The following is a 64,289-nucleotide window of genomic DNA, read 5'->3' on the forward strand; positions in this document are numbered from 1 at the left end:
AGTATTTTTACTGCCCTAAAAATCCTCTCTGCTCTGTTCATTCCTCCCTCTTCCCACCCCACCACCCCCCAAAAGCTTGGCAGCCACTGATATTTTTACTATCTCCATAGTAATAAATAAATAAAATTATGATACATTCAGATAATGAAATACTATTCAGTGCTAAAATGAACTATCTGACATGAAAAGATTTAAATGCACATTACTTATGTATTTATATGCATATTACTTACAAGACTTAAATGCATATTAGTAAGAGAAAGACAATATGAAAAGATTACATATTATATGATCCTGACTATATGACATTCTGAAAAAGGCAAAACTATGGAGACAATTAAAATGGTATTTTTTTCTGCCCATTCTCTCCCTGAGGTTTCACAGATACTGTACTTTCTGCCTAGATTTCTTTTTCTCATTCTTTTATTTTTTGGCCATGCTGTGGCTCATTCTCCCATTCCTAAAGATTGAGACACACACCAAGTTTCAGTGCTAACCCCCCTACCTCTCGGTACTTTCTCCTTTGGAGATCTCATCTATTCCTGACTTGATTCCATCATTCCACAGGCATTAATTGAGTGCCTCATGTGTGCGAGGCACTTGATTAAAGCCTTTGATGACAGTGAGGGATGAATGAGTCATGAGGCCTGCCCTCAAAGAGGAGACAGACAAGGTTGCAATACAATGTGAAGAGTGGAGGAAGTCCTGGGTGAAGAAAGAACATTTAGAAGAGATCAAGGGAGGCTTAGAGGGCTTCCTGGAGGAGGTGACACTGGAGCCGACTTCTGCCAAGTACACTAGCAGTGAGCCAGGTGAATGAGGTGGGTAGAACATTCAGGCGGAAGGAATAACAAGTACAAAGGCATGGAGCCAAGGGGCACATCAAGGCACATTAAGGAATTGGGTGTGGAATGCAAAGGATGAGGAGAGAGAGCGAGCCTCAGGCTGGCCCCTCAGGCTGCACTCTGAACTGCAGACAGCCTTGTGTCCTTAGGCTGGACTGGGGAAAAGACATTCCTGGAACACAATTTTAGAGATGTTTCTCCGTAGTGTGAAAGGGTTGGGGTGGTGGAGCAGGCTACAAACCAGGAGACCCATGGGAGAGGCTTTGTCATAAACCAGGTGACGGGCGATAGGGGCTGGACTCCCACAGAGCAAGGGGATGGGGAGCCAGGACAGACTAGCAAAATACAGAGAGATTCAGAATTGAGAATGTAAGTCGGATCTTCAGGTGTGGATGGAAGATGGGGGCGGCGAATCCGTGCTGATACTGCTGAGGTCATGAGCCATAGGAGGAGACAGGTTCTGGGAGGAAGAGGAGTGTTAACTTTGGCCAGTTAATTTTATCTGAGGGGCATCTAGCCCTGTTAGTTGTCCTTCTTGACTGTTCACTTCCACATGAACACCTTTAGCTCTGACCTCGAGCCTGAGCTGCAAACTGGAATTTCCAGGGGCCCAGAGAGCATTTCCGAATTCTTGCTGCCTCTAAAAGTGAAAGAAAGTGAAAGTCACTCGGTCGTGTCCGACTTTGTGACTCCATGGACCATGGAGTCCATGGAATTCTCCAGGCCAGAATACTGGAGTGGGTAGCCTATCCCTTCTCCAGTAGCCTATCCCTTCTCCAGCAGATCTTCCTGACCCAGGAGTCAAACTGGGGTCTCCTGCATTGCAGGCAGATTCCTTACCTAGTGAGCTATCAGGGAAGCTGCTGCCTGTAAGTAGTCTCCCAAACCTGTGCCTTGTGCGTCTCGCTCTGTTGATGACATCACCATCCCTCTCAGGAGTGTCCTGGCTTCCTCTCGCCTGCTCACTCAAGTCACGTGGATCCTGTCTCCATAATGGCCTGCCTGTGGCCTCCCTTCGGCCCCCTTTTCCGCCAGCGCCCCCGTGATGTCCCACCATTTCCTCTCGCTTCCTGTCATTTCTATTATGATCCTTCCTATTGTCTGTTGTGACTCTCTATCGCTCGAAACTTTCCATTGCCTACTGATAAGTATACTCGTGTTATCTGGCTCTCAGTCCTTGCAATCCAGCCCCCGCTTACCTTTTTTTGCTCTTAATTTTCCCCACTTCCCGGCAGACACCCTTCTGTACGACTCCCATTGTCCTAGACCATTCCACGTCTTGTGCGTCTAGACCCAAGGCTGTCCTGCCTACAGCAACGTGTGTCTCCTGCCTCTGCCGGTCAAATCACACCCATCCTTCAAGGCCCTGATGAAATGCTTCCTCTCCACTCACTGCAATTCCTAGTTCACTGCCTCATCTCTTAACACACAGCACCCTGAGGCTGTCTGTTAAGAGGGCAGCTTTTCATCGCTGAGATGCATTGGTCTTCAGTAAATATGTGTTGAACTGAATTAGCTCAAAAACCATTCCTTAGACCAGGAACCTGCTGTGACTCCCCATTGTCCACCACTTCAGATCTGTTCCTAGTGGCTTCCCAGGTTCCATGTTCTAACTTTATTCCCCTGCTGTTCCCCTCAATATATTCCTTATTCAATTTCAACTCTATGCCATTCTGCCTTCCCTCCCCTTATCTACCAGGATGGATAAACTATGCCTACTAATAAACTAATGTAGTGAAGTGTGTTAATCACTCAGTTGTGTCTGATTCTTTGCAACCCCAAGGACTGTATCCTGCCAGGCTCCTCTGTCCATGGAATTCTCAAGGCAAGAATACGGGGGTGGGTAGCCATTCCCTTCTCCAGGGGAATCTTCCTGATCCAGGGATCGAAGCCGGGTCTCCTGCATTTCAGGCAGATTCTTTCTCATCTGAGCCACCAGGGAATAGTAACTAATATAATGTCAGTTTAAAATGATACCTTTTAGGGACTTCCTTGGTGGTCCAGTGGTTAAGAAATCACCTTCCAGTGCAGGGGACATGGGTTGGATCCCTGATTAGGAAACTAAGATCCCACAGGCTGTGGGGCAACTAAGCCCACATGCTCTAGAGCCTGTGTGCCACAACTAGAGAAAGCCTATTTCAGTTAATTAAGTCCATGGTATTCTCCAGGCCAGAATACTGGAGTGAGTAGCCATTCCCTTCTCCAGGGGATCTTCCCAACCCAGGGACTGAACCCAGGTCTCCCACATTGCAGGTGGATTCTTCACCAGCTGAGCCACAAGGGAAGCCCAAGAATACTGGAGTGGGTAGCCTATCCCTTCTCCAGGGGATCTTCCCGACCCAGGAATTGAACCTGGGAGAACCTGGGTCTCCTGCATTGCAGGTGGATTCTTTACCAACTGAGCTATCAGAGAAAGCCTATGTGATGCAACTAATAGACTGCGCACTGCAATGAAGACCTAGCACAGTCAAAATAATAATAATATTAATAATAATAACACTATCTTTCACACATAAGTTGTCTTGTTTGTCGTTCTTTAAAACTGAAATTCTAATTCTGTTCGTAGTGGCGACCTGCTTCATTTAAAATGTTTCCTGGACTCCCTTGTAGCCAGGAAGTTCATGTGACAAAATGCTAGCCAGTGAGATGTACATGGAAGTCTCTGGGTGGGGTTCTTGGGAAAACTTGCTAAAGAGGACCAGGGCAGAGGCACATACCCTTTGTTTTATCATCCTTCTTCAGTCTAGAATGCATACTCACTGCCAGGAGGTGTAGCAGCCAGTGTTGGAGCATAAACATGAAAACTCCATTCTCTGATGGGAGAGCTGAAAGCCATGTGGGCTTTGAGTCCCTGATGACCTCATGAAACTGTCCTACAACCATTTTCCCAGGTTGGTAAAAATTTATCCCACTTGAGAATTCCCAATGGTAAAAAATAGCCCCAGAATGGAATCACACTGTGTCAAAAGCCTAAATGTATGATAAGCATTTGCTTATGAGAGATTGTGTAACGCGTGGAAACAGTACAGAAAGACAGGTCTGTAGCCCAAGTCAGCCGAGAGTGCCACTCCTATTTCCTGAGAAAGGAAACCTTGCATGGGAAGGAGATGAGTGACTTCATGAGCTGGAAAAGATGCTGGAAATGTCAGTCAAGGACTGCATGACTCCATTGCTGATGGACCAGTCAAGGCCAAGATATGCTTTAGCCAATCAAGATAAAATATGCTCAAATTAGGTGTAGGAAAAACCCAGGCATTAAGATTCAGAGGTTAGGGCAGATGTCTGAGCAGATGAGAATGCTTTCATGAAATCTGTGCCACCCGGGTAAAGCTTTCCTATAGACCCAAAGTGGGCACATGATTCTCCAGTGGTGACCTGGACAATGCATGGTGGCCCACAGCTCTCAGCATCACTGGACCCCATGCTGAGAAAGCTGTTTTCTTTCCAGTTCGTTCTTCAGGTTTATCTGTCCCTTGAATAGTTGATGTGTGTACTATGTACAAATTTCAGAAGTGTGCGCTTCTCTCACCTCTGCCCCCAGATTTCCCTCTTTTGAAGCAACCATTCAAAAATGCACAGTTTGGGGACTTCCCTGGCAGTCCAGCAGTTAAAACTCTAAACTTCCAATGTAGGGAGCTTGGGGTTCAATCCCTGGTTGAGGAACTAAGATCCCACATGTTGATGTGGTAGGGCCAAAAAATAAACTGGAAAAAAAAAAAAAAAGAATAAGAAAAAGAAAATATTAAAAAAAAAAACAAACTCCCCAATACAGTTTCTCGTGTATTTTTCCAGATATGTTTCATGCATCTACAAATACATAAATTCAAGTGTCCTCTTTTTAAAAAATAAATGGAACCATGCTATACACAACAGCTCTGTACTTTATTTCACTTTACGTATCAGTGAGTTCCATATCGTACATGCCTCATTCTATCCTGTTGTACCGTTGGTATGTAATTTACCTGGCCCCCTATTGATGGACTTACTTGTTTCCAACCCATTTCCTATTAGAAGAATTGTTGCAGTAAATATCTTTGTACCAATTTCATTTTGCATATTAATCAATCCATGCATTCCACAAATGTTTCCTGAGCACTTGTAGCACCAGATCAGCTCTTGGCATGGTGTGTGTGTGTGTGTGTGTGTGTGTGTGTGTGTAGAGTAGTGAGCGCAACAGATCCAGTTCTTGCGTCAGGGAGTGACATTCTGTAGAGCAGAAAGCCATAGGATAAATTCCTAGAAGTGGATCACACTTTCTTTCAGTTCTTCTAATGAAGTCAAGAAGAATCTCACTTTGGTGAGAAAGTCTCACTATAGTGTCAATATGTCTTTAATACACTCTCTAATACTTGCTAATCTCTTTAAGACAGAGAGTGTCGGTCTTGATTTAGAGGCTTTGGCAGATCCCAGATTCTGCTTCGCTAGAATTTAAAAATAACAATGTTTGGTTTTATTTGCTATAGTTTTACATATATTTTCCATCTACAATCAAAATATGAAGGTTCCTTTCCAAATAATTTAAGTAAAAAAAAAAGTGAGTTAATTTAGAGAAGAATGCTAAATAAATAACAACATAGGTGGGAATTCAGAGGAGGGAGGGAAACCATGATGGTGATATTCAAATGACAGGTTGGGGAGCACTGATGGAAACAAGCAAGGAGAAAAGGTGAGGCTTTCTATACTGTATTCGATGTTTATTTTTGTATCCGCACTCATCTTTGGTATTGAAATGGTCATGCCTCTGTATTTCTTCCTAGACAGCTTATTTGTTTATCATTTACTACTTGCTTGGTAATTTTTTTTTTAATCTTTAGGCTGTGGCTCATGGCATGTGGGATCTTAGTCCCCCAACTAGGGATTGAACCCACATCCCCTGCATTGGCAGCACAGAGCTTTAACCACTGGACTACCTGGGAAGTTCCTGCTTGGTAATTCTCATGCTTAGATTTCATTGAGCTCCTGGCCATGAAAGGGTTTTTGGTTTTGTATTGTTTGTTTGGTTTTTTTTTTTGGATGAAATGTTTCCAACTTGCTTTCTCTCACGAAAGCTCTTCCACTTGAATTCCCCAGATGCCCGGCCTCTTTGTCATTGCCTGCTCTGGAGATACTTAGAAATGCCTTTGCCAGGGGCATTCAGGCAGCACCCTTAGTCAGATTTTCTTAATCTGGTTGAGACTTGCTCAATAATGCTCTTAAAGCATAAGATGATGAAATGACCAAACCCAAGTAGGCCTTCAAGGAGATTTCAAAGCCAGAACCTTCTGCACAGTCCCTACAACCACCAGTGGGCCTGTTATCACCCACAGCTTTTAGCAAAAGACACAGACAATTAGCTTGGTGGTTGCAAATGTAAACAAGAGTGTATTTCACAAATGGGCTCTCTGTGCTGAGTAGGTGGTAGAAAGCCTCTGGCAGAGTTGTTGAGCTGTGCTCAGAGGGTGGGTGGTGCCTCAAGGCCCTGGAGAAGAGAACCTTTCTTGAGGGAGCTGAGAGGGGCCTCAGTCAAATGGAAGGGTGAGGTTGGGGGTGGGGGCAAGCAGAGATATGGGCCCCAAAGGAGCATCTGGGAGCTTGGAAACTGAAAAACAAAAGGGACTTCCCTGGTTGTCCAGTGGTGAAGAATCCATCTCGTAAAGCAGGGGACATGGGTTCAGTCCCTGGCTGGGGAACTGACATCTCACATGCTGAGGAGCAACTAAACCTCCTACAACCAGTGAGCCTGCATATCACAAGAAATAAAGTTTAAAAAAAAAATAGAAACAAAAAAATAAGGCCATCCATTAATGCTTAAATCCTTGAACTTTGAGATTTGGTGGAAATTAATTATTGATAATTAATTATTGCAGACCTACCTTTTAGTACTGGTTTAAGTATTTTGTGAGTACTTAACTCAGTGGTTCTCAAGCTTTTTTGCTGACTCAAAAATTTTTGAGAACCTCCAAAAAGGTTTTATTTCTGTGGATTATATCTCGTGGTGTGATGCTTAATAATTGGTTCTCTGGGAGAAAAATCCTGATCTGTAGTATTTGCCAATTCCCACGGTGTAAACTCTTCCACTGTGGACCATTTTAAGATTCCCTCAGAAATAACCAAATGTGAAATGGGGAGAGATGTGCACAGTCAACAAGTCCCAGTACAGTCCCAAGCCAGTGCAAGCCGACTCCAGCACAGTACAGTCCCAAGCCAGTGCAAGCTGACTCCAGCACAGTACAGTCCCAAGCCAGCGCAAGCTGACTCCAGCACAGTACAGTCCCAAGCCAGTGCAAGCCGACTCCAGCACACCGCTGGGGTATTTACTGATAATGCGCTTCTCTAGTTGTTCAGCGGTAAAAAATTCACCTGCAATGCAGAAGCCTCAGGAGACGTGGGTTCATTCCCTGGGTTGGGAAGATCTCCTCGAGGGGGAAATGGCAACCCACTCCAGCATTCTTGCCTAGAGAATCCTGTGGACATAGGAGGCTGGCAGGCTACAGTCCATAGGGTCACAAAGAGTTGGACATGACTGAAGTGATTTAGCATGCATGAAAAGTATTAGAAATTGAAATTGAGAAAAATTTAAACTGCATTCATTAAAAATACCAATAACAAACCGATTGCATGTCGGTATAAATAACATTCTTTGCAAAAATAACTGTTATTTTCCAAAATAAAAAAAAATATTTAGTAAAAAGGGTGACATTCTTTTCTAAAAAATATTTTTGTGATTCCTTGTAACATCTAATTTAATCAAAAACGGCTGGATTCACACATCTTCAGCATTCAATCTTGTCGCACATCATACGGTCTCTGGAAAGCACTGGAGAGCAATAAAGGGAAATAATGTTTTACTATTACTATGAAAGCAGTTTTGACTTCCTGGACCCCCAGACAAAATCCCGAGGACTTGCAGGGCTCCCTGGACCACACTTTGGGAATTGCTAATACATTTACTTTTCCAAACAGTCAAATGAGGCAGGGATCTTATTATCCCAGTTTTACAGATGGGGAAACTGAGGAGTTAAGTAACTTACCCAAGGACACTTTGCTAGAAAGCGGCAAAGTCAGGATTCAAACACAGTTAATAGAGATGAGATTCAGCTAGGGACTATCACTAGATGTGTGATCTTGGAGACAGTTTCTCTGAGTCTGAGGCATTGTCATTTGATGAACTCATTGTCATCCCCTAGGTTGGGTTAGACTTGACTTCATCCCTCACTCACAGGTCCCTCTGACAGTTCCCTTATCTGTGCTTCCTTAGCCCTCTCTCTTTTTTCTGTCCACATGGCACTTTAATCTACACTATTGTGGAATTTTTTTTTTTAATTTTAAGTTCAGTTCAGTTCAGTCGCTCAGTCGTGTCCGACTCTTTGTGACCCCATGAATCGCAGCATGCCAGGCCTCCCTGTCTATCACCAACTCCCGGAGTTCACTTAGACTCACGTCCATTGAGTCAGTGATGCCATCCAGCCATCTCATCCTCTACTGTCCCCTTCTCCTCCTGCCCCCAATCCCTCTCAGCATCAGAGTCTTTTCCAATGAGCTAACTCTTCGCATGAGGTGGCCAAAGTACTGGAGTTTCAGCTTTAGCATGGCAACCCACTCCAGTACTCTTGCCTAGAAAATCCCATGGACGGAGGAGCCTGGTGTCCACGGGGTCGCAAAGAGTTGGACACGACTGAGCGACTTCACTTTCCAAAGAAATCCCAGGGCTGATCTCCTTCAGAATGGACTGGTTGGATCTCCTTGCAGTCCAAGGGACTCTCAAGAGTCTTCTCCAACACCACAGTTCAAAAGCATCAATTCTTCGGCGCTCAGCTTTCTTCACAGTCCAACTCTCACATCCATACATGACCACTGGAAAAACCATAGCCTTGACTAGAGGGACCTAGGTTGGCAAAGTAATGTCTCTGTTTTTCAATATGCTGTCTAGGTTGGTCATAACTTTTCTTCCAAGGAGTAAGCGTCTTTTAATTTCATGGCTGCAATCACCATCTGCAGTGATTTTGGAGCCCCCCAAAATAAAGTCTGACACTGTTTCCACTGTTTCCCCATCTATTTCCCATGAAGTGACAGGACCAGATGCCATGATCTTCGTTTTCTGAATGTTGAGCTTTAAGCCAACTTTTTCACTCTCCTCTTTCACTTTCATCAAAAGGCTTTTTAGTTCCTCTTCACTTTCTGCCATAAGGGTGGTATCATCTGCATATCTGAGGTTATTGTAATTTCTCCTGGCAATCTTGATTCCAGCTTGTGCTTCTTCCAGCCCAGCGTTTCTCATGATGTACTCTGCATAGAAGTTAAATAAGCAGGGTGACAATATACAGCCTTGACGTACTCCTTTTTATGTTATGTGTATTTAAAATCTTTTATTTATTTTTTGTGAAAGGATCCACCAGGTCTTAGTTGTGGCATTCGGGATCTTAGTTGCAGCATGAGAATTCTTAGTTGCAGCATGTGGAATCTAGTTTCCTGATCAGGGATCAAACCTGGGCCCCCTGCATTGGGAGGGTGGAGTCTGAATCACTGGACCATCTGGAAAGTCCCATGTGGAATCGTTTAACTGTCCCCATTGGACTGTACACACCATGAGGGCAGACACTGCATCTACCTTGGTTCCAGTAGTTTCATCAAGATCTGAAACAGTTGCTTAAAAAAAAAAACAAACTCTGCTGAAGGAAGAAATGAATCAATAAATACATGGACATTTCATGCCAAGGCAGGATGAGTCCCTCCTACCCAGAGTTCTTTTCTGTGACTCCAGAGAGGAAAGAGTAGGGATGGGACAAGGAAGGGGGGTTATAAGGCACGTATATACACTTGCTCTGAATTGTTGCATCACCAAAATCATAGGATAAATCACAAGCTAGAATTGTCTCTGCCTAAAACCTCCAAAGCAATTCAGGTCATTCTCTCTTTGCCCAAAGTCACCGGTACCTAATTTTCCCATCACTTGGCACTCAGACCCTCAGTTTTGGTAGTCTTCATCCTTCTGGAAGAAATCTCTATTTTCCTTTGTGCTGCTGGGGTGGGCTGCAGAACTCTCTCTTTTTTAAAAATATGTATTTATTTACTTTTGGCTGCATCAGGTAGGTCTTAGTTGCATCATGTGGGGTTTTAGTTGCAGGATGCAGGCTCTTTGTTGCAGTGAAGGCTTCTCTGCAGTTGTGGTGTGTGGGCTTAAGTTGCTCCACGGGATGTAGGATGTCAGTTCCCAGACCAGGGATCGAACTCCCATCTCCTGCATTGGAAGGCAGATTCTTAACCACTGGACCACCAGGGAAAGTCCTCTCTGCCTTTTCCTTTCATATCCCAGCCTTTTTATTGTTATCAGCAATCCTCCCCTCTACCTTTTTCTGTTCCACCTTTTTATAGCAGCACTTATAGAAAGGGTCAGGCATGCAAGAGTGAAGGTGTTCTTGTTCCAGAGCCCGGTATTACTTAGTACCTAATTAGTGGCTGCATTTCTGGAGGCTGGGGACGCTGGGCAGATGCAGCCTGGGCAGGTGGGAATCAGTTAGATGGAGGCCGCCTCTTTAGGAGCCTCTCAGCTTCCTCTTTCACTATCTATATGCGGTCCTTTCCAGCAGGGTGACCTTCTAGGATTCTCAGAAGCTGCTGAAGAGAAGTGTAATTGTGGGGGGAGGGAGGGAGGCAACATAAAGACCATCAACCAGGATTCTGCCTGGAAGGTCACAGGGCTTAACCAGAGACCTTTAAGAAGAAGCAAAAAGGAACTGAGAAAACAGCCAGGACTCTGCTCAGCCTGGAGTTCCTGGAATTCTGCTTTGTGTGTGAGCTTCCCGCGGCTGCCAAGGCCCCTCTGACTAACAGGAGATAAGAATGGGAAGCGACAAGGTGGGTGGAGAGGCAGCTTGGCCTGGAACTTCTCTGGGACACCTCCAGCTTTGGAGACCAGGGTCTCCTGAGAACCACATCCAGGAGGGTGGGTAGCTGCCTGCTGTGCAAGGGGCGGGGCAATCTACAAGGCAGGTTCTCTTCTGACCCAGCATCCAGCTCTCTGCCTACCTGGTGTGGAGCAGGTTACCAATCTGAGGCCACTGTCTCTAGAGGGTCAGCTTCATATCATGACCTTTACCCAGGAAGGGATGGATCCCTGAACCCAGGGCCACTTTTATGATTCAGTACTTGCCATCTTGAGTTGTGTCTGACTCTGCGATTCCATGGACTGCAGCACACCAGTCTTCCACTGTCCTTCAAAATCTCCTGGGGTTTGCTCAGACTCATGTCCATTGAATCAATGAGGCCATCCAACTATCTCATCTTCTGTCATTCTCTTCTCCTCCTGCCCTCAATCTTTCCCAACATCAGGGTCTTTTCCAATGAGTTTGTTCTTCGCATCAGGTTGCCAAAGTACTGGAGCTTCAGCTTCAGCCTCAGTCCTTCCAATGAGTATTCAGGGTTGATTTCCTTTAGGAATGACTGGTTTGATCTCCTTGCTGTCCAAGGGACTCTTAAGAGTCTTCTCCAACACCACAGTTCAAAAGCATCAATTCTTCAGCGCTCAGCCTTCTTTACATGATTACATGACATGACTACTGGAAAAACCAAGCTTTGACTGTGCGAACCTTTGTCGGAAGGTGGTGGACGCATGTGTCCTGATGCTACTCTGTGTTTCAGGGGCTCAGAGAAGCTTTGTTTTCCCTCCCCTGCCCCCCAGCTCTCCCGGTCTTTAAACGCTCAGAAAAGGTGCTTAATCCATCCATTCAACAAACACTTATTGAGTGCCTGCTATGACAAGTCCTGGATTCTGCATGATTCTACATTGCCTGCTGCAGGAGGCTTCCAATCTAGTGTCACTAAATAAGTAACTATAAAGAGTTGTGACCTGGTAGGTCTCATGGAGCTAGGGTGACTGTACCATTTAGTATTCTAACTAGGACACCACTGAGAGTAAAAGTGATTGCTGCAGGTTAAGTTCCTCAGGAAGCAGAGACTAAGATGGGGCCAGGGGATGGATCTCATGAAGAAAGGTTGTTAGGAGGGTTTTGGGGATCAATACCTGTGAAAAGGAAGGAACAGAAGCCAGACGGGGCAGAGGAAGAGGTTGAGAGGTGACAGAGTCTCAGTGAAAGCCTCAGCCAGCCTCACGGGGAGCCCAGAGCTGAAGCGGCCCTTCAGCCTCATCTTCAGCTGGGCCAGGGGGCCTGGCTTATGTAACATCATGTGGAACAGTGAGTGGTTACTGGAGGTCAGAGGCCTCTGGAAGGAGGTATGACCTTGGGGGAGACTGTTCCCTTCAGCCGAGGTGATGCCCAAGGAGGGTGACAGCGGAAGGCATCATCTGGTTGGCCTTCCCAACAGCTGGGGATTTGGATGGTACCTCGCAGCATCCGCCACAGGGACTCGATGACAGCTCTGCCTGGGCGAGAGGCATAACCCAGGCTGTCCCTCGTGCTCACAGCAAGAGCACCGGCTGGGGGTTTCAGCTGGAACCCTGTACTGGTGCAGAGTGGCATGAAGCTCCAGGCAACAGGTACTGCCTCAGGGCTGGTTCAATCTGCAACCTCTTAATCACCAGCTCTCTTCCTTCCCTTCCTCTATTTCCTTTGCTTTGGGGCATCACTCATGGCTTTTGCACTCATTATATCCTTCTCTTTGTATGCATCGTTATCATTTGATTTGTAGTGTAAATTATTTATTTACTTATTTATTTTTGGCTGCAGTGGGTCTTCATTGCTGCGTGGGCTTTCTCCAGCTGTGGTGTGCGGGTTGCTCATAGCAGTGGCTTCTCTTGTAGAGCTCGGGCTCTAGAGTGTCGGCTCAGTAGTTGCGGTTGCATGGGCTTAGGTGCTCCACAATATGTGGGATCTTCCCAACTAGGCATCGAACCCATGTATCTTGCATTGGCAGGTGGACTCTTAACCATTGAATCACCAGGGAAGTCCCAGGGGGTATACTTTTTATTCTCATTCCCACATCTGAACTATTAGGAAGTCCTTTGACTGTGATCTCCAAAACAGAGCCTCATTCTGTTCTGTTTCTCCATCTCCGCCTCTTTCCTAACTGCTGATATTGTTTTGATTTTGAACCAAATTGGCGAACAGCTTGGAGCTGCTGAAGAGACAGGTGATAATGTCAACAAAAAGGTGAGACCAGTGAAGGAGTCTTAAGGAGAGCCTACGAACCAAACCAACTTCAGAAAAGCTGCAAAGACAATACCTGACCTGAAAAATCAGCACATTACCTGAAAGTTGAGGGTATTCCCTCTCTACAGTAAACCGAGAGGCAGGGGATCACAGTGGTTAGTGATATGGGCACAGAGGTCGAAATGCTTGGGTTTATGAAAACTTGAGCCAGCTTCTTGATTTCTCTGTGTCTCAGTTTGTCTATAAAACAGTGCACACGTGCTAAGTTGCTTCAGTCATGTCCAAATCTTTATGAACCTATAGACTGTAGCCCGTCAGAGTCCTCTGTCCATTCTCTAGGCAAGAATACTGGAGTGGGTTGCCATTCTTACTCCAGGGGATTTTCCCAACCCAGGGATTGAGCCTGCATCTCTTATGTCTCCCGCACTGGCAGGCTGGTTCTTTATCACCTGGGAAGCCCCCTGTAAAACAGAGGTAATTGTAACAGAACGGTGGGTTTGACATTTAGAGCAGTGTCCTTGGGGCACATGGGAAGTACTCTTTCAGGTTTAGCTATTAGTATTACCCTGGGAGCTGCCATCTTGGCCCACATTCAGCATGGCAGATGTGGCCGTTGGTACCCCTGTTGGTCCTGCTCTTCCTTCTGTTCTTGTCTCCAACACACTTGACCCAACTCATTTACCCATTCAAAATATTTTTCTTGAGTGCCTACCCAGGGTACCAGGCACTAAATTATTGTTTCAATCTTCTGCATCCCACAAATCCTTGAACATCCCACAAATCCTTGAACATCCCACAAATCCTTGAACATCCCACAAATCCTTGAACATTCCACAGGTCCTCCCTTGGGTTTACGTCTCTTGGAGATGAGAGGCCCTGTTCCCCTAGCCCCCATTTCTTATTTGTGCTCAGGGTCACCCAGATGTAAAGCCAGTTTCTATATGACCTGGCTACCTCTTGTCCTCCCTTTTCAGTTCAGTTCAGTCGCTCAGTCGTGTCCAACTCTTTGTGACCCCATGAACCGCAGCACACCAGGCTTCCCTGTCTATCACCAACTCCCGGAGTTCACCCAAACTCACGTCCATCAAGTCAGTGATGCCATCCAGCTATCTTATCCTCTGTTGTCCCCTTCTCCTCCTGCTCTCAATCTTTCCCAGCATCAGGGTCTTTTTCAATGAGTCAGCTCTTCACATCAGGTGGCCAAAGTATTGGAGTTTCAGCCTCAACATCAGTCCTTCCATTGAACACCCAGGACTGATCTCCTTTAGGATGGACTGGTTGGATCTCCTTGCAGTCCAAGGGACTCTCAAGAGTCTTCTCCAACACCACAGTTCAAAAGCATCAATTCTTCAGTGCTCAGCTTTCTTTATAGTCTAACTCTCACATTTATACATGACTACTGGAAAAACCATAGCTTTGACTAGATGGATCTTTGTTGACAAAGTAATGTTTCTGCTTTTTAATATGCTATCTAGGTTGGTCATAACTTTCCTTCCAAGGAGTAAGCGTCTTTTAATTTCATGGCAATATTGCATAGAAACATGGAATGTTAGGTCCATGAATCAAGGCAAATTGGAAGTGGTCAAACAGGAGATGGCAAGAGTGAATATCGACATTCTAGGAATCAGCAAACTAAGATGGACTGGAATGGGTGAATTTAACTCAGATGACTATTATATCTAGTACTGTAGGAAGGAATCCCTTAGAAGAAATGGAGTAACCATCATAGCCAACAAAAGAGTCCGAAATGCAGTACTTGGATGCAATCTCAAAAACAACAGAATTATCTCTGTTCATTTCCAAGGCAAACCATTCAGTATCACAGTAATCCAAGTCTATGCCCTGATGAGTAACGCTGAAGAAGCTGAAGTTGAACGATTTTGTGAAGACCCGTGGTCATGTATGGATGTGAGAGTTGGACTGTGAAGAAAGCTGAGCGCCGAAGAATTGATGCTTTTGAACTGTGGTGTTGGAGAAGACTCTTGAGAGTCCCTTGGACCGCAAGGAGATCCAACCAGTCCATCCTAAGGGAGATCAGTCCTGGGTGTTCATTGGAAGGACTGATACTAAAGCTGAAACTCCAATACTTTGGCCACCTCATGCGAAGAGTTGACTCATTGGAAAAGACCCTGATGCTGGGAGGGACTGGGGGCAGGAGAAGGGGATGACAGAAGATAAGATGGCTGGATGGCATCACTGACTCGATGGACATGAGTCTGAGTGAACTCCGGGAGTTGGTGATGGACAGGGAGGCCTGGCGTGCTGCGATTCATGGGGTAGCAAAATGTTGGACATGACTGAATGACTGAACTGACTGACTGACTGACTGGACCTTCTAGAACTAACACCCAAAAAGATGTCCTTTTCATTATAGGGGACTGGAATGTAAAAGTAGGAAGACAAGAAGCACCTGGAGTAACAGGCAAATTTGGCCTTGGAGTACAGAATGAAGCAGGGCAAAGGCTAATAGAGTTTTGCCAAGAGAACACACTGGTCATAGCATCCAACCACACAAGAGAATACTCTACACATGGACATCACCAGATGGTCAACACCGAAATCAGGTTGATTATATTCTTTGCAGCCAAAGATGGAGAAGCTCTATACAGTCAGCAAAAACAAGACTGGGAACTGACTATGGTTCAGATCATGAACTCCTTATTGCCAAATTCAGACTTAAATTGAAGAAAGAGGGGAAAACCACTAGACCATTCAGGTATGACCTAAATCAAATCCTTATGACTATACAGTGGAAGTGAGAAATAGATTTAAGGGACTAGATCTGATAGACAGAGTGCCTGATGAACTATGGATGGAGGTTCATGACATTGTACAGAAGACAGGAATCAAGACCATCCCCAATAAAAAGAAATGTCAAAAAGCAAAATGGCTGTCTGAGGAGGCCTTACAAATAGCTGTGAAAAGAAGAGAAGTGAAAAGCAAAGGAGAAAAGGAAAGATATACCCATCTGAATGCAGAGTTCCAAAGAATAGCAAGGTGAGATAAGAAAGCCTTCCTCAGAGATCAATGCAAAGAAATAAAGGAAAATAATAGAATGGGAAAGACTAGAGATCTCTTCAAGAAAATTAGAGACACCAAAGGAACATTTCATGCAAAGATGGGCTCAATAAATGACAGAACTTGTATGGACCTAATAGAAGCAGAAGATATTAAGAAGAAGTGGCAAGAATACACAGAAGAACTGTACAAAAAGGATCTTCATGACCCAGATAATCACGATGGTGTGATCACTCACACTCACCTAGAGCCAGACATCCTGGAATGTGAAGTCAAGTGGTCCTTAGGAAGCATCACTACGAACAAAGCTAGTGGAAGTGATGGAATTCCAGTTGAGCTATTTCAAATCCTGAAAGATGATGCTGTAAAAGTGCTGCACTCAATATGTCAGCAAATTTGGAACACTCAGCAGTGGCCACAGGACTGGAAAAGGTCAGTTTTCATTCTAATCCCAAAGAAAGGCTATGTCTTCCCTTTTAGACCTCAGCTACTGGCTGAGACTGAGCATAGTGAAGGACCCCATGGATCCTTCCTCTTGGACTCCAGAAGGTTCGGTGGGAGGGGAAGTCCTTTGCAGCATGGAGCCCCGCTCTTTCATGTGACTGCATTCTTCATGGGGATCCTACCTTGCCCGTGGCCTTGTGTACTCTGGCCTGTGCCTTCTTTATCTGGATGTCTCGCCTGATGTCAGGAAAGGCCCTGGAAGGGATGAGGGAAATCAAAGAGAGCAAGGGGCAGAGCACGTGGAAGAAAGAAGTGAGGCCAGGTGAGGCAAGAGGCTGTAAAAGAGACTCTCTGGTGGTCCAGGGGTTAAGGCTTCCACCTTCCGCTGCAGGGGGCACAGGTTCAGTCCTTGCATGGGGAAGCGAGATCCCACATGCAAAAACAAAAGCAAAAACAAGAAAGGGCTGAAAGGGAAGAAGAGAGGAAGGTTGCCAACGACAACATTTGATATGAATTTAATGCATTGATGCCTCAGTCTGTATAATGGCCCTGGAAAGTCAGTATGGTTATCACCCCCATTTTCCAGGGGAGGAGACTGAAGCAAAGGTGAGTTATGAAACTTGCCCAAAGCCTTATGGCTTGTAAGTTCCAGCCCTGGAACTTGAACTCAGAATCTGAGTCCACTCCCTAGAGCGGGGAAGGTGCAGACTTCCTACAAGGGCATCACCTCGAGGAGGCGGGCGTGTGCCTATCACACAGCTGGTGATCAGCAAACAGTGTTGAACGGATGGGTATTCGGGGGGGTTGAGGCTGAAGGCTGTGAACTGACACTATATAAATTCCTGGTGTCTGTCGGCACTGGCTAGTGAAGCACCTTACCTTCTCCACCCTGTAATTCCTCAGCAACCTCAATCAGGGCCCTGAAATCCACCTATCAGGAGGAGATCTGAATTTACCAGTTCTTGGTCCCCATGACCCACCCCTGCTATGTGAGGAAGGAGGAGGCTGTGGAGGGGGGCACAGCTTGACACTGGTCATTTCCTACCCTGGGGCCAGAGTCGAGGCACCTAATTTCACTCTCTTCCATCAGAAACTAGGAATAGTAAGTCCAGCCTCACAGGGTCTTTGTGGAGATGAAACTGCACAGGGGCAAAGCCTTGCGCAGGGCGGGGAGGCATCAATGGACGCTGTTATATTGCAGTTTCTGGTCACTAGTCCTACTGCTCAGATGGCCGAGGGGGTCTTTACAGTTGACAAAGGCCCTTCTGTTGCCGTCTCAGCCTGACATGGATCCTCAGTAGGCAGGCGGGCAGGCACTGCAGACCTCCCTGTCTGTTTCACGGTTGAGCAAATTGAAGCCCAGAAGGTCAGAGAGGACAGGGAGGCCGTGTGGAGGTCTATGGGGGGGTCCACAGGGGTGTCAGGAAGAGAGGGCCCCCTCTGGGTCCCAGAGCCCAGTGTGCCTGCCTGCCTGCCCCTCCTCCCTCAGCTGCCGAGCCCATCCGCATGGCTGGGATCTGCTGGCCCATAAATGGGTCCCCGTGTCTCTTTCCAGCAGCAGCCTGACCTCGTCTACTTGGAGAAAAACAGGAAGCTGGGCTCTGCCAGGAATCGGAACACACCCTTCCTCAGCTCTGGGCTGGAGGATGCTGCAGTGGTGGGGGGAGCCTGGGGACAGGACAAGGGACAGCATGTGTGGTAGGGGCTCTTGGCCAAGCCAGGGTGCCCGGGGCCCCACTGCCCCGCTGAGGGGCTTGCCTCAGTAGGCTGGTCTTGCTCTGGCCTGGCCTTGCTGAGAGCCCCCAGGGACCAGGAGCTGGGGAGTCAGGAGGAAGAGCTCCTGGCCTTCCTCTCCCAGTGGGAGCAAAATTATGGGGCACCAGGGCCACAGATGACTTTTGCCTTTGTGAGCCCCCTTTCCCATTAAAAAAAATACTAAAAAATATATGATATAACTAAATTGATATAAAAGTGAAAAGTGAAAGTCTCTCAGTCTTATTATCTAACTCTTTGGGACCCAGGCCAAAATATGAGAGTGGGTAGCTTTTCCCTCCTCCAGGGGATATTCCCAGTCCAGGGATTGAACCCAGGTCTCCCACATTGCACGCAGACTCTTTACCAGCTGAGCCACAAAGGAAGCCAAAGAATACTTAGGGAAGTCCAAGAATACTGGAGTGGGTAGCCTATCCCTTCTCCAGGGGATTTTCCCAACCCAGGAATTGAACCAGAGTCTCCTGAATTGCAGGCGGATTTTTTACCAACTGAGCTATCAGGGAAGACCTACATTTATATAAAGATGAATATAATCCAAGATGGATTCATGATTATATGATTAGGAAATACCAAATGATTTTATCCCATTTATCTTTTGGTTTTAAGATAAATTAAAATGAAAATATTCACATGGGCCCCTGAAAGTATCATGGGTCCTATGCCTAGAAAGTCATGCTCCCCGCTGTGGCCCCATAGCAAAGATATTAGCATTCAGATTTTAAAGGGGAATGTCTGGCTTAGCCTAGAAATAGAACTTCACTGAGCCTCAGTTTCCTCTTCTGTAGAATGGAGGCATGAGAGTGTCTGACCCTGTGAAAAGTTTCTGTACAGGACCTGGCCCCAAGGCTCCCCTACTGTTTTCACAGTGTCCGTGAACCTCAGAGCCTGAGGCAGACCAAGGGGCTTGGGGACACTCCCAGGGTTCCCACATCTTTAACTTCTCCCTCATATCCTGTCTGTCCATCTTGGACCCCTGCTTCAGAGTCTGACCCCAGGTAACAACGAACCTAATGAACGGTGCGGGTCCAGCTCACAAGCCACTTCACCGCATGACCCCATCAGTCCTCAAAACAGCCCCAGGAGGCAGGTCTTACGTGATGGTTCCTCCCATTTTCCCAGCGTGGACACTGACCATCAGAGAGGTTAGGTAACTTGTTCAAGGTCACACTGGCAGGGGCAGAGCTGGGACAAGAGTTTGGATGTGTCAGCCTTGACCTCAGTTGGCTCTGTTAAACCGGACACCCCAAGGTGCCCACACACACACAAAAAGTGTACGTGTGTGTGTGTGTTGGCTTTTCTGACAAGGTAGGTGGCAAGGATTGGAGGGGCTGGGGAAGGGCTCAGGACCTTCCCGGGATGTGCTGACAGGGCTTCATAGATGTAATAAGGCTCTGGGCGTCACCCACGGGGGTCCTTGAGGATCCAGACTTTTGTCTTTGCCCTGCCTGGGGCCTCAGCCAGGACCGACTCCTTGGCTGTACTGCTCCAGATCCGCCCCCCTCTCCCCTCCCCGCCTCCTGTGCTCTTCTCCTCTTCATTCGCTGTGTCTTTAGTAGCAACATAGTTAGGTACCTACTGAGTCTAGAACCCCGGGGAGAGATGGCCACTGTTTTACGTTAGAGCTCTAGGGTCATCTTTCATTTTTAAACTTTTTTAATTTAAAAACAATTTTCCATCTTCAAACATATGTACTTTCACAAATAGAAACATATTGACAAGTTGGTATTCATGTAAGATTAAAGTAAAGAAGTCAGGCTCAGTACTAAGATGAATTCCCTCATAAATATCGTCTAAGTACAAAAACTGTCTACCTCATAGTGTAAAGAGAACTCCTTTTAAAGTCCTTGAAACAGAGACTGAATTGCCAGCTGGTAGGGATGGTTCGGGTTAAGGTTTTTTATTTCTGTGATGTTTCTAATTAAAACCTCCCAGCTTCTCTAGCGGAATTAGGCCACTTTGGTCTCTTGTTATTTTGGTGTTTCCTAAGAATCTGAGCTGGGGCTGGATGACGAATGTGCTCCTCACCCCTTTGTGCGTGGACTCTGTGGGCTGGTGGCCTGACGTGCCACTGGTCTAGCCCCTCCTTTGTCAGAAGAGGAAGAGGGTGGGAGTGGGGAGGACAGGTCACCCAGCTCATGGGTGCCGAGATGGGAGGAGAATCCACTGGCTGGGGGTTGGGGGGGGGTGGTCTCTAGTAGTGTCAGTTGCTCAGTCGTGTCCGACTCTTTGCAACCCCACAGACTGTAGCCCACCAGGGTCCTCTGTTCATGGGATTCTCCAGGCAAGAATACTGGAGTGGATTGCCATTTCTTTCTCCAGAGGATCTTCCCAACCCAGGGATCGAACCCAGGTCTCCTGCATTGCCAGCAAATTCTTAACCATCTGAGCTACAGGAAATGCTGGGCGGGGTGGTGGTGGTGGTGGTGAAAGACCCAAATCTGATCCTGTCACTGTTCTGCCTGAAACCCTCAGGGGCCCTTCTGGCATGTGTGCCTCCCCAGCCCAGCAGGACTGTGCCGCCTGCCCACTGGAACCAGCTGGCTCCTCCACCATGTCTCACTTCCTGCCCCTCTGGCTGAAGCAGGCGGATGCTTGTTACTCCCATTCCAGCCTCCTTGCAACATTCTTCCCAGCCTGCAGCATCTGGAAATGACCTATTTCTGTCCATCAGTGTTTGCATAGAGTCTTTGGATTGAGGGCATCTGCCTCACTGGGTTGTAAGCTCCCTGACGGCCAGGCCCTGACTGGTCCTGCACACCACTCTATACACAGCGCCTGGCTCAGGGTCAGCCTACAAGAGGCATGTGGGAAATATTCCTTGACACCATTATTATATTTATACATATAGTGATTTTCTTAAAATTTTTGGCTGCGCTGGATCTTCATTGCTGTGTGCAGGCTTTTTCTAGTTGTGGCAAGTGGGGGATTACTCTTCATTGTGGTGCGTGGGCATCTTATTGAGGTGGCTCCTCCTGTTGAAGAACACAGGCTCTAGGTTTACGGGCTGAGTAGTTGGAATGTTTGGGCTTAGTTGCTCCATGACATGTGGGATCTTCCCAGCCCAGGGATCCAACTCATGTCTCCTGCATTGACGGGCAGATTCTTATCCGCTGGACCACCAGTGAAGTCCTAAGCATATAGTATTAGTCCATAGAATAATGACATCAACAACTATTTGCTGGAAGATAAGCTTAGGAGTCCTACAGACCTGGGTTCTGTTGTAAGTCATTACTTAAATTTTAACTTTAATTTTTTCCTTGGACAAGACATTAATGAAAAAAATTGAGATACTAATCCCCCGCTCTCCCTCTCTGCGCATGGTGGTGGTGGTTTAGTCGCTAGGTCGTGTCCGACTCTTGTGACCCCATGGGCTGTAGCCCATCAGGCTCCTCTGTCTGTGGGATTTCCCAGGCAGGAATACTGGAGTGGTTTGCCATTTCCTTCTTCTGGGAATCTTCCAGATCCATGGATCAAACCCCCATCTCCTGCATTGCAGATGGTCTCTTGCATTGCAGGCAGATTCTTAAGCCACCAGAGAAGCCCCTCTATGTGGGTGTGTGGAGATATATCCCGCAAGCCTTGTGGCCAAAAACCCAAAACATAAACACAAGCAATATTGTAGCAAATTCAATAAAGACTTAAAAAAATGGTCCATATCAGATATTAAAAAAAAAAAATCCTAACGTCTGATTTCCGTTCCAGAGATTCTGATGAAGTGGATCTGGGGTGTGGCCTGGACATCGGGAGTTTTAGAATGGCCCCAAGTGATTCTAACATGCAGCCAAACGTGAGACCTGCTGCCTTACCCCAGGTGTGACTCTGGTGGCCCCCTACCTTCTCCCAGCCACCTTCCCACCTGCCTGAAGTTCATTTGACATAGCACAAAGACTTTCATGGCACAATAAAAATAAATGGCTTAAAACGCAGAGGATGAACTGAGGAGAGAAAATGTCTGAATCTCACACATGCTGTCAGTCAGCTGGCAGATTCTTTTCTGCCTTTCTAGCAGGAAGAGGATTTGAGCAGAGAGGCTGGGCCCTGGGAGTTGAAAGAGAAAGGGAAAGAGAATCTGGTGTCTGGAGACCCACATCTTTTTCTTTCTTTCTTTTTTTAAATTTTTGGTCATACCCCATGGCTTATGGGACCTTAGTTCCCTGACTAGGAATCGAACCCGTGCCCCCTGCATTGGAAGGCACAGTCTTAACCCCTGGACTCCCAGGGAAGTCCTGAGACCCACATCTTAACCTCAGTTTTGCCACTGTACAAATATGAATAGATCGCTCTTCTCCCCCAACCTGGGTCTCAGTAAGCCCTCAATGAAGTGACATTCTTATGAAAGCCATCATCCTGAAGCTAGGTCCAATTCCACAGTCCCTAAGAACCAGCCTTCCAGCTATCCTAAAGCCCACTCACCCACATAGATTCCCTGGATTCCAGCTTGCTCTGCTTCCTGAAGTTTATTTAACATGATTGAGTTATTATAAAGCTGAATTCCCAGAAGCCATCAGTGTACTTTTGAGGTTATGAAGCAACTCATAGTAAACTTATGAGGTGTTGATAAGTAGAGGTCATGGGGGATCAGCTTTTTATGGGATAGATGAGAATCTTCTATAATCAGTGGGAGGCTTATCTACTTAGATGTTGCCTAAGAGAGTGAACATGTTTCCTGTCTTAAGCAGGTCAACATGGAACCCCTGTAATGATTTTGACAAAAGATATTTAAAGGGAACCTTGTTCTTATTCCGGAGGCGACCAATTAATTGACAAGATTGTATAGTTCTTGGAAGAAAGAAGAAATGGAAGTTCCAAGGAAGAGACAGGAGGCCTAGGAAGCAATTTTAATTTTTTAATATTTATTTATTTGGCCGCATCTGGTCTTAGTTGCGGGATACGGGATCTTTAGTTGTGGCATTTGGGATCTTGTTCCCTGACCAGGAATCCAGACTGGGGCCCCTGCATTGGGAGCTCAGAGTCTTAGCCCTGGACCCCCAGGTAAGTCCCCAGAAAGCAATTTTAATGAGACAGTGAGTATGGTTGAGGTAGGGAAATGCCTGGAATCAGCCTGAAGGATGGCCCCAGGAAGGTACCCCTGGGCAACCACTCTTGGCTTTCAGATTTTTTTCCCAGGTCAGGGCTGATGGCCTTCCTGTCACAGAGCCCAATCAGCCCATGATGATTGCACAAATCACAAACATCTAGCGTCAGCCCAATCAGCCCAAGGTTTTTGAATGTTAGAACTTGCACATTGAGGTCAAGCTCTGTTGGACACAAAGAGGAAGGGTATTTGGGAAAGGACAGACTTTTCCCAGAAATTTTCTGGCACCCAGCCCCTCTCTCCCCAGTTCAGATTTGGGAGCCCGTCCAAAGTGAGGCACCATCATGAAGACAGCTCAGATAGCCTGGGGAAGCTTTCAGTCCCCTCAAAATATGAAGTGGCTGAATCTCCTTGTGTTGAACTCTAGGTTAGATGCTCAAGGAAGAGTTAGGAGGTGAGGAAACGTAGCCTTATCTTTGTGCTCTCCCTGTAAGGAAGTGGGACCAGTTTGTGCTTCGGGCACTGGGGATTCAGAATGGGGTTCAGAGGTGAGAAAGACTTGCTCCCACTCTGGAAAGGGTCACAGTCCATGGGGGAGACGAACAACAGACCTGGCTCCATTATCCTGCTGCTCTGGGACTTGACCCCATCTGGACAGACCCTGGCTCTTGGTCCTATACACAGTGATCATTAAGCCTCCCCCACACTATTATTCCCTCTCATACCCCATGGACTGACTGATGGGCTATCTGGTCGACCCATCCTCCAGATTTCCTCTAAATAATAATTTATCTTGATTATTGAGTTTTTGGCACTTCCTGAAATTTCGCTCTTGAGGCAAATACCTAATTTATCTAACCCTAATTGAAGCTTGGACAGACCTCTGACACAGCCACACATATACAAGCAACTGCTGGCCAGAGGGGTGAGTGTTTAGAACGAAGCTCCCTGAGAGTTCAGAGGGACATTTAGTAATTCTGGGGGCAGTGTTTCCCAGAGAATGCTCTATGGACCATCAGTTCTGTGTGTTGCTCCTCACCAAATAAAAGGTTTTGTGGACAATAAGTGTGGGAAACAGTGCGTACTTTACTTCCCCTTTAGATATTCATGAGGGACATGAACACTCTGAAGGCTCTGAGACTCCTATATAAAGAAACATTACTTTCATGGGACTTCCCTGGTGGTCCAGTGGCTAGGACTCTGTGCTCCCAATGAAGGGGGATAAATTCCTGGTCAGGGAACTAGATCCCACGTGTTGCAACTAAGACCTGGCATAGCCAAAACAAATAAACATATTTTAAAAAATAGTTCAAGGAAAAGGAAACATTACTTTCTTAGCTTAGCCTCTGAGGCTACTAATCTGGATCAGCTTGGGTAATTTTATCAGTGTTTCTTGAATTGAAGTGAGAGAGCCTCATCTCAGACGCTCTAGGGGAATGTTTGTTAGAAATACAGAGTCACTTGTCCTCCTGCAAACCTCCTGAGTGAGTCTCTGGAGCCATGCTCCAGGAATTTGCTTTGAACAAGCTCCCAGTTGATCGTGATGCATACTCAAGTTAAGAACCCCAGATAAACCTTCCTAGGCCTTGGCTATTTTCTCAGAATACTGTAAAGATCAAGAGATAAACTTGACCAAAAGATGAGTGAAAAAGAAACCTAGACGATTCCAACTCATTCTATGAGGCTAGTATTGTGCTAATAACAAAACCAGGCAAAAACACCACATGAAAACTGCAGACCAATATAGATCATGAATATACATGAAAAAAATCCTCATCCCAATGCTAGCAAACTAAATCTAGCAACATGTCAAAAGGATTATGCATCATGACCAAGTGGGATTTACCCTAAAAATGCAAGGTTGGTTTAACATCCCCAAATTAATTAATATATGGTACCAAAAGAATTAAAAACAAAAAGCATATGATTATGTCAATACATACAAAAAAAGCATTTGACAAAATCCAACGTCCCTTCATGACAAAAACACTCAAGCTAGCAATAATAAAGAATTTCCATAACTTGATAAAAGGAATCTATGAAAACCCCACAATAGGTTTTTTTTTTAATGGTGAAAGACTGAATGGTTTCCCTCTGAGATCAGGAACAAAACAAATATGATCACTTTTGCCTTTTCTATTCAACACTGTACTCAGCAAAGTGTAGAATGGTGGTTGCCAGGGGCTGAGGGAGGGGAAATAGGGAGCTGTTGTTCAATGGGCATAAAGTTTCAGTTATGCAAGATGACTAAATTCTAGAGACCTGCTGTACAACATGGTGCCTGGAGTTAACATGTTGTATGTGGCTTCCCTGATGGCTCAGTAGTAAAGAACCCGCCTGCCAATGCAGGAGACACAGGTTCAACTCCTGGGTGGGGAAGATTCCCTGGAGAAGGAAATGGCAACTCAATTCAGTATTCTTTCCTGGGAAATCCCATAGACAGGAGTCTGGCGAGCTACAGTCTACGGGGTCGCAAAAACGTTGGACACAACTTAGTGGCTAAACAACAACATTGTTTACTTAAAACTTTGTAAAGAAGGTAGATTTTATTCATGTTCAGTATCCTTACCACACACACACACACAGACAAAATAAAACAAAAATCCAGGAAGGAACTTTTGGAGATTTATTACCTTGACCACAGTGATGGTTGAGCTTCCTATGTGGTGCTGGTGGTGAAGAACCTGCCTGCCAATGCAGGAGACGTAAGAGACTCGAGTTTGATCCTGGGTCTGGAAGATCCCCTGGAAGAGGACATGACAACCCACTCCAGTATTCTTGCCTGGAGAGTCCCATGGACAGAGGAGCCTGGCGGGCTATGGTCCATTGGGTAGCAAAGAGTCAGACACACTTAAAGCAACTTAGAAGCAGCAGCAGCAGTGATGATTTCATGGGTGTATGCAATTCATCAGTGTGTCCAAATTTATCAAACTGTATGCATTATATAAATTATATATCAATTATACCTCAAAAAAGCCGTTCAAAAATCCCCCATTTGGAGGATTTGGAGGTTTTAGCCTGAGCAGTTAGGGAAGAAAATGAAATAAAAGGCATCCATATTGGAAAAGAAGAAGTAAAAGTATCTGTATTCTCAGGCATCATGATCTTTTATATAGAAAATCCTAAGGAATCCACTAAAAAACTAGTAGAACTAATAAGCAAGCATAATAAGATTTCAGAATACAAAAATCAATGGTATTTATATACATTTGTAATGAACCATCTGAACGTAAAGAAAATAATTCCATTGACAATAGCATAAAAAAGAATAAATTACTTAGGAACAAATTTAACAAAATAAGTGCAGGGACTTCCCTGGCTGTCCAGGGGTTAAGACTCCACACTTTCTTTGCAAGGGGTTTGCATTCGATCCCTGGCTGGGGAACTTAAGATCCTGCATGTCCTGGGGTGAGGCCAAAAATAAATTTAAAAAAAGAAGTGCAAACTTCATACTCTTGAAAACCACAAAACATTGCTGAAAGATGTTAAAGAAGATCTAGTTTCTTTAATAAGTGAAAAGATATCCCCTATTTGTGGGTTAGAAGATTTAACATTGTTGAGATGGTAAATTTATTTTTAGATTCAACGCAGTTCTTATTGAAGTCTCAGCTGTCTTATTTCCAGAAACTGATTCTAAATTAGTATGAAAATTAAAGGGGTTCAGAAGTCAAAACTATTTTGAAAAAGGATAATGTTGGAGAACTTGCACTTCTTAATTTCAAAATTTGGTACAAAGATGCAGTAGTTAAGATGATGTGATACTGGCATAAGGATAGACATAGAGATCAATGGAATGGAATTGAGAGTCCAGAAATAAACCCTCACATTTATGGTCAATTGATTTTTGGCATGGGTACCAAAGCAATTCAATGGGGGAAGAATTTCATCAAGTGGTGCTGGAACAACTGGATATCCACATAAAAAAGAATGAAATTGGATCCCTACCTCATACACTATATAAGAATGAACTAAAAAAATGAATCAAAGGCTTAAATGTAAGAGCTAAGACCATAAAATGGAGAAGGCAATGGCACCCCACTCCAGTACTCCTGCCTGGAAACTCCCATGGACGGAGGAGCCTGGTAGGCTGCAGTCCATGGGGTCACTAAGAGTCGGATGCGACTGAGTGACTTCACTTTCACCTTTCACTTTCATGCATTGGAGAAGGAAATGGCAACCCACGCCAGTGTTCTTGCCTGGAGAATCCCAGGGACGGGGGAGCCTGGTGGGCTGCCGTCTATGGGGTCGCACAGAGTCGGACACGACTGACATGACTTAGCAGCAGCAGCAGCAGCAAGACCATAAAAAGGAACACAATTTGGTTATTTGTAATGATGTGGATGAACCTAGAGTCTATCATACAAAGTGAAGTAAGTCAGAGAAACAAATCTAGTATATTAATGTATATATATGCAATCTAGAGAAATGGTACTGAATGATTCTGTTTGCAAGGTAGGGATAGAGACTCCAAGGACAGATTTGTGGGCGCAGAGAGGGAAGAGGAGGGTGGGGCGAGTTGAGGGAGTGACATTGGCATATATACTACCACGTGTGTGACAGCCGGCTAGTGAGCTGCTGCTGCACGGGGAGCTCAGCTCGTGCTCTGTGATGGTCTAGAGGGTGGGAGGGAGGAACACGAGGGAGGCAGCGTGTGTGTGTGTGTATATCTATATATGTATATACAGTCCCTCGCACTCCTCTAGCTGACTCACTTTGTTGTACAGCAGAAACTGACACAACATTGTACAGCAATTATACTTCAATTAAAAAAAAAATAGTGATCAATGACAATAACAATAACAACAAAAAACCTATAAAACTCTTGTGACATACCATAGGGACACATTTTCATGACCCCAGATTAGGCAGTTTCTTAAATACAGCACCAAAGCAGGAGCAACAGAAGAAGAAAATAGATAAGTTAGATTTCATCAAAATTAAACTGTTATGCTTCAAAGGATACCATCAAGAAAGTGAAAGACAACCCGTAGGATGGGAGAAAATATTTGCAAATCATAATTCAATAATGAAAAGACAGACAACCCAATTAAAAATAAGCAGAAGACCTGAATAGACATTTTCCTGCAAAAAAAAAAAAAAAACCCATGCAAATGGGTAATAAATGGGTGAAAAGCTGCTCAACATCATAATCATAAGAGAAATAATTGCAAATCAAAACCATAATGAGATATGACTTCTCACCCACTAGGATACTAACAGTAACAACAGATAATAACTGTTGGTGAGGTGTGGGGAAATAACACTGCTGGTGGGAACATAGATGGTGCAGCGACTTTGGAAAACAGCTAAAAACTCTAATCCTGATGGAGGCCCCGACAAACCTCTGATAGATGGCATCACAGCAGTTATTGGCCAGAGGGGTGAGTTCCTTAAAAGGGTAAACACAGGGCTACCATATAATCCAGGAGTTCCATTCCTAGTTATGTACACAGGATTAAAAACATACAATCACACAAAAACTTGTGCATGACTGTTTTCAGCAGTATTATTCATATCAGCTCAAAACTGAGGAACAACCAAATGTCCATCAACTAATGAGTGGATAAACAAACATGACATAGCCATACAATGAAATTTAGAATATTGTTCAACAATGAAAAGGAATGAAGTACTGATTCATGCTACAACATGGATGAACTTTGAAAACATTCTACAAAGGGAAAGGAGCCAGACACAAAAGGTCACATATTGTATGATCCATTTATGTGAAATTTCCAGAATAAGTAAGTCTATAGAGACAGACAGTAGATTAGTATTTGCTTAGGGCTGGGGTAGGGTGGTGAAATGGGGAACAACTGCTAAAGGGTACAGGGTTTCTTTTTGAGCTGATGAAAATGTTCTAAAATTGACCATGGTGTTGGTTGCACAAGTCTGTGAATATACTAAAAACCACTGAGTTGTGCACTCTATATGGGTGAATGGTATAATATGTGAATTATATCAAGCTGCTACAAAAAGAAAAGAAACCTATAAGTGGAACTCCATCACACCCTCTGACTGATAAAGTTCATCAGCTTAGACACAAACAGAATGAAACCAAGTATGAATCAAACCTGCAGCTTCTCACTTCCTCTTACTTCCTCAGTATGTTTTCCCTTGCCTTGCTCAATCCACCATGACCACAAACTGGTGGACCTAACAGAGGAACCCTGGTTGCAAACCCTAGGCGAGTGCTCCATGTGGTCCTCTGGTTTGACACCTCTGCCTAATTTTCCAGATCTCATTTACTCCAAGAAACATTTCTTTAAAATCTGTGTTTGCAAAGCATTTTGAAGAAAAGAAATATAGCCATTGGCCTGGAGAATCAGAGGAGAGATAAAATCCATCTTTGGGGCTTCCCTAGTGGGCCGTGGTTAAGAATCCACCTTACAATGCAAGGGACCCTGGTTTGATCCCTGGTCTGGGAAGATCCCACATGCCCAGAGCAGCTAACCCTGGGAACCACAGCTACTGAGCCCACTCACGTCAATTACTGAAGCCTGTGTTCCGCAACAAGAGAAGCCACCGTGATAAGAAGCTGGAGCACCGACACGAAGAGTAGCCCCGCTCGCCGCAACTAGAGACAGTCTACATGCAGCAATGAAGACCCAGCACAGTCCAAAACCCTTTTTTAAAATAAAATAAATTCTAAAAATTAAAAAGAAAAGACCTATCATTTAGGATCCACTCTGTTGATACGAAGAAAAACCCAAAATACCAATGGCTTAAACAAGATAGAACTCTCTTTGCTCACATCAAATGGAAACCTGGAGGCTGGTTGTCCAGGACTAGTCCTGTCTTTCTCAGCATCACTGGGGACCCAGCCTTTTTACGTTTTTCCATTTTGTCCTGGCACGTGATTGCCCATCCCAAATATCACTTCCTGGGCTGAGATGTCTGCTAATGTGGGTCGAAAATGAATGGGAATCGAGGCAGAAAGAGCAAAGAAATGGCACAGTAGTTGGATATGCATCTGAGGTAAAAAGAGGAATTTGAAAAGATGGGAGATGGTAGAAGTGAGTGAAATGATTTCGTTCAGAAGGAGAATTTAGAGATGACAGAGAAGGTAGAATAGTTCAGGAGCCGGTTCTTTTTTCCTTTCTTTCTTTTTGTTTTAAAATATCTGTTTATTTATTTGGCTGCCTTGGATCTCACTTAGTTGCAACACGCAGTATCTTTGATCTTCGTTGCAGAATTTGAACTCTTTAGTTGCATCATTTGGGCTCTAGTTCCCTGACCAGGGATCGAACCTGGGCCCCCTGCATTGGTAGCTCAGAGTGTTAGCCTCTGGACCACCAGGGAAGTCCAGAAGTCCAGTTCTTGAGAAGCTGAGGAGAGATGGCATCCAGAGCCCTTGTGGAGCAAGTGATCTTGGCGAGGAGTGGGGACACTTCCAGTTGTCACAAGGAGTAGGAGAACATGGTTCAGGAGGGATAGTGAGACGGGGACGGTGCTTGCTTCTGAGGGCTTGCTTCTGTTTTCTAATTAAAGCTGTCTCCCCTTGGCCCACTCTCTCTTCATTTTTTTCCTTTCTCTTTACAGGCCTTCATTGAGCACCTATTGCAAGCCATGGCCCAGTTCTAGGTGCTGAGGTTACAGCAGTGATTAAACAGGCAAGAACACCTCATGGAGCATACGTTCTCCTGGGAGAAAGTCAACAATAAAATGAATAAGTAGGTTTCATTGGTATTGCTCATGCTTAGTCGCTCAGTTGTGTCTGACACTTTGCAACCCTATGGACTGTAGCCCTCCAGGCTCCTCTGCCCACGGGATTCTCCAGGCAAGAATACTGGAGTAGGTTGCTGTGCCCTTCTCCTGGGTTTATTGGTATTAGAAGGTAGCAAATGCTACAGGAAAAACCAAATCAGGAAAAGGAGGCAGGATATTTTGTTAGGAAGGAAGGAAAGAAAGAAGAAAGGAGGCTGTGGAGGAAAAATGATGGAACGGTCGGATTGGAGGTGGTGAAGCATTGGTGCAGTGAGAGGAGAGTCAGAGCTGGAGGGAAGGGAGATGCTATCTGATGGCGGGATGCCTGAAATGCAGATGTCAGAGCTGGGACAATGTCTAGAATGCGCCTGGGGAGTGAGTGACTGGGATGGTGTGGAGGCAAATACCTCTGGAGGTGAGGAGGTCAAGTAACAGAGAGGCCAGAGAGTTGAAAAGTCATCCCTGGGACTTCCTTGGTGATCCAACAGCTAAGACTCCACACTCCCAGTGCAGGGGGCCAGGATCTGATCCCTGGTCAGGGAAGTAGCGCCCATATGCTGCAACCAAGAGTTTGCACGCCACAACTAAAGAGCCTGCATGTAGCAACTAACACCTGGTTCAGCCAAATAGACATTTTATTTTATTTTTTAATGTCACCTCTGTGGATGGTGAGGTCACAGGGTGTAGGAGTGACCCATGGGCCCAGCCTGAAGCTAGAGTTCCCAGTGAACTAGGAGGTTGATCAGGAGGCAGGTGGGCCCACTGGGGAGAGGCATAAAGGGTTAGCTAGTTGGTTTGAACTTAGAAGAAACCAGAGGGATTTTTTTTTTTCCTTTGGCTGCGCTGGGTCTCTGTTGCTGTGCTCAGGCTTTCTCTAGCGGCAGTGGCTTCTGTTGCTGTGGAGCACTGGCTCTAGGGTTGGGGCTCAGTAGTTATGGTGCATGGGCTTAGTTGCCCTACGCCACATGGAATCTTCCTGGTGGTGGTGGTTTAGTTGCTCAGTTGTGTCTGACCCTTTGTGACCCCATGGTCTATAGCCCTCGAGTCTCCTCTGTCCATGGCATTCTCTAGACAAGAATGCTGGAGTGGGTGGCCATTTCCTTCTCCAGGTGATCTTCCTGACCCAGGGATGGAACTCATATCTCCCGCAAATCTCCTGCACTGCAGGCAGATTCTTTACCACTGAGCCACCAGGGAAGCCCAGTGCAGGGAGCACACCAGGGGACACCCAGTTCACAAGGAACACACCAGGAAGATCTGACCTTCCTGGGCCAGGGATCAAATCTACCTTCCCTGCATTGGCAGGCGGATTCCTAACTACTGGACCACTGGGGAAGTCCAGAACTCGAGTTTTTAAGGGAGGAAGGAAGAAAGATGACTTTGAAGGAGTCATGGGGAATGAGGGAAATTAACACCCCACCCTACACCTCCCAGCTCTGAGGTACTTGGAATATAAGAGAAAATATAGCTTCTTCTTGAGTAGGAACCAGTATCTCAGGGGAGAGCTTGGTTTCCATTAGGGCCAGGAAGCGGGGGGAGATTTCCAGAACTGATAGAGTGGCAGTTCCAGAGAGCCCGGGGGGAGGGTTTGGAAAAGGGAAGAGAGGGATTGGGTAGATTGGGATGAGTGTCTGAGTGATGGTGGCTCAACAATGATTTTCAGTGAATGATGTGACTAAGGGTGTGGAGCTCAGTGGTCTTTTAGAAAGAGGGAAATTAGTCCAGACTGGGTTGATGAAGATTTATTTGCCTTTTTTTCCCCAAAACATTTTATTATGAAAAGTTTTAAATATACAGAAAATTTGAAAAAGAATTGCATATGAGTTTTCACATACCTACCACTGAGGTTCTACAATTAACATTTCATTCTGTTTAATCATGTATCTGTGCATCTCTCTCTTTCTCTTCCTTTCCATCCATCCATCCATTCATCCATCCACCCACCCACCTATTCACCTATCCCTCCATTAAAAATTTTTTTTGAGGGAATTCCCTGGCAGTACAATGGTTAGCAACCCACTCCAGTGTTCTTGCCTGGAGAATCCCATGGATAGAGGAGCCTGGAGGGCTACAGTCCATAGGGTCACACAGAGTTGGACACGACAGAAGCAGCTTAGCATGCATACCTGCACAGTGGTTAGCACTCTGTGCTTTCACTGCTACAGGCCTGGGTTCAGTCCCTGGTTGGGAACTAAGATCCTGCAAGCCATATGGCATGGATAAAACAAAAAACAAACAAAAAGAGAAAGAATTCTTAAACCATTTCAAAGAAAATTGCAGACATTAGCATAATTTACCCCTAAACACTTTAGGATGTATATAATTAACTGAAGTTTAATATTTGTTTATCTTATCCTGCCAGGCTCCTCTGTCCATGGAATTTTCCAGGCAAGAATACTGGAGTGGATTGCCATTTCCTTTTACAGGGGATCTGCGCCACTCAGGGATTGAACCTTACCACTGAGTCACCTGGGAAACCCATAAAAAAGGCACAAATCTTAATTATATTAATATATTAGGTGAATTTTGACAGATGCATGTACCTATCAAGATACAGTATATCACCATCACCCCAGAAAGTTTTCTATTCTTATTCCTAGTGGGTCCCTTCCTCTCCCCACCTAGGTATTCTCCCCATCATAGATTAGTTTTGCCTGTTCTAGTACTTCATATAATTAAAATCATACTATACATACTCTTCATGCCTAGTTTTTTCCTCTTGGCAAAATGGGAGATTTATTCATGATGTTGTATGTATTGGTAATTAATCCCATTTTATTGCTAAGTCACGTCCCATTATACAATTATAACAGAAGAATTATGTATTATTCTGTTGATAGTCACTGGAACTATTTCTAGTTTTCAGAGATTATGAATAAAGTGTCTGTGAACACTTTTGTATGAGTTGTTTTGAGGACACATACTTTCATTTCTCTTCGTTAAATAGCTAGAAGTGAACCTGCTGGATCATAGGTGGCTTTTGTTTTAAGAAACTGCCAGATCTTTATCCAAAGTGGTTGGACCATTTTATATCCTTACCAACAATGTCTGAGAGTTCTGACTGCTCCACCTCTTTGTCAACATTTGATGTTGTCAGTCTTTAATTTGTTATTCTGGTAGGTGCGTACTGGTGTCGTTGAGGGTTTTATGTTGCATTTTCCCGATGATGAATGATGCTAAGCAGTTTTTCATGTGATTCTTAGCCATCTGTATATCTCCCTTTATTAAGCTGTTATTCAAATCTTTATTTAAAAAATTGGGATTTTATTTTTTATTGGGTTGTAGGGATTCTTTACATTTTCTGCAAGTCCGTTGTCAAATACATTTTGCAAATATTTTCTCACAGCCTAAGTCTTGTCTAGGCTCCCCTGGTGGCTCAGCTGGTAAAGAACCCACCAGCAGTGCAGGGGACCCAGGTTTGATCCCTGGTCTGGGAAGATACCCTGGAGAAAGGAATGACTACCTCCATGGTATTCACTTCATGGCAAATAGATGGGGAAACAGTGGAAACAGTGACAGATTTTATTTCTGGGGGCTCCAAAACCACTGCAGATGGTGACTGTAGCCATGCAATTAAAAGACACTTGCTCCTTGGAAGAAAAGCTATGACCAACCTAGACAGCATAATAAAAACCAGAGACAGTACTTTGTCAACAAAGGTCCATGTAGTCAAAGCTATGGTTTTTCCAGTAGTCATGTATGGATGTGAGAGTTGGACTATAAAGAAAGCTGAGCGCTGAAGAATTGATGCTTTTGAACTGCGGTGCTGGAGAAGACTCTTGAACGTCACTTGGACTACAAGGAGATCAAACCAGTCCATCTTAAAGGAAATCAGTCCTGAATATTCATTGGAAGGACTGATGCTGAAGCTGAAACTCCAATACTTTGGCCACCTGATGCAAAGAACTGACTCATTGGAAAAGACCCTGATGCTGGGAAAGATTGAAGGCAGGAGGAGAAGGGGACGACAGAGGATGAGATGGTTGGATGGCATCACCGACTCAATGGACATGAGTTTGAGTAAGCTCTGGGAGGTGGTAATGGACAGGGAAGCCTGGCGTGCTGCGGTTCATGGGGCTGAAAAGAGTTAGACATAACTGAATGACTGAACTGATGGAAGTCTTGTCTATACTATACCAAATGGTGTATTTTGATGAGCAGATTTCATTTTTGTGAAATCTAATTCTTCAAACTTTTAAAAAGTAGTCATTTCATGCTCACTTTGGTAGCGCATATACTAAAATTGAAATGATAATGAGATTAGCAGGGCCCTGAGCAAGGATGACATGCAAATTCATGAAGGGTTCCATAACTTTAAAAAAAGTTATTTCTTTCTATTATCTTCTTAAAGATACCTTTGCCTACCTCCAAGTCCCAAAGATATTCTCCTATATTTTCTTGTAGAATTTTAACTTTTGATTGAAGTCTATGATTCATTGCAAATCAAGTTTTATGAATGGTGTGAGGGAGGGAATAATTAATTTTTTATATTAATTTTCAGTTGTTCTAAAATGAATCATTAAAAAGACTTCCCTTTTCCCTTTGGATTGCTTTGGTGACTTTATAAAAAAAATCAAATGTCTGCTTAATTGTGGGTCTGTTTCTGTTTTCTATTCCATTGTCATTTATCCTTATGATAGTGCTGCAATATCTCAATTACTGTAGTCTTGTGATTCATAATGACAGGGAGGCAAATTCTCCACTTTGTTTTTCCTTTTAAGATGCTTTGAATATCCTAGGTCCTTTGCATTTCCATAAAAATTTTAGAATCAACATGTCAATTTTTAGGAAAGAATCTGCTGGGATTATGATTGAGATTGAATTGCATCTAAAAATCATTTTGGAGGGAACTGACATCTCAACAATATAGAGTCTTCCAATCCATGAGTAGAGCACTCCATTTCTTTAGGACTTCTGGAATTTCTCTCAGCAATATATATATATATATATATATATATATATATATATATATGTTTTTTTCCTCAGCCATATTTTATAGACTTCAGTCCTGAGATCTTACACATAATTTGTGAAAATTTTCCCAAAGTAGTTAATATTGTTTTTAAAAATTCTATTGCAAGGATTTCCCTGGTGGTCCAGTGATTGGGACTCTGTGCTTCCACTGTAGGGAGCCAGGGTTCGATCCCTGGTTGGGGAACTAAGATCAAAAGATTAAGGTCGTATGAGGTTAGTCATCCTAAGGAGATATAGCAGCTTGCTGAAGAAGGAATGGTGGAGAGGTAGAAAGAACCAGGTTCCTGATAGATAATATTGTTACGCTGCTAAATTTACTAACCTAGAACTGTCCTAACTCTGAATTTGTCTTTATATGAGATAATATATTGCCTGTATTTTAGGAGAGGGGGGAAGAGTTATAATCACAGCCAAAAAAAAAAGCTACTGCAAATGGAAATTTTTCAAATTTCATTTTCCATTGTTGGCAGCAGAGCTGAGTGCCAGAACAGTGACAGAAAAGACAACCCACAGGAGATCCTAGGTGTGGGAAATGGGGGTAGGGCGGTGCTATTTATTTATAGGGAACTGCAGAGGGTCTGAGAGGGTCAAGAATACCGTGGCCATGTAATGGGAGGAAGAGAGGCACAGCATAGCGTGGAAGACTGATTTCCTTTCTCGGTCCTGTTCCTGAGAAGGGACGTCCTTCCTTACTACCCTCCTGGGAAGGGAAGGCAGGGCAGTGCCAAGCATCCCTGGGAAATTGCTCTTGTGTTCTCCTCCCCAGCATCATTCAACTAGCTCTCTAGTGGGGCTGCTGCCTCTATGGCCTGGGCTGAGCATGGCCCTTTGTGGACAGGTAAGCTGGCCTTGGTGGTACAAGTGGCATATTCTGCCCTCTCTATGAGAAAGTGTGTCCTTCACTGGCCCAGCCGGCAAGGAGGAGAGAGAGGCTGAAATACCTGGGATTTAATCTGCTCAAAACTGCCAAACTTCTGGGTTGGCTTTCCCAGGGCAGCCCCCACCCTCCATGGCTTCTCCCACACCATTTCTTAATGTCGCCCCACCCAATTATAGAGTCAGCTGCCCACACCTCTCACAAGGGCCAAAACTTCCAACTCGTGCTCTGAGGAAAGATTTCAAAGATTTTTTTTTTTTTTCTAAGGAAAAAACTGGATAAGCCCAAGCTCCACCCATCCTGGGTCTTGTCCCTGTTTCATGGGGAAGGGTGTGGGAAGGGCGGGATGCACGGGAGCTGCCCGGATGCTGGGCAAAACGGCTGTGGGTGGGGGACAGTGGCAGTGCCGAGGAGGGGAGCCATCACCCCTCTGTACTCCCCACAGTGCTCCCAACTCCCCTTCAAAGGAAGGTATACTTACTTCCTTTAAGGGCTTCCCTGATACCTCACTTGGTAAAGAATCCGCCTGCAATGCAGGAGACCCCAGTTTGATTCCTGAGTCAGGAAGATCCACTGGAGAAGGATTAGGCTACCCACTCCAGTATTCTTGGGCTTCCCCTGTGGCTCAGCTGGTAAAGAATCTGCCTGCAATGTGGGAGACCTGGCTTCAATCCCTGGGTTGGGAAGATCCCCTGGAGAAGGGAAAGGCTACCCACTCCGGCATTCTGGTCTAGAGAATTCCGTGGACTTTGTAGTCCATAGGATCCCAAAGAACTGGACATGACTGAGCGACTTTCACTGTCAAGACAGTGCTCCGGGTTCACTGGTGGCTCAGTGGTAAAGAATCTGCCTGCCAATGTAGGAGACTCAGGTTTGATCCCTGGGTCAAGAAGATCCCCTGGAGAAGGAAGTGACAGCCATTCCAGTGTTCTTGCTGGGAAATCCCATGGAGGGAGGAGCCTGGCGGGCTATAGTCCATGGGGTTGAAAAGAATTAAACACTGCTTATTGACTAAACAACAAATTGCTGTAACAACTAACCCCCACCCCATCCCCACAAATGCAGCGTGTTTCCATCTCACTTGTGTATAGTTTATAGCATTTGGTTTGTAGGTTCTTCCACACAAGAGTTTAGAGACTAGGATTTTTGCATTCTGAGGCTCTACCATCCTCTGGCCTGTCATCCTTGGCACCCCTCTAGTGGGAGGGGAAGAAACCCCACAAAATGCATAACCATATCTCAAAAGCCTTGGCACACGTGGTACACATACATCTGCTCACAGTCTATTTTCAGAAATCTGTCTGGAGCCACAGTGAGATACAAGGGAGCCTGGGAAATGTGGTCCCTGGCTCTGCAACTGTTTCCCAGTGACAGCGTGACACTGGAAGGCAGAGCTTGAATTTTGCTGGCCCTGCCACTGAGTCCTACTGCATTTAGAAAATCTATTTATTCACTTGGCTATGCCAGGTCTTAGATGCGGCTCTCAGGATCTTTGATCTTCATTGTGGCACTCATGTTCTTTCGTTGCGATCTTGAGTCTCGGCAAGTGAGTTCTTATTTGCAGCTTGTGGGCTCTAGTTCTCTGACCAAGGATCGAATCAGGGCCCCCTCCATTGGGAGTGCAGAGTCTCAGCTACTGGACCATCAGAGAAATCCCTGAGTCCCATTACCTTGTCCCACCAGTCTTTCTTTTTAAACTGTAGAGGGCTGTTTGTGTGTGAAGGGTTATTCTCCCCCCATCCCCAGTTCGGACTCCTCATGCCTTCCTCTGTCTCTGACGTCACTTTCCACCTTACCCAGCCACCCCAAGTTCCTCTCCTTTTAAGACACTTGCCTAAATCTGACTTTTTCCACGAAGCTTTTTAGGGACTTTAATACCCATGCTGAAGTCTTCCATTTTCTGAGGATCTCATTTGCTGTAAACTTGAGCAAGAATAACTGGGGGACATCTCCCCCTATCTTACCTGGTCTTAATGTTTGGAATTCCTTTGAATGAAGACCAAGAGTTTCTGCCCACAACCAACACTGAGGCTTTGGATATGTGTACCCTTGGGAGAGGGGGCAGAAGTATCACACCCTCCAGTCCTTATAGGTTCTTCAAGAGGGTAGAAAGGAGAGCAAAGGGCTCTGCTCAGCCCTCCTAGGCTGAGTGGAGAAGGGGACCAGCTAGAGAAAGGGAGACACCAGGCCTGATACAAGCTTTGATGGTGTCTCAGCTATATTTTTCTTTTTGAAGATAGTTTTTTTTTTGATGTGGACCATTCTATAAGTCTTAATTGAATTTGTTACATATTGTTTCTGTTTTCTGTTTTAATTTTTTGGCCACTAGGCATGTGGTGTTTTAGCTCCTCGACAAGGGATTGAACCTACACTCCTGGTGTTGGAAGGCAAAGTCTTAACCACTGGACTGCCAAGGAAGTCCCCTCAGCTATGTTTTTCAATCATCATATATAGAGGATCTTCCAATTTATAAACAAAATGAGACTAATTAAATAGTCATTTATTTATTTATTTAGGCTGCACTCTGCAGCTTGCAGGGTCTCAGTTCCCTGACCGGTGCTGGAATGAGGGCCCATGACCTTGAAAGCGCTGAGTGGTAACCACTGGACCACCAGGGGATTTCCCCAAGTACTGTCATTTATTTGTGCTCACCATGTGCCAGGCATAGCAAAGCACTATGTGTTGTCAGTTGATCTTCCCAACAATCTAACGAGCTAAGGACTCTGATTTTGTCCCCATTTTGCAGGCAAGGAAAGCAAAATTCAGAGAAATGAACTTTTCCCAGGTCACATGTTGCTGTTCAGTCACTGAGTTGTGTCTGACTCTTTGTGACCCCATAGACTGCAGCACGCCAGGCTTCCCTAACCTTCTGTATCTCTCAGGATTTGCTTTAAACTCATGTCCATTGAGCCAGTGATGCCATCTCATCCTTTGTCACCCACTTCTCCTCCTGCCCTCAATCTTTCCCAGCATCAGGGTCTTTTCCAATGAGTTGGCTTTTCACATCAAGTGGCCAAAGTGCTAGAGCTTCAGCTTCAGCATCAGTCCTTCCAACGAATATTCAGGGTTGATTTCCTTTAGGATTGAGTGGTTTGATCTCCTTGTATCCAAGGGACTCTCAAGAGTCTTCTCCAGCATCACAGTTCAATAGCATCAACTTTTTGGTGCTCAGCTTTCTTTATGGTCCAACTCTCAACATCCATACGTGACTACTGGAAGAACCATAGCTTTGACTACATGGACCTTTGTCAGCAAAGTGATATCTCTGCTTTTTAATATTCTGTCTAGGTTTGTCATAGCCAGGTCGCATAGCTAGTGAATAGAAAGGTTGGGCTGAAGCCTAGGAAAACAGCTTCACAGTCTGTGAATTCCCTTATGCCTCTGTCTCCTGGGACACCTGTGTGGCAGAAGTGCTTCAGGCAAACCAAATAGCCGTGTGCTCCCCCTTCCTTCCCAGCCTTCCTAGCAGCAGACTGGGGCCATGTGACTAACTCTGATCAATGGGCTATGAATGGAAGTGAGGTGTGTCATATCTGGACCAAGGCATTTAGTGTTGGTGTCTGACCCTCCTATTCTCTCTTTTCCTTTAGTGATGACTACAGCGGCCATGGCTTGAAGTGGAGGAGCCACTAGGAGGAAGCAGCCTGGGTCTCTGGTTGTTATACTAAAGACAGCTGGCCTGGAGAGCTGTCCCACCTGAAGCACCTCTGTGTGAATGGGAAATCCACCTCTGTTGGGTTGCTGCTGCTGCTAAGTCACTTCAGTCATGTCCGACTTTGTGTGACCCCATAGACGGCAGTCCACCAGGCTCCCCCATCCCTGGGATTCTCCAGGCAAGAACACTGGAGTGGGTTACCATTTCCTTCTCCAATGCATGAAAATGAAAAGTGAAAGTGAAGTCACTCAGTCGTGTCCGACCCTCAGCAACCCCATGGACTGCAGCCTTCCAGGCTTCTCTGTCCATGGGATTTTCCAGGCAGGAGTACTTGAGTGGGGTGCCATTGCCTTCTCCGTCTGTTGGGTTAAGCCACTGCAATTTGGAGATTAATTTGTTACCACAGCATGCCATAGCCTTTCCTCTCTAATACACAAGACAGGACACCAAATATATCACTGTTCACCCCATTGGCTATTGACAACATAGTATTTTATTTATTTATTTGTGGCTGCGCTGGGTCTCTGTTGCTGTATGTGGGCTTTCTCTAATTGTGGCAAGTGGGGGCTACTCTTCCTTGCAGTGCTAGGGCTTCTCATTCTGGCGGCTTCTCCTGTTGCAGAACACCGGCTCTAGGCAGGCGGGCCTCAGTAGTTGCAGCACGTGGGCTCGGTAGTTGTGGCTCATGGGTTTAGTTGCCCTGCAGCACGTGGAATCTTCCCGGACCAGGGATCGAATGTTGTCCGCTGCATCGGCAGGTAGATTCTCAACTAGTGGACTACCAGGGAAGTCCCAGATGTTTTGTTTTGTGAATGGTATTGTGCCCAGAGTAAGAATGACTGCCCAAAGGCAAGCACTTAGAAGCAGATGGGAGAATCTAAGGGTCTTCCTGAGCCCCCTGAGCAGCAGGGGCCCCCGGGCCTGGCCTCTTCCTCTGGTTTCCTCCTCTGCATCAGGCTTCTCTCCCTGTTGCTGGTTTCCAAAGCTGCCTTTGGCACAGCCCTTTGGTCTCCACCCCCAGCAGACAGCTTCCAGAAGCAAAGGCCCAGACACCACTGGCTCCTCTCCAGATTCTGGCCAAAGTGCCTGGAAGTTTCTCTGAGCCTCACATTGTCTTTCAGAAGTATCCCTGGGGAGGCAGAGCTCTTGCAATCAGGGCAATCACCGCTTTCTGGCCCCTGCTGACCGGGAACCATGGGCTGGGTGTGGCAGGCAGGAAGCTCAGGGCAGGACTGCCCACTTTTAGTTCAGATCTGTGGGGAAAATGGGGGTTTCAGGGCACTGGGCTGGCTCCTGGCTGGAGTGGGAACAACCAGGACAGTGAGAGCATTCACTCCTCATCCAGTTCTCAAACGCTCATCTCTGAGCATCTCTGTGGGTCTGGCCCTGTGCTTAGTGCTGTGGGAGCACAAAGCCCAGAGGTCCTGGCCCTTGCCTTCTAGGAGCTTGCATCCTGTAGGCTCAAGTAGGACATTAGCTACTAGAAAACCAGAGCACCAGGGAGTAAATCAGTCTGGGAGTTTTCAGTTGCGAGTAACATGACCCCTGGAGAGAAAACATTGCGTGCTTCTCACTTCTGAAAGCAATTCAGTTTCAAATGTTATTTTCTGAAATGTTACTTTTTGAAATATATGTGTGGTGTGCGTGTATGCCAAAATTAACACTGACTCTAGATTTTCTGATTGCAAAATTCTACAGTTTATCAAAGCTGAAATCTTTTCCTTTCGTTCTTTGTTGGTCCCCTAAGTTAGCTAGTGCCTTAAGTCCATGTTTTAAGTTATCCAAACTGAATCAGTATCAAAAAGGAAATATTTTGTCCCCATGTCCAAAGAGATCCCAGCTTCAGGTTTGGTTGGATCCAGGTCCTTATCACATGTCATGTGAACTCTGCATGGTTTTGCTCCCTCTATTTTGGCTTTATTCTTAGGGACGCTCATACTCCTAGGACCATATTCTGTGATTGTCAGTCCCATTTGAAAGAATGGGCCCATTTCCTGGCCATACCAGGAAAGCCCTTATTTAACTGACTCTGACTGACCCATCTCAGGCCCATCCCTGAACCAGTCTCTGTACTGGTCAGTGGTGGGGATGGGAGTGATTTGAGAGAAGATGTAATGCTCTGACTCCTCTCTGGATCCTGGGGTGGTTAGCTTCTTCTGAATCACATGACTGAAGCTCAGGGATACGAGATTTCCCATGAAAGACTAGGGTATTGTGATCAGAAGGAAGACAGATGCTGAGCAGGATAACAATCAATACTTACTGCTGGTGGGGTGATGGAATATGCCCTCAGAGATGTATGAACCAAGCGCTGTGAGAATTCAGAGACAGAGATGTCACCTGCAGTTAAAGACATCAAGGAAGGATGCATGCAGACTGGGGCTTGAAGGATGACCAGAGTTTGAGTGTTGGATCTGGGGGAATGGGGAAGAAAGGGCATTCTGAATACAGGGAACAATGTGAGCAGAAACCTGGAGGTAAGCACAGAGAGGAGCAGGAACTGAAGCTGGAGGAGGGAAAGGCTTTGAATGCCAAGCAAAGGAGTGTGGATTGAATTTGGGAGATACTCATGGATGTTCAGGAGCTGAGGCTGGGTCATCAGATCTGAGCTGCTGGGAGCTGATACTAGAAGCCCCAGGGGCCCTGACCCTCTGCTCCGCTCCCTGCCCCTTCCCCCTGGGCTGTCTTGGTGTCCACAAATCCCTCTTCCTTTAGTTCAGCTCAGGCAGGGCTGGAGTTTTCCAGTAGAAATGCTTCCTCAGGAGGAAAGTGAAAGTGCAAAGCGTGATTACAGAGTAACCTTGCAGATTTTCATGCTCACCAGCATCCTGTCAAAAGTGGGGTTTGTAATTCTCATCAAACCTGTGTTTGAATTCCTCCTCTCTCCCTGGGGATAAGTCGCATGACTCCCTGAGCCTCCATTTCTTTTTCTGCAAAATGGAATGAGCAAGGACTTCCCTGGTGGTCCGGTGGTTGAGAATACACCTGCCAGTGCAGGGGACAAGGGCCCGATCCCTGATCTGAGAAGATTCCACTTGCTGTGGAGTAACTGAGCTGCAGGTCACAGCTATAGAGCCTGTGTTTTAGAGCCCTTGCTCTGCAGCAAGAGACACCACTGCAATGAGAAGCCCACACACCCAACTAGAGAAAGCTGCGCACCGCAACAAAGACCCAAAGCAGCCACAAACTAATTATAAATTAAAAAATAAAGGCAATAAGCCTTAAAAATATATGAAACAAGTAGGTTCTATCTCACAAGATTGGTAAGAAGATTAAATGGGATGCTGTATGTCACATATGGGGTACACAGAGTCTGCAATGATGATGAAGATGATGAAGGGGATGAAAGGACCAACCAGGGAGGAAGGAAATGACCAGCAGAGTCCAGTCCCTTGGAGAGCTCTTAGCTTGGCGTGCGAGTGAGGCCGCGTCATCAGGCTGGGCAGATGCAGATGAAGGGTGGCCAGGACAGCGTGCAGGAGTGAGAAGCAGCCTCAGCCCTTACTCTTGAACTTTGCCCTCTCTTTGCCCTGCTGGGGTCAGGGAACCCCAGTGAGAACACATCATTGTGTCATCCTTCTTGTGTATCCCCAAATTAAAGAAAGGGCTCTGGTCATGGCAGAGGGCCCTGGAAAGTCAGGTTGTGCTGATACTGCCCCAGGTGGGCCTCCTCTGGGCCTCAGTTTACCCCACTGGTTAGGGGATACTGGTCAGTCTCTTTGGGGTCCCAGGGCAGCCAGAGGAGCATGCTTTCAACAGGATTTCTACAGATCTCAGGATGGCTGGAATAGGCCTGAAGAATGAGATGAGGCTAGTGAGGAAGGGCAGGAGGGGGATAAAGGCTCAAGCCAGGAGTCACCAAGCTTTACTGATTCCCTCCTCAGCAAAATAATTTGAAGACGTATGCCCCAAATATATTTGTTTACTTATTTATATCAGTGACATACATTACTATACTAATATATTCTGTCCACTATAAAATAAACATAAAATGAAGAACTTAAAGAAATATCAACAGGAAAAAAACAAACCATGACCATTCATACAACAGACTACTACAAGAATGAGGTCTTACAACTCATACTAAGAAGACAGCTAAGCTGGAAAATGAACAAAAGATGTAAATGGACATATTGTCAAAAAAGAGATATGAATGGCTTAATAAGCATATGAAAATGTTCAATTTTATTTACCATTAGGGAAGTGCAATTTTGCAGGATCTTAGTTCCCTGACCAGGGATTAAACCTGAGTCCTTGCAGTGAAAGCATGGGGTTCTAACCACTGGACCTCCAGGGAATTCCCAGTGAAATGCAATTGAAAATCACATGAGATAACCTGCACATCTTCTGCCATGAAGAGGTGAAGTGAAAGTCGCTCAGTCACATCCGACTGTTAGCAACCCCATGGACTATACAGTCCATGGAATCCTCCAGGTCAGAATACTGGAGTGGGTAGCCATTCCCTTCTGCAGGGGATCTTCCCAACCCAGGGATTGAATCCAGGTCTCCCTCATTGCAGGCGGATTCTTTACTAGCTGAGCCACCTGGGAAGCCCCATGGTCTTCTTCAAAAAGATAAATGACAGCAAGTGTTGAGGATGTGGAGAAACTGGAATCTTCACCCATCACTGGTGGGAGTGTAAAGTGGTGCAGCACTTTGTAAAAACAGCTTAGCAGTTTCTTAAAAAGTTAAACACAAAATTACCACATAACCCAGCAATCCTCCTAGGTTATCAAATGAAGAGGAATAAAAATACATGCCCACACAAAGGCTTGCATGTATTTGCAGCAGAATTATTCATAATAGAGAAACCTGGAAACATCCTATTATCCATCAGCTGGTGAATGGATAAACGAAATGTGAAATATCCATACAATGGATATTACTCAGGAACAAACTAACTAAATATAATCAACATGGATGAACCTCAAGGACATTATGTTTAGTGAAAGAAGCTAGACACAGAAGACTGTGTATCCTATGATTCTTTTCATATGAAATTTCCAGGGATGACAAATGCATAAAGACAGGAAGCAGATCAGCATTTGGCTGAACTAGGGGTGAGAGGAAGGGTTAAACTGTAAAAGACTCAAAGGAAATTTTGGGATGATGGGAATATTCTAAAACTGGATTGTGGTCAAAGTTGCACAACTCCATATAAGTTTACTGGAAATCATTGGGCTTTCCAGGTGGCACAGCGGTAAAAGAATCTGCCTGCAAATGCAGGAGATGGAAGAGACTCGGGTTCAGTCCCTGGGATGGGAAGATCCCTGGAGTAGGAAGTGGCAACCCACTCCAGTATTCTTGCCTGGAGACTCCCATGTACAGAGGAGCCTGGCAGGCTACAGTCCATGGGGTCGCAAAAGTCAAACACATGACTAAGCGACTGGGTACACACACACGCACACAAAAATCATTGAACAGTATACTTATCATGGATAAATTTTCATATAAATTGTGTCTCAATAGAGCTGCTTAAAAAAAAGAGGACGTTCTTTAGGCTTTGGTGTATATAGGTCTCCAAGATGTAATTAAAAGAAAAAGTTTAATTGAAATATAATTTGTTAATGATGTTGTGTTAATTTCTGTTGTATAACAAAGTGATTCAGTTATACATACAAATACACACGTTCTTTTTTAAATAGTCTTCTCCATTATGGTTTATCATAGAATACTAAATATAGTTCCTTGTGCTATACAGTAGGACTTTGTTTTTTTATCCATTCTAAATATAACAGTTTGCAAGCAAGCTGCATTTTAAATGGAAAACTAAGGTACAGAGTATGCTGCTGTTTGCATTTCTTTTTTTTTTTTTTTAAAGAAAAGGTGTACCACTGTGTAAAACAGTATGGAATCTTCTCAAAAAAACTAAAAAATAGAGCTATCATTCAGTTCAGTTCAGTCGCTCAGTCGTGTCCGACTCTTTGCGACCCCATGAATCGCAGCATGCCAGGCCTCCCTGTCCATCACCAACTCCCGGACTTCACTCAGACTCACGTCCATCGAGTCTGTGATGCCATCCAGCCATCTTATCCTCTGTCATCCCCTTCTCCTCCTGCCCCCAATCCCTCCCAGTATCAGAGTCTTTTCCAATGAGTCAACTCTTCGCATGAGGTGGCCAAAGTACTGGAGCTTCAGCTTCAGCATCAGTCCTTCCAATGAACACCCAGGACTGATCTCCTTCAGGATGGATTGGTTGTATCTCCTTGCAGTCCAAGGGACTCTCAAGAGTCTTCTCCAACACCACAGTTCAAAAGCATCAATTCTTCGGTGCTCAGCTTTCTTCACAGTCCAACTCTCACATCCATACATGACCACTGGAAAAACCATAGCCTTGACTAGACGGACCTTTGTTGGCAAAGTAATGTCTCTGCTTTTCAATATGCTATCTAGGCTAACTTTCCTTCCAAGGAGTAAGCATCTTTTAATTTATGACTGCAGTCACATCTGCAGTGATTTTGGAGCTCCCCAAAATAAAGTCTGTCACAGTTTCCACTGTTTCCCCATCTATTTGCCATGAACTGATGGGACCAGATGCCATGATCTTCGTTTTCTGAATGTTGAGCTTTAAGCCAACTTTTTCACTCTCCTCTTTGATACCATATGACCCAGCAATTTCACTCCTGGGTGTATGCGTGCATGCTCAGTTGCATCCAACTCTTTGCCACCCTGTGGACAGTAGCTCACCAGGCTCCTCTGTCCATGGAATTCTTCAGACAAGAATACTGGAGTCTGTTGCCATTTCTTACTCCAGGGGATCTTCCCAACCCAGGGATCAAATCCACATCTCCTGCTTTGGTAGGCAGTTTCTTTACCATTGTGCCACCTGGGAAGCCACATTCCAAAAATTCAAAAAGATACATGCACCCTAATGTTCATAGCAGCACTATTTACAGTTGCCAAGATATGGAAGCAAACTAAGTGTCATCAACAAATGAATGGATAAATAAGATGTGCTGGTTCGTGACATTATACAGGAGACAGGGATCAAGAACATCCCCATGGAAAAGAAATGCAAAAAAGCAAAATGGCTGTCTGGGGAGGCCTTACAAATAGCTGTGAAAAGAAGAGAGGCGAAAAGCAAAAGAGAAAAGGAAAGATATAAGCATCTGAATGCAGAGTTCCAAAGAATAGCAAGAAGAGATAAGAAAGCCTTCTTCAGCGATCAATGCAAAGAAATAGAGGAAAAGAACAGAATGGGAAAGACTAGAGATCTCTTCAAGAAAATTAGAGATACCAAGGGAACATTTCATGCAAAGATGGGCTCGATAAAGGACAGGAATGGTATGGACCCAACAGAAGCGCAAGATAGATATTAAGAAGAGGTGGCAAGAATACACGGAAAAACTGTACAAAAAAGATCTTCACGACCCAGATAATCATGATGATGTGATCACTCATCTAGAGCCAGACATCTTGGAATGTGAAGTCAAGTGGGCCTTAGAAAGCATCACTACGAACAAAGCTAGTGGAGGTGATGGAATTCCAGTTGAGCTGTTTCAAATCCTGAAAGATGATGCTGTGAAAGTGCTGCACTCAATATGCCAGCAAATTTGGAAAACTCAGCAGTGGCCAGAGGACTGGAAAAGGTCAGTTTTCATTCCAATCCCAAAGAAAGGCAATGCCAAAGAATGCTCAAACTACCGCACAATTGCACTCATCTCACATGCTAGTAAAGTAATGCTCAAAATTCTCCAAGCCAGGCTTCAGCAATACATGAACCGTGAACTCCCTGATGTTCAAGCTGGTTTTAGAAAAGGCAGAGGAAGCAGAGATCAAATTGCCAACATCTGCTGGATCATCGAAAAAGCAAGAGAGTTCCAGAAAAACATCTATTTCTGCTATATTGACTATGCCAAAGCCTTTGACTGTGTGGATCACAATAAACTGTGGAAAATTCTGAAAGAGATGAGCATACCAAACCACCTGACCTGCCTTCTGAGAAACCTGTATGCAGGTGAGGAAGCAACAGTTAGAACTGGACATGGAACAGCAGACTGGTTCCAAATAGGAAAAGGAGTACGTCAAGGCTGTATATTGTCACCCTGCTTATTTAACTTCTATGCAGAGTACATCATGAGAAATGCTGGGCTGGAAGAAACACAAGCTGGAATCAAGATTGCAGGGAGAAATACCAATAACCTCAGATATGCAGATGATACCACCCTTATGGCAAAAAGTGAAGAGGAGCTAAAAAGCCTCTTGATGAAAGTGAAAGAGGAGAGTGAAAAAGTTGGCTTAAAGCTCAACATTCAGAAAGCAAAGATCACGGCATCTGGTCTCATCACTTCGTGGGAAATAGATGGGGAAACAGTGGAAACAGTGTCAGGCTTTATTTTTTGGGGGCTCCAAAATCACTGCAGATGGTGATTGCAGCCATGAAATTGAAAGACGCTTACTCCTTGGAAGAAAAGTTATGACCAACCTAGATAGCATATTCAAAAGCAGAGACATTACTTTGCCGACTAAGTTCCGTCCAGTCAAGGCTATGGTTTTTCCTGTGGTCGTGTATGGATGTGAGAGTCGGACTGTGAAGAAGGCTGAGCGTCGAAGAATTGATGGTTTTGAACTGTGGTGTTGGAGAAGACTCTTGAGAGTCCCTTGGACTGCCAGGAGATCCAATCAGTCCATTCTGAAGGAGATCAACCCTGGGATTTCTTTGGAAGGAATGATGCTAAAGCTGAAACTCCAGTACTTTGGCCACCTCATGCGAAGAGTTGAGTCATTGGAAAAGACTCTGATGCTGGGAGGGATTGGGGGCAGGAGGAGAAGGGGACAACTGAGGATGAGATGGCTGGATGGCATCACGGACTCGATGGACGTGAGTCTGAGTGAACTCTGGGAGATGGTGATGGACAGGGAGGCCTGGCGTGCTGCAATTCATGGGGTCGCAAAGAGTCGGACATGACTGAGTGACTGAACTGAACTGAACTGAACTGATATATATATGCAATGGAATATTATCCATAAAAAAGAATGAAATTCTGCCATTTGCAACAACATCGATGGACTGGGAGGGTATTATGCTAAGTGATACATCAGACAGAGAAAGACAAACACTGTATGATATCATGGATGTGTGGAATCCAAAAAATAAAAGAAACTAGTGAATATAACAAAAAGAAACAGACTCACAGATATAGAGAACAAACTAGTGGTTACCAGTGGGGAGATGGAAGTGGGGAAGGGCAAGACAGTGGTAGAGGATTAGCGATACAAACTGTTTTGTCTAAAATAAGTAAGGTACAAGAATCTACCATTCAACAAATGGAATATAGCCCATATTTTATAATAATGATAAGTGTAGTATAACCTTTACAAATTATGAAACACTGTGTTATATATCTGTAACCTATATAATGTTGTACATCAGCTATATCTCAATAAAAAAGTTCTTAGAAGAGTGAATATACGTACATATAGGGCATACATACAGTACATCATGAGAAATGCTGGGCTGGATGAAGCACAAACTGGAATCAAGATTGCCGGGAGGGGCGGAAGCACGGAGCCGCCCCTCGGGAGCGTGGCGAGTCTGTCCAGGGCGCCGCAGCAATGGGCCACTTTAGCCCGAGTTTGGTATCTCCTAGATGGGAAGATGCAGCCCCCTGGCAAGCTTGCTGCCCTGGCATCAGTTAGACTTCAAGGATTGCATAAGCCTGTGTACCGTCAACTGAGTGACTGTCGGGATCATATTGTCATCATGAACACAAGGCACATTGCCTTTTCTGGAAACAAGTGGGAGCACAAAGTGTTGTCCTCACATACTACCCAGGTGGATTTAAACGAGTAACAGCGGCTCAGCTTCACCAGAAGGATCCAGTAGCCATTGTAAAACTAGCTATTTATGGCATGCTGCCAAAAAGCCTTCACAGAAGAACTCTGATGCAGAGGCTGCATCTTTTCCCAGATGAAGATATACCAGAAGATATTCTTAAGAATTTAACAGAAGAGCTTCCTCAACCACGAAAAGTGCCCAGATGTCTAGATGAGTACACGCAAGAAGAATTAGAGGCTTTTCCAAGAGTTTGGTCTCCACCTGAGGATTATCGGCTGTAGGAGGAAGGAAATTTCAGAAAATAGCGGTGTGGTGCTTGAAACTCCTTCCTCAGGGCAGGATGAAGCAATAGCTGCCTTCTGACAGGAAGCCTGCTCTGGGGACTGAAACTTTGTGGGGGAGGGTAGGGATGGGATATCCCTTCATTAGGAAATTGCAGTAGAATGTCATTTTATAGAATTGTTTTACTGTATAGTGCTATTTGAATGTTGGAAATAAGAATAAAACTGCCCTTTACTTAAAAAAAAAAAGATTGCTGGGAGAAATATCAATAACCTCAGATATGCAGATGACACCACCCTTATGGCAGACAACGAAGAAGAACTAAAGAGCCGCTTGATGAAAGTGAAAGAGGAGAGTGAAAAAGTTGGCTTAAAACTCAACATTCAGAAAACTAAGATCATGGCATCTGGTCCCATCACTTCATGGGAAATAGATGGGGAAACAGTGGAAACAATGACAGACTTTATTTTGGGGGGCTCCAAAATCACTGTAGATATTGACTTCAGCCATGAAATTAAGACACTTGCTCGTTGGAAGGAAAGTTATGACCAATCTAGACAGCATATTAAAAAGTTGAGACATTACTTTGCCAACAAAGGTCCATCTAGTCAAAGTTATGGTTTTTCCAGTAGTTCTGTATGGATGTGAGAATTGGACTATAAAGAAAGCTGAGCACCGAAGAACTGATGGTTTTGAACGGTGGTGTTGGAGAAGACTCTTGAGAGTCCCTTGGACTGCAAGGAGACCCAACCAGTCCATCCTAAAGGAAATCAGTCCCGAATATTCATTGGAAGGACTGATGCTGAAGCTGAAACTCCAATACTTTGGCCACCCGATGTGAAGAACTGACTGATTTGAAAAGACTCTGATGCTGGGAAAGATTGAAGGCAGGAGAAGGGGGCAACAGAGGTTGGGATGGTTGGATGGTATCACTGACTCAATGGACATGAGTTTGAGTAAACTCCAGGAGTTCTCGATGGACAGGGAGGCCTGGCATGCTGCAATCCATGGGGTCACAAAGAGTTGGACACGACTGAGCAACTGAACTGAACTGATATATACTTTTGTGCATGTTTTTATTTACCAGTCCATCGTAAAGGAGATCAGTCTTGGGTGTTCGTTGGAAGGACTGATGCTGAGGCTGAAACTCCAATACTTTGGCCACCTCATGTGAAGAGTTGACTCTTTGGAAAAGACCCTGACGCTGGGAGGGATTGGGGGCAGAAGGAGAAGGGGACGACAGAGGATGAGATGGCTGGATGGCATCACCGACTCGATGCACATGGATTTGGGTGAACTCCAGGAGTTTGATGGACAGGGAGGCCTGGTGTGCTGCGATTCACGGGGTTGCAAAGAGTCGGACACGACTAAGCGACTGAACTGAACTGAACTGATACATATTTTATTTACACATAGACACATATATACGTATTAGCTTGCATATGCACAGACTCTCTCTGGAAGAACACACAAACACTGGAGACCTATAGGTGTTTTGGGTGAAGGAATTGGAGGGTTGCTGGACCAGGAGTGACTTTTGTACCTTTAGATTTTTCTTCTTTTTTGCAGAATACACATAACATAAAATTTATCATAACCTTTTTTTTTTTTTGGCCATACCACACAGTGTGTGAAATGTTAGTTCCTTGACCAGGAATCAAACTCTCGCCCCTGGCAATGGAAGTGCAGATTCTTAATTGCTGAACCACCAGGAAGTACCCATCTTAACCATTTTTTTTAGATTAAAGAAATACGTCTTTGCTTGTTTCCGGCTGTGCGAGGTCCTCATTGCTGCACACGCTTTTCTCTGGTTGCCGCAGTGGGGCTGCTCTCAGTTGCTGTGCATGAGGTTTTCATTGTGATGGCTTCTCTCGTTGCCATGCACAGGTTGCAGCGTGCACGGGCTTTAGTAGTTGCTGCTCCAGGGCTCCAGAGCTCAGGCTCAGTAGTTGTGGCTTGCGGACTTAGTTGCCCTGAGGCGTGTGGGACTTTCCCGGATCAAGGATCGAACCTGTGTCTCCTGCGCTGGCAGGGGGATTCTTTCCACTGAGCCATCAGGGAAGCCCCATCTTGGCCATTTTTAAGTACACAGTTCCATGGCATTAAGCATATTCACATCATTGTGTAGCCATCACCACCATCCATCTCCAGAAATCTTTTTATCTTGCAATACTGAAGCTCTGTACCCACTAATCAGTAACTCCTCCAGCCCCTGGCAACCACCCTTCCTCTTTCTGTCTCTGAATTTGGCCACTCCTGGTGTTTGTTGTTCAGTCGCTCAGTCGTGTCCGACTCTTTGCGACCCCATGGACTGCAGCACGCCAGGCTTCCCTGTCCTTCACCATCTCCCGGAGCTTGCTCAAACTCATGTCCATCGAGTTGGTGATGCCATCCAACCATCTCATCCTGTGTCGTCCCCTTCTCCTGACTTCAATCTTTCCCGGCATCAGGGTCTTTTCCTATGAGTCCACTTTCTAGGCCCCTTATATAAGAGGAATCTTACATCTTCGCCTTTCTGTTCTTGGCTTCTATCCATTCCCATAATGCCCACAGGATTCATCCATGTGGTAGCATGTGTCAAAATCTCCATCCTTTTTAAGATTGAATTCTATTCCATTGTCCCTGTATCCCACATTTTGTTTATCCATTAATTCCTCTTTGGGTGCCTTGGCTTCCATCATTTGACTCTTGTGAATACTGTTGCTATGAAAGTGAAAGTCGCTCAGACACTTTGCAACCCCATGGACTAACAGAGTCCATGAAATTCTCTGGGTTAGACTACTGCAGTAGGTAGCCAGTCCCTTCTCCAGGGGATCTTCCTAACTCAGGATTGAACCCAGGTCTCCTGCATTGCAGGCAGATTCTTTACCAGTTGAGCCACAAGGGAAGCCCAAGAATACTGGAGTGGGTAACCTATCTCTTCTCCAGCCATCTTCCCGGCCCAGGAATTGAACTGGGGTCTCCTGCATTGCAGATGGATTCTTTACCAACTGAGCTATCAGGGAAGCCCATTGCTATGAAAACAGGTGTACAAATCTCTCTTGGAGATACTTGTATCTCTACATTTCCAAAGCATATGACTCATACAACTTATTTGAAGAAAAAAAGTAAAGTAAAATTAGAAAGGATGAATGCATGTGTTCGTGCTCAGTGAATGCAGTCGTGTGGGGCTCTTTGCGACCCCACGGACGGTAGCTTGCCAGGCTTCTCTGTCCATGGGATTCTCCAGGCAAAAACACTGAAGTGGGCTGCCATGCCCTCCTCTAGCGTATTTTCCCCACCTTCCTCTCTTGCATCTTCTGGACTGTTTTGTTGGACTGTTTTCCCCTCCATCCCCTTCGGAGGCCCCTGCACAACCCTTGGGCTTCAGCGGACACGTTTGCCTGGAGGGAGAAGTGGAGGGGACCCCGAGCAGTGCCCAAGGGGGCGTGTCCTCCCCTGCCTTGCAGGGGAGCAGCCAGACGCTGGGGGTCCAGCAGGGACCCGCAGGGAGGGTCTTGCTTAGTCGCCGGCAGCCTCTCAAGACCGCAGTTCCCTCGCCTGCCCGCCGCCCACCCGCTGCCGGGCGATTGGCCGGGCCGCATTCCTATGAGCCGCCTGCTGCGGCCCGAGTGACTCACGACACAGGCAGCCCGGGAACGCCCGGCCTCGGCCTGGGGCCCCGCAGCCGCTGGTTTTCCTATTTGGAAACTGCTTAGCCGCCTCCGCTCGCACCAGCCTGCGCTCCTCCCCGGGCCCCAGCGGAAGGGGCAAGGAGGGCAGGGAAGCTTGGGGACAAGGGCCCTTTCTGTGCAGCGGCCCATCGATCCACGCTCTCTTATCCCCAGTTCCAGACCCAAACTATTGTCCTTCTCGGCAAATGACCTTTCTCCGTTGGGTCCCAGTGCCCACCCTTTATGAGCAGTTGTTGAGGCTAAGCAGGCTGACCCGGGGCTCCAGCTCCTCAGGACCTCCCTCTGGTTTGGCCACGTTTCCGCTGTGTGACCTCAGACAGGTTATTCATCCCTTCTGGGCCTCAGTTCCCTTGGTAAAGGAACATAATAACAGTATCCATCCCTTAGGTTTGGTGTGAGGACAGGAAACTGGCCTGGCGTAGGGCTGCCTGGTAAAAGGCAGAACACCTGTATTTTGTGGGACATCAGTTCAGTTCAGTTCAGTTCAGTTCAGTCGCTCAGTCGTCTCCGACTCTTTGCGACCCCATGAATCGCAGCCCGCCAGGCCTCCCTGTCCATCACCCTCTCCAGGGGTTCACCCAGACTATGCTTAAAAAACAAAACAAAACAAAAAAAACCACCCACTGGGACTTTGCTGGCTGTCCAGTGGCTAAAAGTCTCTGCTTCCAGTGCGAGGGGCGTGAGTTCTGTCCCTGGTCAGGGAACCAAGATGCCAGATGCCACACAGTGTGGCAAAAAATCCCACCAAAAACCGTATTAAGACAATAAAGGTGCTCAAATTCAAACAAACAAACAAAAACCTCATTGGCTGTTTACCTGAAATTCAAATGTTACTGGGTGTCCTGTTTTTTTTTTTTTTTTGCTAAATCTGGCAACTTTAGCCTGTATGTTAGCTGGTATATTGATAATAAGTGTTGGATAACGTGGAAGGCTTTTTAAAAATTTTATTGAAATATAGTTGATTTATAATGTTAATTTCTGCTGTACAGCAAAGTGATTCAGTTTCATGTATACATACTAAGAAAGCCTTTTCATCATAGTATTCATATGTGCCTAATCTTCCTTACTAGATTAAAAGCTCTTCAAAAGTACTCAGTCAATCACTGTATCACTCAGTTATTAAGGGCACCTTGTTGTTTAGTCACTCAGTTGTGTCTGACTCTTTGCAACCCCATGGACTGCAGTATGCCAGGCTTTCCTGTCCATCACCATTTCCCAGAGCTTGCTCAAACTCGTGTCCATTGAGATCATGATGCCATCCAACCATCTCGTCCTCTGTGGTTCCCTTCTCCTCCTGCCTTCCATCTTTCTTAGCATCAGGGTCTTTTCTAAGGAGTCAGTTCTTCGCATCAGGTGGCCAAAGTATTGGAGCTTCAGCATCAGTCCCTCCAATGAATATTCAGGATTGATTTACTAATCACAGTTCCAAGTCTTGGGGATAAAGCATGGAACCAGACCTCATCCTTGTCCTCACAGAGCTTCCAGTCTGGCAAGGAAGAGGACTATTAAGCACCAATTATCCAAAATGATTAATAACCATTGTGACAAGACCTGAGAAGTCCTGGCCTCAGGGACAGTCTGTGTTGGGGGCCTGAACTCATCAGGGATGGGTGACCAAGCCTTGCACCTATCCACTTCTTCCCTCAGTGTCCTGCCTGGTGGGCGGCTGGACAGTGGTGCTGATGGAGAAGGCCTGGGGGAGGATGCTCCTGATCCTTGGAGAAGGAGAGCTGATGTGTCCATCCGTGTCCCTGCAGTGGACCCATGGATGGACACATCCCAAACCATCCACATTCTCCCCATCCTCCCTGTGAATGGAACAGGTTGGGAGGCGGCAGGTTTAGCTAAGGACCCAGTCTGAGATCAAGGTGGCTCCGGGCCAAATCCAGGTCCTCATCTTTAGGAAAGTCTCCTTTCTGTGTGTTTGTTCAGTCATCAGGCTCTGGGTCAGGGCTAAAAGTACAGGCTTGGAGTGAATGAGGTCTCTCCAGGCAGGAGCATCATCATGAGATGTCACCAGAGGAAAGTCTTAAAGATCAAGTGACGTGACATTTGATGGATGAGGAAACTGGGTGCTCGAGAGTGAAGTGACTTCTGAAGGTCACACAGATCTTCCTGGTGGAACTGCCACCAAAACCCACGCTGATTCTCAGCCAGGCCAGAACCCATGTCCTGCCCCCTGGCTCCCGGCCCCCACCCTCTGCTGCGGTGTCAGAGAAGGGCCCTGTGAGTTTACTGCCCTGCCTCCCCCTGGGAATCCCCGCAGGGGTCACCTGGGTGCCCATGGCCCCCCTTCTCCCACATCCCCCAGGCAAGTTTCGGTGTGTTTCAGGCCTTAGGCCTGCAGCTCCAAGCAGGGGAGCCACTGAAAGCTAACCACAAACAACAAATGGGAAAGTTGACCTTGAAACAGTTTCACTTCCCAAATTTCATAGTGGTGGCTATGATCTGGGCAGTGGGATCTGGTATCCCTAATGCTCCCTCAATAGCTCCTTGTGAAAACCCTGAAGAGTTGGGCCCATGACACTTCCAGGTTCACTGAACGCAGGAACCCTCTCTCCTTTCTCCCCAGTGCTGGGTACTGATTCAGGCTCCCTGCCCTGGAGAAGGGGCTCTCCAAGCCCCCAGAACCATCCAGCCAGCACAGGAGTCCTCAGTCCTCTGGGCTGAGATGTCCACAGGTGAACAGAACAGAGCTTTCACCTTCTTAGCATCTCTCTGCTCCGTCTCCTCTCCAAGCCCACATCTACTGCCCTCCGGAAGACCCTTCTCTTTCTTTTTTTAAAATATTTATTTGATTTTGACTGTGTTGGGTCTTAGTTGCAGTGCCAGAGTTTCTCTCTAGTTGTGGCCTACAGGCTTAGCTTCCCCATGGCATGTGGGATCTTTGCTCCCCTATCAGGGATCAAACCTGTGTCCCCTGTATTGGAAGGCAGATTCTTAACCACTGGACCACCAGGGAAGTCCCAAGATCCTTCTCTTTCTTTCTTGGCAGCTTGATGTCATGTGAGGTCCTATGGCCTCTTGTGTAGAGTCTGCCCTCAGAAATCCCAAATTCACCCTCTGATGTGACCATTCCTAGCCGTGCAGGGCAGTTCTAAAATACGTCCATCTATTCTTTGACCCTTGGCCCATCAAGAAGTGGGGTCTATGTCTCCTCCTCTTGGAGTTGAACCAAACTTAGAGAGTATGGTGACAATAGAGAATGGCAGAAGTGATATGATGTGACTGCCAAGGCTGGGTCTAAAGGATGATTCAGTTTCCACCAAGTTCTCCAGGCATACTCAGGTTTGGAGCCCAGAGCTGCCACGTACAGGTGTCTGGCCACCAGTCACAGCCAAGGAAAGTCTGTGCTGACCAGCATTAACTGCACAAATAAGGGGAGCTGCATTTAGAGAAAAATGGATGAGGTGCCTGCCAGGGATGCTGGGAGCTTCTCAATCAGGACCAACTAATTTTTAGAACATTGACGCCACGAACCTGGCTTAAGCTCAGGGACTCAATGTCCAGGGTCTCCAGAGATGGATGGGCTCAAGGGGCCAGACCTCTGTCCCACTCTGTTGGACTCACAAGGAGAGATACTGTCTCTGGGTACTGCACCTAGCTCTTAAGCCAGCACCCTCCTCCCCATGGGCTCCAGCCCAGGCAAAATGCTCTCCTGGTGAGCAAGTTGGGAGGGACCAGTGATCTGGGCTGCTAAACCACACCAGCTCTCTAACTCATGTTTCCTTTGTTTCTTACTTAGCTCTCTCTCCATGAAGGCAGGAGCTCACAAGAGTTTGTCTATATTGTAATCTGCATCACTTACAACAATGCCTGGCATATAGTAGGTGCTCCGTCAACATTCTCTGAGTAAGTAAATGAGTGGACGGATCGATGGTGTGCCTGTCACTGTGAGGCCAGATCAGTGGCAGACTAGGTCCTGCTAGCTTGTCTGTGAAATGGGCACCATGATGGGACCTACCCATCGGGGGGGAGTTGGGTGACTTGAGAGGACCGACTAGTGCCCTTGCCTGGTGACACTAATGCTCGAGGGATGATTGCTGGGTCTGTTACCATTATCAGTCGTCACCAGGACACTGGTTGCGTTCCCTCTGACCGAATAGGCAAATTCAGATTTTCTGATGCCGTTGGCCTAGACACCATGAAGCCACCCAACCTCTGAGCATACTTGGGCTTCTGACACTCCAATCAGATGAGGCACCTTCTTGGGGCTCCCCGAGCCCCACTTGTATCTCAGTCTTAGTTCTGGAAATCTGTTGGTCTGTGAAATCCCAGGGTTTGGGGGCCAGGCGCCACCCCTAAAGCCCAGGTCTAGCAGCACTGCTGCCCAGGGCTGGCGAATGGATAATGAGGGGATTGAGCTGGTCACCTCTTCTTAATATCTTCTGCTTCTGTTAGATTCACACCATTTCTGTCCTTTATCGTGCCCATCTTTGCACAGAACATCTTTGAAATATTCCCTTGGTATCTCTAATTTTCTTGAAGAGATCTCCAATCTTTCCCATTCTGTTGTTTTCCTCTATTTCTTTGCAGTGATCACCGAGGAAGTCTTTCTTATCTCTCTTTGCTATTCTTTGGAACTCTGCATTTAAATGGGTATATCTTTCCTTTTCTCCTCTGCTTTTTGCTTCTCTTCTTTTCTCAGCTATTTGTAAGCCCTCCTTAGACAACCATTTTGCCTTTTTTCATTTCTTTTCCTTGGGGATAGTCTTGATCACTGCTTCCTATACAATGTCACAAACCTCTGTCCATAGTTCTTCAGGCACTCTGTCTATCAGATCTAATCCCTTGAATCTATTTGTCACTTCCACTGTATAATCATAAGGGATTTGATTTAGGACATACCTGAATGGTCTAGTGGTTTTCCCTACTTTCTTCAATTTAAGCCTGAATTTGGCAATAAGGAGTTCATGATCTGAGCCACAGTCAGCTCCCAGTCTATTTTTTGCTGACTGTGTAGAGCTTCTCCATCTTTGGCTGCAAAGAATATAATCAATCTGATTTCGGTATTGACCATCTGGTGATGTCCATGTGTAGAGTCATCTCTTGTGTTGTTGGAAGAGGGTGTTTGCTATGATCAGTGCTTTCTCTTGGCAAAATCCTATTAGCCTTGGATGAAGCACAAGCTGGAATCAAGATTGCCAAGAGAAATATCATAACCTCAGATATGCAGATGACACCACCCTTATGGCAGAAAACGAAGAAGAACTAAAGAGCCTCTTGATGAAAGTAAAGAGGAGAGTGAAAAAGTTGGCTTAAAGCTCAACATTCAAAAAACTAAGATCATGGCATCTGGTCCCATCACTTCATGGGAAATAGATGGGGAAACAGTGGAAACAGTGACAGACTTCATTTTTGGGGGCTCCAAAATCACTGCAGATGGTGACTGCAGCCATGAAATTAAAAGACACTTGCTCATTGGAAGAAAAGTTATGACCAACCTAGACAACATATTAAAAAGCCGAGACATTACTTTGCCAACAAAGGTCCATCTAGTCAAAGTTATGGTTTTTCCAGTAGTCATGTATGGATATGAGAGCTGAACTATAAAGAAGGCTGAGTGCTGAAGAATTGATGCTTTTGAACGGTGGTGTTGGAGAAGACTCTTGAGAGTCCCTTGGACTGCAAGGAGATCCAACCAGTCCATCCTAAAGGAAATCAGTCCTGAATATTCACTGGAAGGACTGATGTTGAAGCTGAAACTCCAAAACTTTGGCTACCTGATATGAAGAACTGACTCATTGGAAAAGACCCTGATGCTGGGAAAGATTGAAGGCAGGAGGAGAAGGGGACGACAGAGGATGAGATGGTTAGATGGCATCACCAACTCAACAGACATGAGTTTGAATAAATTCCGGGAGTTGGCAATAGACAGGGAGGACTCCTGTGCTGCTGTCCATGGGGTTGCAAAGAGTCAGACATGACTGAGCGACCGAACTGAACTCAACTGAACTGAGTTGGTCTGAGTCTTTTTTTTCTGAGATTGCTTGATACCCTCCCATTCCTCAAATTTGACCTGAAACACTTTAGCCTCACTCCATCAGCACAGTAAGGATTACTGTCTTGCAGCAGCCAAGATGGTGGCCCACAGGGCTAGTTTCTCCTCATTTCCCTCCTAGAGCATGAGTTCCACGTGGGCGTGTCAAGATAAAGTGTGAAGGAGTCACTCAGTCGTATCTGACTCTTTCTGGCTCCATGGACCATAGGCCACCAGGCTCCTCTGTCCATGGGCTCTCCAGGCAAGAATACTGGCATGCATAGCCATTCCCTTCTCCAGGGGATCTTCCCCACCCAGCGACTGAAGCCGGGGCTCTTGCCTTGCAGACAGGTTCTTTACCATCTGAGCCAGCAGCCAAGACAAAGGCAGTGGCAGTGTCAGAGAAGTCCCACCTCCACACGTGGATGAGGTGGCCGTGGCCCTGAGAGCCACCTGCTCGCTTCACAGCAAACACAGCAGGGAGATTTGGTGGCTGAAGAGAGTGTCTGTGCTGCAGACAGCGCTTCTCAGGGAGACGATCTGCCAAGGAGCAGGGGCGCGGAGAGGGGCCTGCCCTCCCTACGGCCCTCGGCTACCTCAGGGCCCCAGGCCAAGAGGGGGCCCCTCCCCCAGAATGAGGGCAGGAGGAAGGGGGCTGGGGAAGACCAGGGCTGGTGGCCTGGGAAGACCAGGGGCAGAAGCCACAGTACTGGCAGTTTTGGGGACGGGGTTCAAGGCAATTCTAGAAAAGAATGGATCATGGACTTCCTTGGTGATCCAGTGCTAAGAATCCACCTGCCAAGGCAGGGGACACAGGTTCAATCCCTGCTCTGGGAAGAATCCACAGGCCGCATGGCATCTAAGCTGAGCGCTTGTGCCCTAGAGCCCGTGCTCTGCAACAAGAGAAGCCACTGCAATGAGGACCCCGTACATCACGTCTGGAGAAAGCCCGAGCAAAGCAACGAAGATCCAGCACAGCCCAAAACAGACAAACAAACGTGAAAATTAAGACTGGATTGTTAACCTACGTTGTGTATGTATGCTCAGTAGCTTGGTCGTGTCTGACTCTTTTTGACCCCAAGGACTGTAGCCCGCCAGGCTCCTCTGTCCATGGGATTTTCCAGGCAAGAATACTGGAGTGGGTTGCCATTTCCTTCTGCAGGGGATCTTCCTGACCCAGGGATTGAACCCGTGTCTCCTTTGTCTCCTGCATTGGCAGGTGGGCTTTTTACCACTGAGCCACCTGGATTACGAGCTAATTAACTTCTCACCATCTTGGGGACCTTCTCCCTCCACAGCTCCCTCTTCTGCCTTCACCCATGGCCACCACCTTCTCTTGCCCCACGAGGCCTGCTGGGCTGGCCCATTTGTTCTTCCACTTCAGCTGCTTGGGAAATTGGCCAGGTATGGCCTCAGCTTGGCCCACCTCCCTGTCCAGGCCCCTCTCTCAACTCCTTTGCAGCCCTTCCTGGGGGCCTTGGGCCTCTCAGTGTGTCCTCCAACCTTCTGAAGGGGATGGGGACCCACAGCAGCCCTGTCAAAAGGAGGAATCTCAGGGCGGGGTTGGGGGGATGGTGCGGGGCCGGTGGTGGCGGGGGCGACCTTGTCGTTCCCTGTACAGTTTCCAGATCATTCCTCCTTCAACCCCCTGGCCCTTCTGAACACACACCAACCAGCTGTAGCAGCCACGCCTCTGTCAGCGCTGGTGTCCTTCACCTCCCCGCCACCCCCAACACTCTGCGGGCCTGCTGGCCTGGCTCTCCATGACTCCCACATCCACACAGATGCTCCGCAGCACCCAGACCTCCTGACACTGCTTTCTCTGCTCCGCCAGCCGCCCACTCCCAGGGTCACAGCCCAGGTCTCCACCCTGATCACCGCTCTCATCCTCCCAGCTCACATTTTCTCCCATGAGTGCTTTGTCTAAAACCCCCACTCAGGGACTCCCCCACTGGCCGTCACCCCTCCCGTTTTCCCTTCTGCCTCTCCCACCTTGGAGTCCCTGGTCTACCATTTGGAGCTGATTATTGACTTTCCCTTGTAGCTCAGTTGGTAAAGAATCCGCCTGCAGTATAGGAGACCCGGGTTTGATTCCTGGATCAGGAAGATCCCCTGGAGAAGGAAATGGCAACCCACTCCAGTATTCTTGCCTGGAGAATCCCATGGACAGAGGAGCCTGGCGGGCTACAGTCCATGGGGCTGCAAGAATCGGACACGACTTAGCGACTAAACCACCACCACCACCACTGTCTTGCAACACCCCCACCTCTTGCTCCCTGCTCCCTTCATTGTCCTTGCCTGTTGGCGGAGCCTGCCTGTGGCTGAAACCTACTCTCCACTTTCTCCCCAGAGAAGCAGGAAGTTGCTGATACAGTCCCACAGCCCGTCTGCCAGGGTGCACCCCCTGAGCTGGGCACTGGCCTGGCCTGGAGATGGTCCCCCTTTCTGGATGCGAACATAGACAGAACTGAAGGGGTGTGGAGGGTGAAAGGGAGAAAGGATGTGCCAGAAGGACTTGGGAGTTTTTGGCTGGAGGGAGCAGTCAGGTGTGCTGTGGGGCCATTTTCTGAGATGAGACAGATGGGGAGAAGCAGGTTTGGAAGAGAAACCCAGGCTTCCTGCAGAGGATTCTGCCCGGTTTACCTCCCACACCCACCGTCTGCCACTGCTGGTCTCCTGCCTCGTTCCAGCTTAGCCCCATGGTTTTATTAAAGCATCACACAGAATACATCAGCTAGCTCCTTTAAAACCTTTCAACGGACTCATATCTCACTGCAGAATTAATCCAGTGTCTACAAACCCCCCTCCTTTTTTTTAAAGAAATCTCCAACATCTGTATCAGCAGGAGGTTTTATCTATTTATGGCTATGCTGGGTTTTCATTGCTTTGTGTGGGCTTTGTCTAGTTGCAGCAGCCAGGGGCTACTGTTCACTGCAGTGCTTGGGCTTGTCATCTCATTCCAGTGGCTTCTCTTGTTGTGGAGCATGGGCTCTAGGCGTGTGGACTTTAGTAGCTGTGGTTCGTGAGCTCTAGAGCGTGGTGTTGTAGTTGTGGTGCATGGGTTTAGTTGCTCCGCAGCATGTGGAATCTTCCTGAAGCAGGGATCAAACCAGTGTCCCCTGCATTGCAAAGCAGATTCTCATCCGCTGTGTCAGGGAAGCCCCTACAAACTTTTTCTAACCTGGGTGCTGGCTTCCTCTTCTGTCTCATCCCTTCCACTCTCCACTTCACCCACATCGACTATTCCAGTTCTCCAGCTATGCAGAGCTCTTTCACACCCCAGTACCTTTGCAAGGGCTGCCCTCCTCCCATGGCTGGTGACTTAGACGTCACCTTCTCAGGGAGCCTTCCGTACCACGCATCCAGCGCATCCCACCAGTCACTCCTGGTCACATCGCCCTGTTTGCCTTTCACAGAACTTATCATCACCTAAGATTACCTTGCTAGTTTGTTTCAGTTGACTCTCCCCCACACCCTAGCGAGGGGTCTTGCTTGTGATACATTCCTGGTCTGTGACACATACTAAGCTGTCAATATATATTTGTTAAAAATATAAATGGATGGAAGGGAGGAGGGAGGGAGGGGTCCCTTTCCCCAGCATTATTGTGAGGATGAGCTGTGATACTGGGTGGGCAATCACACTGGAGACTGGCTTATGTCACACGTGGTGGGTGTTTTGCTCCAGCCCCACACCTGGCACATAGTAGGTGCTTAGTAAGTGCTGATGAATGAACTCATGCAACACAAGGCAGGATTTAGGGTGTAAAGAAAGTTCAGATAAAGTGCCAGGGGGCAGAGGGACCTCATCAGAGGAAGAAGGTGGGGGAAGTGGGGGGCTCTGGCTGGCCCTCCTGCCTGGCCTGTCTCTCCAGCCTCATCCCTCGCCAATCTCTGCCCTGCCCCACCCCCATGACAGCATCTCCTTCCACTCCAGCCCTTTGTTCACAATGTACTTTGCTCCTAAAGAGCCTGCAGAGAGGCCGACTTCCACGCATCTGCCACATCTTAGCTCAGCCCTTCCCCAATTCCTTCACTGATGCTCCTTAAACCCTGCACTGTGGCCGTCACTGTGCCTGACTTTCAGGCATTGGAAAGACAGCCGAGGACAAGGCGTGAGGTCTCTTGCCTGCATGGAGCTTACATTCTAGAGGGTGAGACAGA

General features: G+C 46.2%; 1 protein-coding gene across 1 annotated transcript; it reads left to right on the top strand.

Moving 5' to 3' along the window:
• On the top strand, window positions 641–50,473 carry LOC102191735 (39S ribosomal protein L13, mitochondrial-like). Its single transcript, XM_018064013.1, is given in 6 exon segments — window positions 641–812; window positions 16,641–16,715; window positions 16,980–16,999; window positions 17,949–18,050; window positions 49,899–50,178; window positions 50,181–50,473. Coding segments are annotated over 6 exon segments (942 nt in total).

This window comes from Capra hircus, chromosome 19, assembly GCF_001704415.2.
Source record: "Capra hircus breed San Clemente chromosome 19, ASM170441v1, whole genome shotgun sequence".
Classification (NCBI taxonomy): Eukaryota; Metazoa; Chordata; class Mammalia; order Artiodactyla; family Bovidae; genus Capra; species Capra hircus.